At 41.0% G+C, this 72,089-nt stretch overlaps 1 pseudogene; it reads left to right on the forward strand.

Moving 5' to 3' along the window:
- The first annotated feature begins 9,836 nt into the window (after positions 1-9,836).
- Positions 9,837-55,134, forward strand: LOC122210612 (annotated as a pseudogene).
- Positions 55,135-72,089: the final 16,955 nt, after the last annotated feature.

Below are 72,089 nucleotides of genomic sequence, written 5' to 3' on the forward strand. Positions count from 1 at the left end.
CCCTCCTTCTACGTGGATACCTTAGAGGCTAGACCGATTATATGCCAAATGATATGCTCTTTCACACACCCTCCCTCTGGTCCCCAAGACCGGGCATCGAGAGGAGTCCAGTGGCCCTGATGCTCTCTCGTGGGATGTGTTCTCTCCCTGGTGGGCGCACAGTTTTCTTTCTTGGAAAAATCACTGACTCCTTTTCTTGTCAATGCCCTACTGAGGGATTCTTACAAAGATCCAGCTTTCCCTCTGAAGTTAATCTTGCCCCATCTATGCCCTTGTATATCTTACACTTGGATTACCCCTTTTGCCCATTAGGTTGAATACTTTGGACATGTTCTCTGCTTTTCAAAAATCAGTTTTTTTCACTGAATCGCCTTTCTAGAGTGACATTCCTTGGTGTCCTCACTCGACCCCTCATGCCCACATACCACTTCTGCAAGACAGTGCTTTGGTTCCTGGTAGTCTCAGACCCTTTTTACTACAGGGTTCACTACAGTTCTTGCTTCTTCCAAAGAAACGACAACAACAACAAAAACCAACACCAGCTGTAAAGGGATCTTCAAAACATGTGTTTTCATGATGCCTCCTAAAATCTAGGCAACATATCACCTACACGCAGATAATTCAAACCCCGTATCCAGTGCCATTCCAGAAGAAATGATGTTCAGGTCCACCGTGCTTGGACTTAAATTTTTTGTAGAATGCATGTGCTAGTCAGGTTTTATGGACTTTCTGTGCATTCGTATTATGATGCTGAGCATAGCCCTGAAAAAGCTGACCCCAGACTGCCGAAGACTGAGCTGTGGTCCGTGGGCAAATCAATTGCTCCCTCAAGAGGTGAGAGACGTGAATGGGAAAACCAATGAAATAAAGTAAAATAAAATAAAATAAAAATTGGCAGCCCTTCATGATTTACAGTCACTGTCTTTGGTGTAGTAAACCTAATCACATTGGTTACTATTTCACTGCATTCGCCGCCGGAGTCCATTAGAACAGTCTAATTTATACTGCAGTGTAATTCATCTGTTTTATTAAGGTTGTTCTTGTATTTATGTTAGAAGTAAAAGCGGCCTCTGGCTCAATGTTATACAGTCATTCTGAGAAAATGCCACAGGGCACAGCAGTTAATAAACCCGGGAACTAGATTAGAGCTCCCGTATTGTTGACATCTGACAAGTTTACTGTGAACATAGTTAGGCTGATGCAGAATCTTATAAAAATAAGCATTAGCGGCGCCATTACAGGCCCATTGCAAAATAATCGCAGATCCCATTTATGGAGGTAGTTAAAGGTTTTTGCATATACTTTACTGAAAATAATGTTGGCCTTTAATCTTTCCCCCATCTTCTTCCCAAGAAAGGCTACTCAGGGGTAGCTTGCCATGACGGTAAGAAAATTACCTTATCAAAGAAGGATGATAAATTTGAGCCTGGGCGATGATTTGGTGAAGGCATGCCCTGATTCCACCAAGATTAGAATTTCCATAAAAATCAGCTTTAGGTACTGAGAAGGCTCTCTCTGTTGTGTGGAGGGCGGGATGGCCAGCTCTTGTCTGTAAATAACCAGCACTGACAGCTGACAAGGCACCGTCCATGTCACTCCCTTAGTGATGCTCACAGACATGATGCTCCTATAGTGAAGGATGCTAGTTACTCCCCAAGTGTCTGCTAGGAACTTTGCTTCCAAGAAGTCATTATTTGCACTGGTATATGGATAAAAAACATCCTCTTTTCTGGAAGGAAAAGAGAAGGAAGTGTGGTAGAGAATAACTTAATGCCAGCTATAATTCATAAGATATGGGAGAGGTGGAAGAAACAGGGGAGCAAGTAATGACTGCAAAAATAAACTGAAGACAGTTCTCAGCCTAATATTCTCTGCCTGGCAGAAAACACAGACTTTGGCTTAAAATTAACTTGAACTTGAATCCGAGTATTAAAACTCACACCCTATGAGAATAAATAGTGTTTTAAACAATGCCTGCTAAGCAGTGGGTACTCAGTGAGAAATTTATCAATATTTTAGAGCCAAAGAGGACAATCCCGGGACCTAACATGATGCCTACCGTATTGGTGATAACCACCAGTGTTGGCAGAATAAGTGAACAAATGTTCTCAGCTTTGTTTTAGGAGGACATTCAAATGAACTTCAGGCGATGGCACCAAAGAACAGAAAGATGTCAGAAAAAATCTGGTGTATTCTGAAATGTGTAACGACTTAGGTTTCCTCCTAACGTAGGAACTAGGAGAGAGAGGATGACTCGGTTTTCAGCATTGATTCCACCCCCATCTGGTAAGTGACTTCACGTCACTCCCTCTGCCTACCTGGGTCTCTATCTATACATCATTAAGGATAGAAAATGACAATATTCACATTATCCCTTCTAAAACTAAAATTCTAGGCCTTCGACATTTAGTGAAAAGCCCAGCATTTCAAGGTTCTCATGGTTTGAGAAGAATCGGGAAGAGAATGACATTTTCTCAATCTGCCAAATCTTTTTTAAAAACTCTTTATCATAATCCTTATCACTCGTGTCTTCTAAACCACCAACTCTTATAAGTTCTACCTCCTACACATTGCTCAAAGTCATTGTCTCCTGCCAACTCCTACGGCCGCTTCCTTAGATCAGTCCCACATCATTTCTTGCCAGAATTACTGCAAAGACTCCTTCAATTGAATCTCTGTCTCTAATTTTCCTTCCAACCCTTACTCTCCATTCCCTACCGTTTGGAGAACTGAACAGCTTGGGTTTTTCGTCATCGGTCTATATTTTCATTCACTGACCAAATACTTTGTACCTGTCTAACCTTGAGACAATTATTAATACTCCCTATGTCTCAGTTTAAACATATGTAAAATGAGACATCTATAGAATGAGAAAAACAATAAGAATACCCATTTCATTAGGTTATTGGGATTTTTAAAGGAGTTCGTATATGAAAGAAGCTTAGAAAAGTGTCTGGCTCATAGTAAGGCTTAAGGTGAGAGTTGCACGTGATGTTAGTGTGATCATTCGTGCAATCCTGCCACGCTGAGTCCCACAGCCTTCTGTATTTGATGCTCTCTCTTTCTGGGCCTTCCTTTTCCCAGAGGCCTCCCTATCACTTTCTCTGGCTACATTAAGGTCTCTGTTCAGACAGCACCTCCCAAAAGGAATTCTTACGTTTTGGGTTTTTTAATTTTTTTTCCCCGTGTGAAATGGCTTCCTTGTCACTCTCTGTCTTCTTTATCTAGTCTTACATTTCTTCCTGGCACTGACTGCTTAACTGAGATTATATTATGCGCTATCATTTCTCATTAATTATTTAGCCTTAGAATACACCTGCAGGGATCATGCTTGTTCATATCCATGCGCCCAGAACATAGAGAAACATCTGACACATAACAGGTACTCAAAATACACCGGACAAATAAATGAATGAATTGCTGAAGCGCTCATTATGATTGTGATAAATGCCCTTAAAAAATAAAATAAGCCTCTAGCTTATAATAAAAGCAAAGGCCATGGAAACCTTCTCCTTTGTACTGGTGTCTACCTTCCCTCTACAAGCTGATTGTGTTGGCATCCTTCGTAAATGCACTCAGAGACCCTTTCCATCTTCCACAATGTGCTCCAAGTATTCCCCCATCTAGAATCTGAGATTCACAGGGGCTCTGCCTGAGTTACGATGTACCACATTTCCACATATACCCAGAAGAGTGTCTGAATTTATGAGAAATTTAACTTTGACCCCCTGGCCTTGTGTAACCTGCAGATTTAATAATTATTGGCTTTCAGTTTCTCCCAAGTTTGCATCTTCTCTATTCCTGGCATGCTTTGGCCTTAGAGCCACAACTACATTGTACGTTTATTGAAGGTAGTGGCACGGTCTTCTCCTTATCATGAATCGTTCAAAAAAAAAAAGGGGGGGAGCTAATCAAAGAGTCAAGGTTGACTTCAACATATTGTGTCTAAACAATTGTGAAGCAGGGTTTGCTTTTTGAAAATAAGAAAGTTTCATTTACAATAGTGTCTTTACCATCATTAAGAGTAAGTGATTAGCAAATAATAATGAAGAGATCATCTGCAATAGATGAGAATTACCGAATGCTTACCACATGCAACACTGAAATGTGATGTAGGGAAGGGGGCGCTGGTTTCGAAGTCTAGAGAACTGGGTTCTCTTCTGAGCTCTGTCACTATACAATTTATCTCACACTTGGACAACATATTTACTCTTTAAAAATTCTGTGTTCTTCGGGGGGCCTCTGTGGCTCAGTCGGTTAAGTGTCTGGCTCTTGATTTTAGCTCGGGTCATGATCTCATGGTTCATGAGTCTGAGCCCGCATCAGGCTCTGTGCTGACAGTGCAGAGCCTGCTTGAGATTCTCTCTCTCCTCTCTTTCTGCCCCTACACCACTTGCTCTCTCTCTCAAAATAAGTACACTTTAAAAAAAAAAACAAACTATGGGGCGCCTGGGTGGCTCAGTCGGTTAAGCGTCCGACTTCAGCTCAGGTCATGATCTCGCAATCTGTGGGTTCGAGCCCCGCATCAGGCTCTGTGCTGACAGCTCAGAGCCTGGAGCCTGCTTCCGATTCTGTGTCTCCCTCTCTCTCTGCCCCTCCCCTGCTCATGCTCTGTCTCTCTCTGTCGCAAAAATGAAAACATTAAAAAAAAAAAAAAAAACAAAAGAAGTTTCTATGTACTTATAGGAAAAACAAGGGACTGGACTAGATAAAATTTAAGATCCTTTCCCATTATAACCTTACATCATTAAATCATTAAAAATGATTAAATGGCAAAATCAATCAAAAGAACATTTTTTAGGTTTAACAAATCAAGATTTCCACATATTTAAGGAAAACACAGAGCTTACATCTCAGAGGGCATGAGGCCAACCCTGCTCCATGATGGTCTGCTTTTTTAAGGCAAATGCACCCTTTCTGGGATTCCCAGCTTGGCACACTGTATCTAAGTCTAATTAAATCCCTTTGTGTGAGCCTTAAATACACTTAATTAAAATAGGTAGACTCGGGATGATTAATTCCAAAAGCAAGTAGGTTAAAGTGCAGGCTTATTTCTTCTGCTAATTAGTTGAGGGATGATCTTCCTTGCCGAGAGGCCAAAAGAGGCAGGAGATTCATTTTTTCCAACTCAACTCTGTTTTTAAACATCTTTTCAAAGCCTTTAGGCTTTGGAATTTGAGTTCTATAAAATGTGAATGTCTGGGATTATTTCTCCTTATTTTATACTTAGTTAAACCCAAAGCAGGGCTCACTAGAGATCCAAGGGTTATAGAGTAACCAATGGTGGGTGATTCCAGACACACGGTCAGCAAAACCAGCCACGTGGTAACTTTATTATCACTCCATCACTCTTGAGAGGCTGGCTTAACTTCATCTCTTGTGATAGGTTTTCAGAAACTGTGACTTACTCATTAAATATTTGATTCTTTGAAATACTCACTTTGGCACGGAGAAGTCAGATTTCCCCAGTACTGCAGCACATCCAACCTTGTGTATTTAAAACTGCTCCCATTAAGTGTTAGCAGTATGGCCGGGCTAAAATGGCTCAGGGAGGTACAGTCCCTTGATGCCTAAGGACAGGGACGAGAGACATTTTGTGCCAAATAACAGGGCCACTTTCCATGCAGCATTTTCTTACCAAATGAGCAAAGTCAAATGGCCTCACTTTCTTCCAATTTCCTTCCTACTACCTTGGGGTGATTTTAATATATCTTCTATAGAAGTGTTTCTAGAACTGGAGTAGCAGGCAGGAATATATGAGGTCTAAAGTGATGTCGAATTTCAATGCGCTGGTAAGTTTTTAAAAATGCCCAATTCCTCCCTTCATTTCTCAGTTATTGAACACTAGGTGCCAATCACTGTTCCGGGTTCGGAGAAGACAAAGTATCCTAATGGATGCTTGACTTTCACGGATAGAGAAAGAGAGAATATACAAACAGGGTGATCACGGAAGAGAAAAAGCACAAATGACCAACAGCTCCGCGGGCACCCAGCCTGGCCACACATCAACCATGGTCATTCTAATCTCCCCAGTGGAACGTCACTGTTTCTTCCATGAGGAAAATCAAGGTGGAGTGTGGAGACAGGGAACGTAAGCTTCCTCTCTTCCCAACAGAAGTATTGGGCCAGATTATCCCAGCTATGGAATCAACCATGTTATTGAAATTTAGCATTGCTAATAAGTGTGCAATCTGAGATTCCATAGAAAAGTCTGCCTTCCATCCACACTGCAAATCTGCTGCTGCCTATTTCCTAACTACATTGCCCCCTGCAGGGACGTATCTTCCAACATTTATTATTAATAACAATTTCAAATCTAGAAATGTTGATTTATAATTGATATCGCAAATACACTGTCTGATACTTGTCGCTTTAATGAGTTTCAATTTGGCATCCTCATGACTAATTTAGATTTCTGTACAGTAGTTGTTAACATGAGAGTAGACCTTCATGCACGTCCGTGTTGATTTGTGTGTTAGGTCTATAACTTAAGATGCTATGACTTGTCATTGAAAAATGATTATCCATAATTTTTGTAGTCTGGGTTCGATGAGAAAAAAACAGACATAACTCTAGTTTTTTTGAGCAGCGAGACGTTTCATACATAAATGAGAAGGGGTGGAGAGCAAAGTTCAGTGAAGCCTCCACTGGCCTCAAGACACCAGGAAATTAATTACTTGATTGCAGGACGCAATGGACTTAGCGCCTGGACACTGCATGGGTGACTCCCAGGGGCACATCTGGAGGCTGTTTAGGAAAGCACTGCCCACTGTCTGTCACTGTCTTCTTGTAGATGTGGCCAGAGAATAAGGATTTGCCTTCCTTTCTGCCATTCACGTCTCACTGAAGTACTTTTAGTTAGAAGAATCTAAGCCACACCTATTTAGCAAAGAAGCCAGGAAAGTGTATTTTCTAAGATTCAGGTCTCCAAAAGAGAGATGTTGCATATAAATTATTCCATTATAATTGATCCTATATTTATTATAATTGAAAACTGTAAAAAGTATATAAATACATATCTATATATAACATAAAACATAAAATATATGACATATATTAAGTATATGGATTATTAGATTATAATAGGATCCTATATATCACATATACATAAATGATATCAAAACATACAAATATTGCAAAAAAAAACCCCATAACACATCAATTCTTTTGTGTGGAGATCCAAAAAGAAAAAACACACCGAGCAAAATCTATAACTAACTTGTGATAAAATTTCTAATGAAGTAGTAACATAAGCAGTTTCCTCAACTTGGTCAAGGGCATCTATGAAATCACACAGCTAGCACCATACTTAATGGTGAAAGCTTGAATGTCCCCCCCCCCCCCCCCCGCCAAGATCAGGAAAAAGAAAGGATGTTCAGTCTCATTAGTTTTATTCAGATTTGAGCTCTAGGTCTTGGCCAGTGCAGCAATACAGGACAAAAAGATAAAAGGCAGGAAGACAGGAGAGAAAGAAATGAAACCCGTTTCAATTTTAGATGGCATATTTGAGTACATGGAAATCTTAAGAGATCTAGCCTAGAATATTGCTACAAGGAACTAGTGGGTTTTAAAAGGTAGCAGGATACAAATCTGATTCTCCACTGTCAATGGACAACTGGAAAATAAAAATTGTTAAATATCATTTATAATGGCATCAAAATTACATAATAAGGACAATGGACCTACTATAATGTAGCTAACAAAAATAAGTTAAATACTTAAGGAATAAAATAACAAATGATTTTTGAGATCTCTAGCCTGAAATCTGTAAAACTTCGAGGAGACGGATTTGTAACACCTAAACAAGGAGATACACCATATTTATGGATCAGAAGCCACTGTGTTGTTAAAATGTCAATTTTCTCCAAATCTAGCTATAAATTCCATACAATCCTTGATTGTAAAGTCCACGAGACAGAAGGGAATTAAAAGTATATCTACATGTGCTGGGTTAATAAATTTTTGAAAAAGTGGCCAAAGGAACTTATGGAGAAAGAAAAAAGAATTTCTTAAAAAACAGTCCTGAAAAAAAACCATTATTCCCTATCCCATTTCATACACAAACATTAATTCAGATGGATCACAGACCTAAACATAAAATTTATAAAATAGGGTTTCTCAACCTCTGTGTTTTGTAACTACATTTGGTTTTAAATTATATTAACTGTAATCATCTTCAACAATTAGATGGTCACTGTGTGAAACGGGGAAGAGAATGGGAAATGAGGTTATAAATATGGTTGGTGGTCTAGTCTGTGGGGGGGGGGGGGGCGGGTGGAGAATTATTAGTCATGTGAGATCAAGGCAGGGGAAGTTCCTGGGAAACCACTGTAAAAAGTGGTTCTGAGAGAGAATGGTGGTGGCCGGGAGTAAGGGTGATGTCTCTAGGGAAGAGACTGAGGGACTCTGATTCAGTGCTGAAGATGTGGAAAGAGGGGTGTAGAGCAGGAGAGAAAAAAGTAAGATTGGGTTAAATAAAAGATAAAAATTAATTTCACCTAGTTCTTTTTACTTTTTTAAAGTGTGGCCACTAGAAAATTTGAAATTACATATGTGGCTTGCCTTGATTTTCTCTTAGCACTGATCTAGAATAGATTTGGGGTCTCGAAATCTTAATTTGTTTTGACTATATCTTAATCAACTACTCAGAGATGCATTTAGAAATCTATGTAAAAGCAGATTCATCATCATAGTATTCACAGGGGCAAATAATTATAAAAAATATACATATTTAATGATTAGAAAAAGCTTTGTTTTATAGGCTTATCATTTTCTGAAAATAGGGCAATCATTAAAATTGTAATATAACCAAAGACATGAGCGGATGATTAATGTTAAGGGAAAAATAAGGCAGGATTAAAAATATACAATTGGTTCGTGTGTGTGTGTGTGTGTGTGTGTATACATGAAACATGTTGAATATATATCTTGACTATGTATAGATAAATGAAACAAGATAAAAATAATACGTTCACTTGTTAAACATATAACACATACATTGAATATATACTGCATATATACATATACATATATTTTTCTTGAAAAAATGCATGATGGTAATCCATTTTTCCTTATGTTTATCTATCCTTTTTTTAATGTTCTATGAGTGCGTATTTTCATACTCAATAAACCAGAATATGTTTTTCAGAAATTAAGAAACATTTGTGGTTTAATTCCACTATCGCTTTGCCAAAAGGGGAACTGAGGGCTTTGGAACAACCCATGAAAGGTAAAAAGCTCACCAGTGGCCGAACTGAGGCTCACACCTGTGCCTCCTGACCTGGTTATCTTCCCCAGTACTGCAGTATCACCCATGTGAACTGATTGGGTGCTGAATCAATCAAATTGACTGAACGCAGCTGGGAAAGTGAAGGCACCTAAGAGTATTTAAGAGATTAGTGAAGGGGTACAGGACATTGGTATCGGAATTAGAAATTTTATTGATTGGTTGTGAAAAGAAGTCTACATACATTAGAGCCTGCCAGTAAATGGGGTGATAGTGCCATAAAATGGAGAAGACAGAGGGTTAGGGAGGCAATGACAGACACGACACGTTTGAGGGGCTGGTTGAACAGCCAGGTGGTAAGGTTCATCAGGCAGTCAAAAGCACAGGATGAAAATCCTGGAGTGATCCTGAAGCGTAACACAGAGATGTGAGAGTCGGTTTCGGAGGCTAGCTCTGCCATCACATCTCTGAGGTGGGCAGATCTGAGGGCTGTAATCTGCTCACCTGAGCACGAGACAGTTTTGGAGTGCTGCAGCTAAAACAGCTTCAACATCCTACCAAGCCATTTATGTTCTGGAAGGAACCAGTGTCTCGCCATAATCAGAACGCGATGAGCAATGATGAAGGCCCCTCAGAAGGAAGGTATCGAGCAGAGCAGATGATTCCCAAAACAACTAATAAAAATGGCATTTATTTTTCTAAATATAGCGTTTGCCTGCTGTCACATAACCTGCAGCACCAAGGTACTCCTGCTGCTCCATTATAGCTAGGTTATTCCTCCCAAGTGAATAGCAAAATCGAGTGTACTGTTTTTCCATATGCTCTAATTAATACTTCTTTAGTAGTATGCCACTTATGTTGAAATTCTTGATGTATATAAATTCATATATATATATACATGGCTCCAGATTTCCCTCTAGAGCTAAGCCGTTATTAAGCAAGCATTCACACACACACGCTTACATGTGCAATATGTATGAATATTTCGTGTAGTTATTTGCATGCACTGATATATATGTATTAGAAATGTGTGTGTATAAATATAAATATACTATAAAATAAATATATATAATGGGTTTATGTAGTTTTAAAAATATTTTAAATATTAAATATTTAAATATTCACAAAATATTTTAAATATCAATATCAATATTTTAAATATCAATATTTTTACATTTATTTCCCCCAAAATAATAGTTATTTTGAATTTTTTTTAATGTTTATTTATTATTGACACACAGAGACAGAGCATGAGTGGGGGAGGGGCAGAGAGACAGAGGGAGACACAGAATCTGAAACAGGCTGCAGGCTCTGAGCTGTCAGCACAGAGCCCGACGCGGGGCTCGAACTCACAAACCGCGAGATCATGACCTGAGCCGAAGTCGGACGCTCAACCGACTGAGCCACGCAGGCGCCCCAAAATAATACTTATTGTGAAAGAGAGAGAGTGCCTCCATGAGCAGGGGAGGGGCAGAGGGAGAGAGAATCTTTTTCTTTAAAGTTTATTTATTTATCTTGAGAGAGAGAGAGAGAGAGAGGTCATGATTTCATGGTTCATGAATTTGAGCCCTGCATCAGGCTCTGCACTGACATCATGGAGTCTGTTTGGGATTCTCTCCCCCTCTCTGTGCCCCTCCCCCACTTGTATTTTCTCTCTCTCTCTCTCTCTCTCTCTCAAAAATAAATAAACTTGTAAAAAATTGATGGTGTCTTGAGCTTCAATTTGTTCTAACATTACACATGGATTTCCTAACACGTACTTTCTCCACTTCACCCTATATTCCTGCCACTTTGGATACTTTGAAACAGGGGCGCCTGGGTGACTCAAAGCTTCCAACTTCAGCTCAGGTCATGATCTCATGGTTTGCGGGTTTGAGCCCCGCATCACGCTCTGTGTTGACAGCTCAGAGCGAGGAGCCTGCTTCGGATTCTGTGTTTCCCTCTCTTTCTCTGCCCTTCCCTCGCTCATGCTCTCTCTCTCTCTCTCGAAATAAATAAACATTAAAATTAGAAAAAACAAAACAGTGGACACAACATGCAGGCTTTGAACAATAAGACAGTAGCCCACTACCACGATTCTGAAGAAAATGGAAACACATTAGATGAACCTCATGTTTTCCTATCTTTTTGCCTGAGGGTACTTTCTGGACAGTAATGTAATTAGGTGTAGCCCAAGCCAGTAATGACAGTTTCACTGAGCTGATGAAGCAGAAACAGTAGTTTAAGGTTCCCGAAGCAACTTTCACATGCTGCACTGAGTACTGGAGGGAAGAGAGCTCGGGTAAGGACAGGGCTTGTCCACAGGTGCTTGGCCGAGACTTGGCCCGTGTTTCCATCATGTGAACTTTGCAGCGTCTAATAGAGCGCAGATGCTGCAGGGCAGAGCTCTGAACAAAGATGCTGAAGGCCTTGCAGAGCCAGGAGATACCAGATTTCTGGCCTGGCAGTCGAGCAAATTCTCAGTGGGCACCTCAGTGACAGAGCTGAGATTCTCGAAAAGTCGGACTGCAGAGGTAAAGACTACGTTCTAAATTTTTTTAATGTTTTTATTTCTTTTTTAGAGAGAGAGGCAGAGCGAGTGGGAGAGGGGCAGAGAGAGAGAGGGAGACACAGACAGTGAAGCAGGCTCCAGGCTCCGAGCTGCCAGCACAGAGCCCGACGCAGGGCTGCAACTCACAAGCTGTGAGATCGCGACCTGAGCCAAAGTCGGACACTCAACCAACTGAGACACCCAGACACTCGGGTAAAGACTACATTCTAGAGTAAAAGTCACAATCTAGGACCAAGGACCACACTGACATAAAGAATTGTACCCAACCATATTCAAGAACAAACACCAGTAATTCAATAGCATGCCAGAGCAAAACATAATGCACTTTAAGGGGAGACAACATAATCTAGAGCCCCTACAATTAATCACAGTGTTCAATATAAACATGGAAAAGACCTAGAAATGCTTGGAATCAGAGATGCTGGTCAAGAGAAACCATGAGTCAGCACACACAAATACAAAGACGACACAGATACTAGACTCAGCAGGCAAGGACTTCATAATAACTATCATAAATATGTTGAAGGACTTAAATGAGAGAATAAACACAAGGAGGAAGTTGTGAACCCTCTCCCCCAAAATACTATGAAAAAGATCCTAAAAAGAAGACTTACAACTGAACAGTAGTGTATTTAAAATGAAATTTAAAAAAATAGGAATAAATAAAATGAAATTTAAAATGCCAAGTGTAAGCATCAGATTGAAGACAATAGGAGAAAAAGTCAGTAGATCTGAGGGCAGATCAACACAGATTTTCAAATAGGAAAAATGGACAAAGAGATGACCTGTGGGATAACCTGAAAGTCAACATGCCTATAATTGGAGTTCTAGAAAGAGAAGACAGAAATAATAGGAAAGGAGAAAGATAATAAATTAATTACCAAAACCACACAACATTTGACTTAAAAACTCAATCTACAGGGGCGCCTGGGTGGTTCAGTTGGTTAAGCATCCAACTCTAGGTTTCAACTCAGATCATGATGTCATGGGTTGTGAGTTTGAGTCCCGCATCAGGTTCTACGCTGACAGTGTGGCAACTGCTTGGGATTCTTTCTCTGTCCCTCTCTCTTTGCCCCTCCCACACCTCTCCCTCTCTCTTTCAAAATAAGTGAACTTAAAAAAAAAAAAAACTCAACCTAAAGATCTAGGAATAATCTAAATTACATAGCAACATGGAAGCCCTGAAAACATATTTAGGCATATCCAAATTGCTGAAAACAATTGAAAAGATAAAAATTTTAAAGCAGTCAGGAAAAGAAAAGATACATAATGTACAAGAAATTATAAAACAAAAAAAGAATTCACATTTTATAAGGAAAAAAACCCCTCACAATGGAATGGCATCCTTACAGTAATTATCACACACACACAACACACACACGCACTCATGCGCACAACACACGCACACACACAACCCACCTAGACTTTATCACATGTCCAGAAAAAATATAATTCAAAATGTAAAAGAATAATAAAGACACTTGTAACTAAACAAAATCTGAGAGAATTTACCATCAACTGAACAATATTGCATAAAACGATAAAGGAAGTTCTTCATGTTGAATGGAAATGACACTGGGGAGGTATGAAATGGACTACAGATAGATATGTGTATGTATATATAACAGCCCGAGGTATCAGAGGAACTCTCTGAACTATATTTATGACTTTTCTATAAATCTCAAACTAAATTAAAATGTTTATTATTTTCAAAGCATTCATATGGACAGAGTAGTTCACACCTCTGTGCCACTAAGTTACTGGATGTATAATCTTGAGCAATCACAATTGTCCTGAGACTCAATCGTCCCACGCAAAAATAGGAAAAATGACAAGATGAACTTGAGAGGTGCCTGTGTGTAAAAGGAGATGATCCGGGCTGAGTAATGCCAGACACGTATCAAGGAAACTATCTATTGTTTTTTGCTATTCATTTTATTGTCATGACTTTACTCTTATTTTTCTTACCATCATCATTCATCTCTTTCAAAGTTACTTGGATCACTTGGAAGCAGCCGCCCAGAGCGCAGTTGTGACAAAAGCCCCAAGGTGACTTTGGGACTAAGTATTGTGATTGATTCAAGGTTCCTGCTTCATGGTGGTTTGAGGAATGATGGGTGACAGTCCCCACATCAAGGATATTTCATTTCTGACTTAGAAGAAGTTGGCTGGTCTAAGAGGTGAGGTTTCAAAGAAATTTAAGACACTGCAGGAGCACATTATCTCTGGGGAAAGCTCCTGATGGACAAGGCAGGATTACATTCCTAGTGGTCATAAACTTCTTGGTGAATCCATGCTTTCGACATCAAATGTCTCTTTCTGTCACAAGATTTGCTTCCAGGGTGAGATATATGGAGCCTATCCTTCTAGTGATCGTGAGCATTGACTTCAGGATCAACCCTTAATGTGGCTCACAAATGCCCCCCTGACCATCCAACTGATTTTTTTCCCCACTGCTGCTCCCTGCTGCAGGCAACATGGCCCCACTTCCTGTCCTGACATTTTCCGATACCCTCCAGGGCCGCCTATGCTTCTGCATGCAGTCCCGCCCACAGCTCACAAATGCAGATGCTCAGTCTGCAACCCTGGGAATTTTACCTCTGCCCCAAATATGCCTGTTTATTCATATATCTATTTCTTATTCTTTTTCCAAACTCCCACTAACACTTCAAGGCTCATTACAGAGTTTCCTTCTCTGTGAATCCAGGGTTACTCCCTTGGACAATGAGTCACTCATGTTTCCCCCCACAGACACACCTTCAGTGGAGTGGAACTCCTTGAGGGCAGGACTATGTCTTAAGGATAAGGAGGGGCTTAGCACTCAATACAATGTCAGGTTTAATCTTCTTTTAAATGAGGCAAACCTTACAGTGAAATGCTCAAGTCTTCATAAATTTCGATGAGCTTTTAACAAATGCATGTGCTGATGGAACTAACATCCTGCACGATGTGTAGAGAGCATTCACTTACCCCAGAAATTTCCCTCATGGCTCCTTTCAGTTAATCTGAAAGCCGATAAGCCACACACAGTTTCTATTTCTATCAGTATAGTGTGACTTTCTCTGTTCTTATACTTCACATACGTGGAATCATACAGTATAGATGTTCATGCCTGGCTTCTTTTCTACTTTCTTTTTTTAAAAATTCATCCTTGTCATTGCAAGTATTGGTATTTCATTTCATTTCTTCTTGCGGAATAGAATTCTAGCGTACGAATATGTCACAGTCTGTTCGTCTCCTGTTAATGAGTCTGGGGGTTGATTCCAACTCGGGTGTGTTATGAATAAAGCTTCCACAAACCTATGTTTTCATGACTCCTAGATATATACTTAGAGCGTATGGCTTGGGCAAGAGAGTAGGTAAATGGTATATGTTTAATTATATGTTTCATTATGTATGTGTATATTTAATTATAATATATGTTTAATTATACATTTATATATAGCCATTTTCATCACAGAATGTCTAGGATACATACTAATTACATGACTCATCACTTTGGATGTGAACCTCGATCGCCTGCCTGAGGCAGCTTCTCCGTTTTCTCCACTGTAAGATCACTCATCCACGTGCCCTTTTCGTGCGGAATTTTTTGGAGGAAATTTCTTCTGTGCAGCTCACACTGAATAGCCCACGATTTTATACCTACACACCTCCCGTGGTCTGCTGTCACGACACGCCAGTGAGTTCGGGCTGTCCTGAGAATGGCCAACTCTTGCGTGTTTCATTTTATCTTCTGTTGCCTTGATTACCTTATGCCTCCTCAAACCGCATTTCCATTTTCTAAACTAATGCTTCTGCCATTTGACAGACTCGTTGGAAGCATACTGACATAGTTAATTTACTGACATCTTCAGAAAGGGAATCTGGGATCCAGTAGTTACTGGGACCCCTCCTTCCTACACCACAGCGCAAACACAGCACACTCTGTTCTAATTATGTATTCACATAACACTTCCTTATGTTAAATATAAGCCTTTTTATTGAAAACCACCATGGCCAAACGGAAGGGACATGACAGTTAACTTGAAGGATCTTTCGATGCCTTAAAATGATGAGTTGAGCATCAAAATATATATATATTGACTGCAGTGAATTAAATCACATCCAATTACAATAAAACCTTGATTCGTGAGCATAATTTGTTCCAGAAACATGCTTGTAATCCAAAGCACTTGTACACCGAAGCGAATTGCAAGAACCATTGACTCAGTTATGATGTGACATTTTGCGTCACCTACTACTCATATTGCAAGACATCGCTCATTCATCACATTAAAATTTATTAGAAATGTTTGCTCGTCTTGCAGAACACCCTCAGAACAAGTTACTTGCAATTCAAGTATTACTGTAATTGTTAACCTATTGATTAATAATGGTACCCCAAAAATATTAGGTCAACTTTGGCAGTTGCTAGGGCACAAACTGTATCCTGTGAATTTGTAAAGAGAAAGAATAATAATTTTTGCAAAAGAAGAGAGAGGTGTAAAATAAGATCAGCAAAATAGTCATGATCATTGAAGCTAGGTGGCAGCACATGGGATTCAATAAATATCCTTTCTAATTTTGCATTTTTGAAGTTTGTGCCACGATATGTTCAGTGCTGTACCCTTAAAGAATAAAATGGCATGCATAAAGTGCCGGATAAATATTTAAAGAACTAAGTGAAACTACCACTGATGGATATAACCATGCCAAACTCAGCTAATTTAATTCTTTCTCTTCACATGAATACAGCTGATTAAAAATAAATCTGTAGTCTCTACTATGTGCTACTGGTAAACAACCAAGGTACCAAGTATTACAAGTGAGAACCTGAACATGAAAAGCATGACACTGGCTTTAAAATCAAGTTCTGGAATTTGGCACAAAAGTCCTAGTGATGAGTCCTGATTCTATCTTCGAGGGGATGTGTCATCTCTACTAGTTTAAATAAAGCCCTGGGGCGCCTGGCTGGCTCAGTCGGTTAAGCGTCCGACTTGGGCTCAGGTCATGATCTCGCGGTCCGTGGGTTGGAGCCCCGCGTCGGGCTCTGGGCTGATGGCTCAGAGCCTGGAGCCTGCTTCCGATTCTGTGTCTCCCTCTCTCTCTGCCCCTCCCCCGTTCGTGCTCTGTCTCTCTCTGTCTCAAAAATAAATAAACATTATAAAAAAAAATTTTAAATAAAGCCCCTCAGGGGCGCCTGGGGGGCTCAGTCAGTTGAGCGCTGGACTTGGGCTCAGGTCATGATCTTGTGGTTCATGAGTTTGAGCCCCGCGTCGGGCTCTGTGCTGACAGCTTAGAGCCTGGAGCCTGCTTTGGGTTCTGTGTTTCCCTCTCTCTCTGCCCCTCCTGTCCCCTCTCTCAAAAATAAATAAACACTAAAAAAATTAAATAAAGCCTTTCAGAGACTCTCGATTCCATGTTAACAATGTGGGAAGTAAACATCTAGGTTATAGTAGGAACGGGAGGGGATACATATGAAAAATAATCTGCAGAGTAGAGGGTTGTACAGAAGCTGTTCCTTTAAAAAGATTACAAATGGGCACTGAGGAACGCCTGCACTGGACCTAATAGAACAACAAATCATGCCAGAAAATGATACAGAGCATTTGACATGTGCATTCCACATAATACCAGCAATAAACCTTATGATCTGATTTGATATCCTTCTGGAAAGAGAACTGGAACTCTAATCCCAGACTGACTGCCAATCATCATTGAGCTTGTTAGAGGGACTAACATCTTTGGTCATCCTCCCCTTTTTGCCTATAATCCAACTTCAACTATATAATAAATCCAACTTCTTTTGACTTAGTATCTATCAATTACAGTAAAATTATATGTGTTAAAAACAAATGACCCATCTGATGAGAACTCCACTGAAATTTTCTGGAATAGTGTTCAGGGACTTAAAGGCTCTCAAATATTCAATAAGCGATCACAAATGATACGTAATTTATTATGTATAAGAGGAAAACACGCTTGAACTGTTGACAGTGTTGAACAGGGATCTGTGGAAGTCAGTTGCCAATTGTCCCCGTGATTCTGACCTCCTGGTATTTGTGCCTTTGGGCACTTGTCCTCCTCATCACTGGTAGTGCTGACCTGTATAACCAAGATTCTACTGTGGAAACGCTATATGTGACTTCTGAGGCTAGGACCCAGAAGACATTCTGGTTTCCACCTTTCTGTCTTTTGGATCACTTGCTCGGAAAAAACAGTTGCCACATCGTGATAACACTCAGGCATTCCTGTGGAGTGATCCCTATGGCAGGAACCTGACGTCCCCACAAATAACCAGAGCTAATGTCAGTATTTCCGGGTAAGTTACTGAACCGCCTAACAAGTGGATCCCTCTGCTCTGGTAGAGCCTTCTGTTGACTATAGTCCCAGCCAACCAGCCGACAGCAGCCTCGTGAGACCCTGATACCAAACCACGTGGCTAAGCTGGTCCCGGATTTTGGACCCAGAGACACTGTGTGAGGTAATAAATGCATATTGTTTCAAGCCACTCATTTCAGGGTTGTTTGTTTTACAGCAAAAGAAAAGTAGTGCAAAGTCTAAAATACAGTGCACAGTTTTATTCTGTGGTAAAGCGTGTATCACAGTGCAGTGCAGCACATTTTTATTAATCAACTTGGTTGATGTCTAATTTATATATAACAACAGGCACAGAGTTTAAGTGCACACTTTGATGAGTTGTGACAAATGTATACACCTGTGAAACTGTCACCCATGATCAAGATGCAGAACATTTCCATCACTCAATGATGTTGCCTCTGCCCAACCCCGGTGAATTCTTGCCCCAACATGGGCGCCAGGCTGATCTGCCTTCTCTCAGGAGTGAAAGCATTTGAGTCTTCTAGATTTTCATATAAATGGAATCATACAATCCTTTGTATCCAGTGCCCATTTACTCCAAATATTTTTGAGATTCACCCACATTGCCATGGGCATCATTAGCTCATTCCTTTTATTGACATGTAGTATTCTATTATACGGACATAACATCACTTTATTTTTTTAATCTTTATTGAGGTATAATTGGCATATAAAATGGCAACATAGTGAAAGTGTACAAGTGTACGTTGTGGTGATTTGGTGTACATGCATGTCCCACCTTATTCATGCAACCTCGTGGTCTGGACATTTGTGTTGCCTCCGGGTTTTGGCTAGTATGGATGAGGCTGCTACCACCAACCACACCCAATTCCACGAATTGCAGGATAGTATGGTTAGTGGACATTTAACTTTTTTTTTTTTTAACGTTTATTTATTTTTGGGACAGAGAGAGACAGAGCATGAACGGGGGAGGGGCAGAGAGAGAGGAAGACACAGAATCAGAAGCAGGCTCCAGGCTCTGAGCCATCAGCCCAGAGCCCGACACGGGGCTCGAACTCACGGACCGCGAGATCGTGACCTGAGCTGAAGTCGGTCGCTCAACCGACTGAGCCACCCAGGCGCCCCGACATTTAACTTTTAAAGAAAGGCAAACTATTATCCAAAGTCATATCATTTTGCACCCCTTCCCGCAATGTATGGGGTTCCAGTCACTCCACAGTGTCACCAACACTTCATATTGTGTGTGTGGTTTTTTAAGTTTGTTCATTCTACCGAGTGCGTAGTGATATTTCATTGTGGCTTTAATTTGCATTTCCTGGATGACTAATGAAGATTCACACCTTCTCGTGTGCTCGTGGCCATTTGCTTTGCTGACACATAAACTCTCTTCAAATATGTTATATTTGTAGTGGGTTGTTTGTCTTTCTATTATAAAATTGTGAGAGTTCTTCATACAGTGTGGGCATAAGTCCTGTTTTGAGTATTATGTATTGTAAATAGTCTCTCAGCCTGTGACTTGCCAATTCATTTTCCCAATGATGTCTCCTGATAGGACCAAGGATGTGAATTTTGATGTAGTCTAATTTCCCTTGTTTTTTTTTTTATGTTGATTGCATCCTGTACCCCATCTAAAAATTCTTGCCTACTCCGACTGTGCAAAGATATTGTCCTAAATTTTTGTTCAAAAATTTTATAAGTTTATCCTTTATGCATAGATGACAGAAACTAATGAGTCCTAATAGCTAGGAAAAAAAAAAAGTAGCTCATGTATTAGCTGGGTAGCCTGAGGGAAGTCATTTAATATTCTGAGAACAAGATACTTCATCTCTATAACTGAGATTATAATGTTATCCAGACCTGCTTTGAAGGGTTTTTGAGAAACTCAACATGACACAGGACCCACAAGTTTTGGTAACTCACACAGACTATATATGTGGATGATACTACATAAAGCAATATCAATACCCAGAAAATGTTATTGACTACTTACAAAATAAATACCATTTCTCCCTCATGCCATTTCTGTTTTCTCTTCTCTGTTTACTGTATATGCATCACATTCTTTAATGTTTGGGTCTTCACTAACCAAGGAAGGAGTATGACATAAAAAGCTTTTGGACCACAAGCATATTGTTCTAAGTACTACACCATATAAGAAAGCAGGAATCAATTTTTGAGTAACTCTTGTACATAAGACCCGTTGTTGGTGACATACATTAATGCTTTCTTTTAGTATGCTCTAGAAACAAATGCACAAAATTATGACTTTACTTCAAACTAATGCAATAATAGACCATTGTAAGTGATACTCAATGTTATTGTTACTTAAAACTAAAAGAAAATGATTTCGCCTCTGAGTAAGACTGGACTTTAGAACTTGAGCTTTGTGACAACGTCTTTCTACTCCAGGATTTAAGGCAGTGATTCTAAAACCCTTTCAATTTTCCAATTCTTTGAAAACCTGGAGCTCCTGCAATTGCGAGCAATGTTTCCATTCTCAGGACAAATTTCCCCTATTTTATGAAATGTCTTAAAAATTTTTAATGTTTATTTATTTATTTTGAGACAGAAAGAGAAAGAGAGAGAGAGAGAGAGAGAGAGAGTAGGGGAGGGGAAGAGAGAAAGGGAGAGAGAGAATCCCAAGCAGGCTCCACGTTATTAGTGCAGAGCCCAATGTGGAACTCGTTCCCACGAACCATGGGATCATGACCTGAGCCGAAATCAAGAGTCAGACACTTAACTGACCGAGTCACTCTGGCACCCTTAACCTTACTAAATTTTATCAGATCTCATCAAGAAAATGAAATTATTCTCCAAAATCTTACCACGGCTTTGTGTTTATCGTGCTACCTTTTTGATATTTATTTGTGTAGATAACAATTACCTTTCTAGATATTTGTTATGGGGGAAATTAATATTTAATAGGAAAGTTTAATATTTTCCAACCTGGTTTTCCACTATTTCAAGTAGTCTTTCAGATTCTTTAGGCTATCTAACAGATCTCAGTTAAATAGTTTATAAATTCAGTAAACTAAGGCTGTTAGTCCCTTTTAGATTGCAAAGGAATCTTTGGTCTATTCACTCATTGGGAATGGGAACAGAAAACTCTGGTTCAGATTAGTACTCAGACATCGAGTCTCTCATGACAACACCAAGTGCACGATTAATAGAAAAATGTCAAAGCTTCAGTCAAAATGCTCTTTGTCTGTTTTGTCCTCACCCCTTAATAAACTGTATCTCTTCTATCAGCTCAGTAAAAGGAGGCTTCCTTTGCCCAGACTTCATGGAAATGTATCTCCAGGAACCATAACTCCAGTTTCTTGGCCAGCTCCCTCATTACTGCAACGAACTTAGCCCTCTATCTCCTCTTTTTATGTTCCACTCCATTAGGAAAGGAGATCATATTTTCTGAACTGATGAAATTAAACTTGCCCATATTTTCCCAGTCATCATAATTTTTACAAAGAGCTCATCTAATCAATTTTTGGCAAGAGAACGACAATACTATACTAGATAGCACCATTAAGATGAAATGGTCATGCTGTTGAATTAGAGATACTTAAATTAGGTAGACTAAAATTTAGTTTGGCTTTTATTGTCCTCATTCTTCTAACCCTTAAATACATGTTTTGCAAGGCTGGTCATTTAACTCCCATCAATATTTCTCCCAGTGCAGAAAGGAAATATCATTTTCCAGGCTTTTGCAGAGATATTATGGAGAAACTGAATTTGTAAGCTTAATGTCAGATTGTCAAAGGAGGCAATGAAAACCCTCTGCCTGTCCTAGCATACAGAATGCCAAGCACAACAGTTAAGCAGCAGCAGTCTACCTCAGTGATATACATCTGATATTGACATAACCCAAGACATGCCCAGGATAACTTCTGCAGTTGGGACCCCCAATTTCTTCTGGTAACCATGCATGGAGTACTTACTATGCATAGGTACCTACTAAGTGTTACAATGTTTCTATAGAGAAAGAGACTTAGTATCTACCTGTAAAGAGTTACAGCTCTGCAAGAAAGACAGGGTTATATACAAATAAACCACAGGGTGATATGAAATTTCGTAAAATCCAAAGAGCAATGACTGGAAATAGCATTCTTAGACATGCTCAAGTCAGAAGCACATTGTCTATAAGTGAGCCATCTATCTCACTTATAAAAGAATATGATTGAAGAAATAAACCCAGGTAAACCTATAAAAATGATCACCTTTGTAGGAAGTAGGACCCGGGTCTGCTGGCCCAATCTGGGTGTAGGATGCAGGGGAGGGCAAGATGTGGGTTTGCATATCATTTATCTGTGGGATGCACTTGCAGGGCCAAAGTGGGTGATCAAGAAGCCAGGCCAGGTATGGAATGAGTTACTCATCCAAAGGAGGTAGGAAGAGAGGGTTTGCCTTGCAGGGGGAAACAAGAATTTAGGAAATCAGCAAGTGAACGCAGATTTACCAAAACCATTACACGATGTTATCTTGGAGAATTGTGAAAATTGTTATGAGGGAAAATGACGCAGTATCATGCAAGCATAGTAAGTGGGGAAACCAGAATGATCCAGAAGGCACAGGAAGACTTCTTTGAAGATGTGATTTACAGCCAATGTCCCAGTGCCACGATGGACATGAGAAGTCAGACATCCTGTGGCTCTAAGGATCATGGCCATATTGACTGAAGACTCTGCAGGGAGTGGTCAGAGATGAATAGAAAGTGGGCAGGAGTGAGATCGTGTGGGCCTGAGAAGCAGGGCTAACATTTGTTATTATTCCACGTTTGAGGGGAAGCTGTTAGAGGTTTGGTTTTTTTTTTCTTAAAACAAATTGTTTTTAATATTTATTTATTTATTGGAGACAGAGAGACACAGTGCAAGCAGGGGAGGGGCAGAGAGAGAGAGAGAGAGAGAGAGAGATGCGGAATCCAAAGCAGGCTCCAGACTCCAAGCTGTCAGCACAGAGCCCAACACGGGGCTCGAACCCACAAAGCGCGGTATCATGACCTGGCTGAAGTCAGACGCTTAACTGACTAAGCCACCCAGGTGCCCCTAGAGGTTTTTGAAATGAGGACATGCATGATGCAATTTATGTTTTACTATTATTATTTTGGCCAAAGTCTATATAATGGACTGAAAACGCTTCTAAGTGGTTGGCAATAGACCACTTTGGGGGCTCAGGCAGTGTAGAAGAAGGTGACAGAAGCTTGTGTTTGAGGGCTAGCAATGAATACAGGGAGAAATCAATTAATTAAAAAGCAATGTTGGGGGGCACCTGAGTGGCTCAGTCAGTTAAGCATCTGATATCAGCTCAGGTCATGATCTCAAGGTTCATAGGTTCGAATCCCACATCAGGCTCTGTGCTGACAGCTTAGAGCCTGGAGCCTGCTTCAGATTCTGTGTCTCCCTCTCTCTCTTCCCCTCCCCCACTTTCACTCTGTCTCTTTCTCTCAAAAACAAATACACATTTAAAAAAAATTTTAAAGCAATGTTGGAGTTAAATTGATTGGAAATGGAGTCTGAGGGAGAGAATCCTGTCCTGGTTTCTGACTGGTGTAAATCTTAATTGCAGCTAATTTGCAAAGTATGGAAGAATATAAAAAAAAAATAAAAAACAAAATGAAAATTAACATACATTCCACTAGATAATCACGGTGAACTTTTTTTCTAGTCATACATATGCATTGTTTTCTTCAATCAGGGTCTCATAGTAAGTATAATTTTATATCCTGGATTTTGACTTATGTTGTGAGACTTTTCAAATATCATAAAGAATACTTATTGCAAAATCACAATTATAATGGCTTATATTATCTTATGGAAGTATCCTCATATAAAATACTAGTCACTTTTTATTAGGCATTTTGGTTATTTCTATATTGTTACCCTTATAAATAATGCTACAATGAATATTATTGCTTGCAAACCTAGTGAACATCCCCGTGTGTTTCTTCTGTATTAAATCACAGAGAAGAAATTATGGGACTAAAGGCATTTCCTTTATTATGACACTCACTGTGTTGCAAAGCTTTTCTCCAGAAATTTTGTTCCGATGGACAGTTGCACTAGCAGCCTATGAGAGCATGTGTTTTGCAATCTGGGCACCAACAGAGACCTTTAGTTTTTAAATGCAGTAAAACCTTGGTTTGTGAGCATAATTCGTTCTGGAAACATGCTTGTAATCCAAAGCACTTGTATATCAAAGCAAATTTCCCCATAAGAAATAATGGAAATTCAGAGGACTCGTTCCACAAGCCAAAAATATTCATATAAAAATGATTACAATGCTGTAATATAATACAAAATAATAAAGAAAATACAAAATATAAAGAAAAGTAAACAGATTAACTGCACTTCCCTTTGGCAACCTTTGTGGCTGGTGTGAGGGAGACAAGAGAGAGGAGGGTGATTGTGTAGAATGACTTTCACTATCACTAACCGAATCACTGCCGTCTATTGGCTCAATGGAATCTTTTTCTTTTCATGCAGCTTTAACAAGGAGCCTACCCAAAGACACTTGCTTTTGCCCCCTTTTGAGGATTTTGCGGAAATGTGACACTGCGTTATCGTTAAACAGATTCATCCCTCACACTGCTATAGCTTTATTTGGGTAGTGCTTTTCTACAAAATTTTGCTCTGTTTCCCACATTTGATACATCTCTCTAATCTCATTTGAGGTGAGGGATTCCACTGCTTTTTCGCTCCTCTGCAGACAAGATGCAGACGTAGACTTATAAAATCTTGCAATTTTGGTCACTTGCTTACCTTACTCGTACTTCTCGATGATTTCCTTCTCCACATCTGCCATAATCATCTCCTTACCACCTTTCTTTTTAACCTGTTTCTGCATGGGGGCCATTGTATCCACTCACATGGATGTTGATTATGGTACCGTGTTAATAAACTCTGGTCATATACTGTATTTAATGTAACTGGCAATAAGGCAGCAGAGGAAAGCGTCTATATCCGCAGGCACCTGACCTAGAATGAACCAGAGCCTTCCTAAGCTCACTCTTGGATGGAAACGCATAGGTGCCTTGAAGTGACAAAAAACACACGAGTGCCAGTTATGAGCACCTTCCAGCATTCTGAAAAATCACTGATTTCTATCAAACACCACAGCCTGAGACCGAGCATCTGAGCGTGGGAGACGATCACCCACAATCCCACAGAGAGAGAGAGAGGGAAGGACCATTAGTTCAGTTGTGATGGTGTGATGTTCGGTGTCACGTAAGACTCGTATTGTAAGACATCGCTCGTTTATCAAGTTAAAATTTACCGGAAACGTGTGCTCATCTTGAGGAACACTCACAGAACAAGTTACTCTCCATCCGAGGTTCTACTGTATTCTTCATGAACTCGCAGGTGGAAAGTGTCAACACATCAGGGTCCCAGATTCTAGACAGGAAAATTCCAGATTCTAGGGAGAAGAGATTCTCAAGACAATCTTGGGTCAGACACCCGCCCCTGCTCCTATTATCAAAGCACAGAAGTTAGATTGTGAAAGTACAGAGACAACTATGACATTCACTCCCATGGGTGCAAAAAGCCTTCAAGAACAGAAAAGAAAATTGTGAACTGGGCCAAAACCCCTGAGGAAGTGGATAGCGATGATGAATAGGAATATTCAAAGAAGGAGGGATTTACGATTTTATAAATATAGAGTCAGGCTGCCAAAATATCCTTCCAAGTGGCCTCATTAAAAGGTATTCTTCCATGAGCCTACACTCCTCTCTCCCCATAAGCTCCTCCTACCTCTCCTCAAATCTGGTAAGAACCAACTGAAAGACCTTCCAAATCCCCAAGCCAATCCTAAAACTGGGCTGATCTGCCTCTATTGCTCTCATGTTGCTCCTTAACAATCTATCACCAACTTAACAGCTTGAGACAACATACGTTTAATTGTTCCTTTCCAGTTTGGGAGATCAGAAGCTTGAAACATGTCCTTTAGGGCTAAAATCAGGTTGTTGGCAGGAGTACATTCCGTCTGGAAGCTCTGGGGAAGAATCTGTTCTTTGATGTGTCCAGCTTCTAGAAGTTTCCCACATTCCTTGGCTCCTGGCCACATCAGTCTGACGTCTGTTTCCATTGCCACAAAGTTTTCTCGCTGATGCCTCTGCCTCCTCTTAAAGGACTCTTGTGATTACTTTGGACCTAATCCAGGATAATCCCACCATCTCAAGATTGCCAATTTAATCACATCTGCACAATCTCTTTGTACTGTAAGGTATGGTCATGTTCACAGGTTCAGGATTAGGATGTGGGTATCTTTGGGGAAGGGCATCATTCTGTCTTCCACACCGAACAGCCAGAACCCACAAAGGGGCATGGCCTGGGCATGAACTCCCTCACCCACAGTCCCTGCTGAACTAACCACCACAAACCAGGCTTCTGTGGGTACTGTGCTCTTGACCATTTAATCTCCTAATTGTACTGTTCGGTGATAGTCATTTGATTTATTCACTTTGGTCATTAGCTCATCTTTCCAAAATTACCTTTGTACTTCCTCTCAAGGTAAATCCACAGCCTGTACCTTCCCCAGCTGATCCGATAGGAACTCCATGATCAGATTGGCCAGCATGACCAAGAGATAAACATTAGAGCTCACGTTCCACAAGGGCCGGCCAGGGCTTTGCCATGTGCAGACAGCCCCCAATGTGCCCATGTGCCAGAGACACTAGTCTTCTTACAAATGCTACACCTGAAATTCTCTTACTTTGACTCCACATTTTTACTCCAGTTTTCCCTTTGGAGAATTTGGATGATTTGAAATCCTGAAATGAACATGTCCTTGGCCATCTTCTTATGACACGTCCCTTGTGGTAATTGGTTTGAAGCTGGTTGAAAAACCCAGGGGAACCAGAACTTTATCAGAAACCTCACTTCGAGAATGAGCACTGCCTGGAAATCCCTGCCTCTGTTTCCCATCCAAAATATCGGGTCTCTGAGATAGTTACTCTCCCTTTAATCCAACTGAAGTGTAGCATATCCCTGGCTTTGGGCACTTTGAGAAACTCTAGTAGATGTATGCTCTACTTTCACGTTCTCAAATCATACTGATTATTACAACCATCTTCGGTTGGATTAAGGCAAATGTTACTCCTTTCCTTTAAAGCTGATAAAATGGATTCAGAAAACTTAAGTCACCAGCTCGAAGTAGCAGGGCTAATAAGAACAGCAGGAAATTGGACAAGAACCTTCATGTACTCTCCCACCGCAAATCAAATGCTGGTTTCTTCAAATAGTTCTACCTGAACTCTTCTATAAATACTTAGTCATTGTATGATTAGCAATATATATGGGGGGGCAGGTTTCAAGTCCACTTCTGAATATCCACTTCTGGATATCGAGACACTTTTTATGAAAACACGTGCTTTCTGCGTTAGTTGCCATCACGTCTTTAAGAAGCGTGCACGTATTTCTTCTAAACACGAGTGTTGTTGGATTTGCATCGAATGCACATTTTTATAAAGTGCTGTGAAAAATCGAATAGTGCTGACGTCCAGCCTAAAGTGAAGAATGTTTCAAAACAATACCCATTTTTGATCGATGCTGACACACCCCATCTTTATTTTTCTCCACCTCACTTTGGGAATCTTCTCCTCTGTCAGCTATTTCGGTAGCTACTCTAGAAATTCAGATCTATGTGTCAATGCTATTGACCTGATGTTCTGGTTCCCAGAATCTGATGCTTACATAGAAATGTGAGAAGCCAAGCCCTAGAAGGCAGGCCATGGCTTCCCGGCATCCGTTTTGCCACACAGATGAACACTAGGAAATAGGCCAATGCTACTTTATGGCCTCGGCCAAGTACAATCCCCACAAGCAGACCTACCCAAGTGACACATTTATACAGCTCGGATGGGCAAGTGACACATTTATATGCCTCGGATGGGAATGGCTTTAGGCTTACTGTCTCAATCACATGGTCAACGTGGGCCAGAAACATCAAAGCCAGACAACAGCACAGGGTTGTCTGAATTCAAGGGGAGGTTCTATTCACCCTCCAGGCTGCGCATCATGGCCAAATTTCTCAAATACATTTTTCTGTCATTTCAACCTCTACCACATTTCTTTAGCTTTTAGACTGAAGATGAGCTGGCGAGTTCTCTCCTGTTCCTTTCAAATGTAACTTGATGTTCATTTTATGTCAAGGTTAGCATGGTACATTTGCAAGAATGCCAATTTTGCAATTAGGAAAAAAGGAGCTTCCGATCTGCCCTTGCCACGAACCAGAAGTCTGTTCCTCCACCGGTCGCTGCCTCTCTGAGCCTCACAGTTTTTTTCCTGATGTGTCAAATAAGGAAAATAACTGCTCTCCCCAATTTTACAAGTATATCACACAAATCAAGATGATTTAAGTGACAATCATTTATTAGCCACAAGGGCTTACATATGTAAAGGCTGTGCATCAGAGGAAAGAACAGCTAATTAGGAAACAACCTGGCTTCTAGGGTTTGATCTGCAACTATTTGGGGTGAGCCCTTCACCAAGTCTCTGAGGGATTATTCTTCTTGTCCCTAAAAAGAGAAGGAAACACATAATAATCCCCTGAGGGGCTTTCAGCTCCAACACTCTAGTGTTCCAGTATTACATTATTACTGTTTTGTTAACGTGAGTTCCGCATTATCTATTAACATTTCTGCTATTTTCCTCTCAATGACTGTTTTCCAATTATTTCACACCTTCACTGTGCATATGTTTTATCTATTTTCCTCCAGCATATTTGTCCATGAGGAATAACTCTTTAGAAGCATCTCGGAGCTTTTCTCCCCCCTCAAAATTCTATTCAATCCTCTATTATTTTTCTCGCTTTGTATTCACAACCCTTCCAAATTAAATACCATTGGCACATTTAATTTAGTAGGGCATCGACTTTACTCTTGGTGATAAGCTACACGAAAGGAGGTAGGCTACATGAGATCTCAAAGTGAGAGTAAATAGCATGTTAATGAAATTCACAAATTATACTAAATTGGAAGATGTAGTGAGCGACAGAGTGAATAGAGACGTAATACAAATGGACTTTGAGGGGTGAGAAGCCCAGTCAGATAATAGAAAAAAATTGGATTTGGTTAAAACAAATTCACTAAGAAAAAAAAAAATGCCCTAAGAATACTTGCTGGAGGGAAAGACAGGGTGAGAGGGTGAGGCACGAAACAGTACTTTAATAACCTGTAAATTGAATGGATAATTCTAAGGAAGAATGTAAATGCATCACTATACTTTTCTCCTTGCATGCAGAAAAGTCAGCTACTGATGCACTGAACAGGCATCCACTGAGTGCCCACCCTATGCTCAGCGCTGGGACAACTGTAGGTCTGGGAATAGGAGTTAAATAGGACTGCACCTTCCCTTTCCTAAATAGCGCCGGAGGGACTGTCTGGTGGACAGGTGCCCGGCAATTGTCGTACTGGGGTTAAGGACAAAACCAGAGGCCCCTCTGACCTGCAAAGGAGTGAGCGCTTTCAAATTCACATCATTCTGGAAACATGAAGCTCGACAGGTCGACAGATTGTAGAAGAAGGTGGAAAGCACCTCCGTTGGAGCAAATACCTCATGCACAGAGTGAGGCACAAATCAGCCCAGTCCTCTCCCAAGCTCAGTCTCTGTCTCACTGCCCACCTTCATCAGAACTCTGATCGAATAACTGAGCTCCACTAACATAAACCACCATTTCCCACCAGCGGTATCCCTCTGTCCTCTGTGAAGGGCCAGTCTCGTTCTGAGAACCTTCCCATTCCCACACATCTGGAAGGCTCTGTTGATTTCAGGTATGGCTTCTTCAGAATCACTTCCACAGAGAAGGTCTATTGCTTCTGCTGCATCCGTAAGTTGGACTGGGTTAACTCTCACTCCTTTCGCCGCCCATCGTATCTGACCCTTGTTTTTACTAAAACACCTCTCACACCATGGCAAAGAATGATCTCCTTTTCTGGATTTCATGCTAGTTTGTGAGAGTTTGCAGTGAAGAGCCTTTTTTTTTTTTCTTTTTCTGTGCTCCTCGAGGTAGGTAGCCTCATGCGTAGTAACCCCTGTTAGCCCTCAATCAGTATCTGTGGAATAAGTTAGGGAAGAAATAGCCACGTTCCTCCTAGCAGTCAGAGGCAAATCGGAGGCACGCTGGCCGGAGAAGCATGGTTACTGCTTGGACGTTGGGCAGCGCGTGCGTGTGTGAGGGTGTGTGCGAATCAAGTGAGACTAAAATCCAGACCTGCCATCCACTCACCATGTGACATTAGGCAACTCACTCCACGTAACCTCAGTAATGGAAAATAGAGAGTTTAAAGACTCAAGAGGAAATTGTAAAAGGATACTGAAAGCTATTTGGGAAACCCAAGAGGTTAATATCGTTTATATTTCCTGTAATAATACTGTGTTTTGTTCACTCTTAGCATTTCTTTTTGAAAATGCTGCTATGTCGGGGCAGCTGGGTGGCTCAGTCTGTGAAGCATCCCACTTCAGCTCAGGTCACAGTCTCGCCATTGGTGATTAGAGCCCCGCACTGGGCTCTCTGCTGTCAGTACAGAACCCGCTTCAGATCCTCCGTCTCCCTCTCTCTCTCTCTGTCCCTCCCCTGCTCATGCTCTCTCAAAAATAAATTAAGAATTAAAATTAAAAAAAAAAAAGGAAGAAGAAAATGCTGCTCTGTCCTAGCTGCTGGAAGCGGGATTGAGAGAAGGGTCATCTGTAACCACTCAGAGGCACAGGTTCCCAATTTTCTGATCTGCTGGTCTCACGGATGAAGGCAGTAGAATCTGAGTGCTCCCCAAGAAAGGTTGTTTGGTGGGGGGATCAAAACCCAGGGCACTCGGTCAGTTTTATGTGCCTGGTAGAAGAGTCAGTCTCCAGAACATAACCTGTGGAGTTGTCATTGGAATCTGTTCTCACTTAATTATCAGCAGAGTAAGAAAATAGCATCAAATGTTCCCGGTATAACATCAAGTAAATTCAATTTTGAAATAAAAAAAAAGGGGGTAGGGGTAGGGGAATGAAAGCATTTTGTAGGGCTATTCTAATGGATTCAGTATCTTCACTTAGGAAGTATGTGATTAAAATAATAAAAATAATATATTTTATGGCTCCTTTTATTATGACGGTTTTATTAGAAAAGGCATTAGCTGTTCATCTGTGAGTGATAGATGCCAAATAAACTGAATTAAGGTTATTATTAAGGCTTCATTAAGTCAAGCCATTTCAATCACTCATTTATGCTCTCCTTTAACTTGGCATGCTAATTAAACTAAAAGAGTGTTAATATTTGAAAACTCATCTGACTTTTGGGACCCAGCCCAAGCCCTACCTCTTCCAAGAAGACTTCCTTGCCTACCTGGACCTTTCCAGACTGGGTAAGTACCTGGACTGTATACTCCCTGCCCCGACCCAGGGGGCTTAGCCTCTAGGGAGACATTACAGGTACTGTCTCATAATAAGTTCATAGTGTTAGTGGATTTTTGCTTCTGTCCATGAGGGAGTAAGACAGTCCAGGATTATACTCCTATCAAACACAACCAGAAAACAGGACAAGACACCGTGAGGAACAAATACAGCCACACACTGGACAACTGCAGCAGAGGAATGCAATCCCTTAGAAAGGAAACAATCAAGGAGAACCCAACCATCACCCAAGTTCTCTACCCTAGGAGGTAATGCAAGAACCTTGGCACATAAACTCCAGCCATCTTGCTGAGTTGAGGAGACAGACGAAAGTTTGAGGAGGCCAGGACAGCTCAAATCTGTGCATTCAACAACAACCCCTTTAGATCTCTGGTGAACACCAGGTGTGTGCATATGTGGAGATACCCCATAAAGCTAAACAAGAATGACTTCCAAGAATAATCAGTTATTGAGCATATGATTATACAATTTACATAGAACACAGGGATCTATAAGAGTAGACTATTCCTATTGTTACACAGATTGGAAATGATTGGCATTCCCTCCAGCTGGACTACAAAGACCTTGTTGAATATATGGGACTTTCCACAGAGACCCCAGAATGACCTTATGAATGTGGCTTAAATCATTCTAGAACAAGGGTGAATCTTCACCTGTCTTGAAACAGCCTAAAAGCAGAACTCAACCCACCAAATGTGTCCACAAATAACTCAACTTCCTGGTAGTCAAAGTCCAACACTCTTTAATGCAATGCATCAAAATGCTTCACAACATAAATGGGCAATGTCTGCATCCAATTAAAAGTCACTAGACAGTAAATGAATTAGGAAAATGTAACCTGGACAGCAGAGATGATAGGATTTTCAGGAAGCAGCTATTATAAATATTCCCCATATGCTCATGTATAATGGAGAACATGAATATGATGAAGAAAAATGGAAGGCATTAAAAAATACCCAACTGTAATCCTAAGGATGGAAAACAACATTTTTAATACCAGTGACTATTGTTATCACTTACTATTTGCCATTCTCCACAAATTCCTCCAGAAGGATGTTGAGAAGCTGGGCTCAGGGATCAGATGTTCAAGTTTGGGAATTGAATCCACCACATGGTGACTCTATGACCTTGAGCAAGAAACTTAAGATCTCTGTTTTCAAATTTATTATATGTAGATAGAAATAAAGTGCTGTCTACTTCATAGGTTTGTCACGAAGTTTAAATAAGAAAACCCACAAATGGTTTTAAAAAGTGATCCCACAGTTAGGTAAACACCAATTCCCAAATTGGACTGGAAGTGAGGTTTAGAGAGCATAATTCCCATTAAACGGGCGCAACAAGATCTTTGAGAGGCAGAGGACAGCCTTGCACCTGCTCTGCCTTACCCCAGATCGCATGCGCATACAAGAGGGTCATCTCCTCATGCCATTTGTCAGCCTCTTTCTGGGCTTGAGTTCTTGGCTTTTGAGTTGCCAGATCCTTCCAGATTTTTCTTTCTGCCCAGCTTCTTCACTTTGGCAGTTTATTTTCAAAGATCAGATGCTTTCATCAAATATCCAAACTTGATCTCCAGGATTGCTTTCTTTGGCTTCAGGGTTTTCATTTCATAGGACGTATAGAAGGCAATACTCTGTCCTACTCCAGACTTTCACCCTGATCGGCTCAAACCTCAGCAACTCAGAGCAGGAGATGCTGGCAGGGGAAGGAGTCGTGATGATGATGGTCTTATCTCTTGGACTATCTACTGTGCTGGAACAGAACTTGATCATATAATTGAAATAGAGTAAACCGTATTATCCGGTATTATCCCCAGAGTCATGGTGACAACCACAGGCTGGCTCATAGTTGTTATGTCCTGTGGAGGGGGTGGGGGACAACTAACCAACTTCCACAGCTAACTTCACTTGGTAGCGCGACTGCTGAATGGATCTGTCCTCTTCCCTAAGAAAGGAAGAGCGGCTGTAGTTGAGGGATGGAGTTATCTGCTATGAAACACGCTCCTGCAAATACTAAGTAAATCAAGTCCTCCAAGCGATCCCTGGGTCAAGTCTTCTTGATTTTACCTGGACATAACCCTATCGCTGTATAGTCCAGACATCAGGGAGTTTGCAGTCGGGCTTTGGGCTAGAAAAGTGAACTGCAGAAGATTCGTAAGCTTGTATTTGGGAAAACTAACCTTTTTAATAGTCTTTTTAAAAAAATTGAATAAGCAAACACACACACACATCCATTACCTTTTACGTTCGAAGAGGTCTAACCCAATGGCATCCTCTGAGCTTCTAAACTCTGTACTGGAATTAGGAAAAATGAACTATGGTTTTCTTTGCAGAAATGCCCTTAAAGTATATGTAGTCCTGCTATACTGTCTCCCTCCCCACCTTCATGTTACAACTTTCCTGAATAATGTTGTCTTTCTCCATACAGATGGTGGCGGGGTGGGGGGGAGTTCCTTCTACCTAGCCATGAATCTCCCCAAGGCCATCACCTGTCCAAGGGCATGGACAAATCTTTTCTAATCCACAGAATCTATTAAATGAAGCAAGACATGTATCTTTCCTTATATTAATAATCTTGGAATCCATAAACAAAAATATAATTCCAAATAAGATTTGCAGCCCTGCATTATATGTCATTTATTTTCATAAAAACCTCCGATGAGTTTCTCTTAAGTTGAGAACACATTTCGTGGCATTCCTCTGACCTGCAGGCTATGTTCGTCTACATTGGAGCGTTACTATCCCCTTTTGCAGTCCTTCCAGACTGCTATTTTCTTGCTTGTTTCAAAGCATCCACATTTCTGCCTGAAATCCTCATTTCCTGCTCTCCACAGGACAGACTCTGGCCCATCTTTGAGGCGAAGTTCAGCCTCAGACAGGCCTCTGACAACAGCATGCAGGGAAGGCCCTCCTCTGTGCACATTACTCTACATCACTACATGTGCCAGAGAGCAATCATCACAATTCATACCGTTGTGTGTGTACTTCTTTTCTTGTTAATTTCCTGCTTGTCACACTAGAGGAAGGCTCTGCAAGAGGAAACGTGTCAATAGTTCTTGCCTGTGCTCACACACCATTGTCCCAGGAAAGGGTATCGGTGATGTCTGTCACATGAAACACTGAAAAGGAAGCCCCAGGGAGGAGACATTGGCTTTGGAGGCCAGCAGAGATGGGTTCTGATACTCATTACTTAGTTATTTTTAATGTATACTTATTTTTGAGAGAAAGAAAGAGTGTGAGCGGGGGAGGAGCAGAGAGAAAGAGGGAGACACAGAATCCGAAGCAGGCTCCAGGCTCCGAGCTGTCAGCACAGAGCGCGGCGTGGGGCTCAAACTCACAAACGGCAAGATCATGACCTGAGCCAAAGTCCGGTGCTTAATTGACTGAGCCACCCAGGTGCTCCTGATACTCATTCTTTTATGAGTGACTTCATTTTACTTACCTGTAAAATAGAGACACTTTATAGCTTGGGGGTTATAGTAGACACTCAATGAAGGGTAGCTATTATTGTTATTAATTGTTCCCCCAGTTATTTTAAGGATGAAACTAATTAGAATCTGATTCACTTTTTACAATGAACTTAGGCAAAAATTCTGAAATATAATTAATTAGACTCTGAAACGTGATTACTTTGTCAGGCTTCACAAATAACAGAAACATCGGATAGTGAAGAATGGTGTGGTCTTTGGCAAATCCAATAAGGTATCTCCTGATCTCAACCCATGGAAGGAAATTTAGACTGATATTGACCAATGTATTATTCTTTTAAATATAATTTATTGTCAAGTTGGCTAACATACAGTGTATACAGTGTGCTCTTGGTTTTGGGGGTAGATTCCCATGATTCATTGCTTACAAACAACACCCAGTGTTCATCCCAACAAGTACCCTCCTCAATGCCCATCACCCATTTTCTCTTCTTTCCCATCCCCACATCAACCCTCAGTTTGTTCTCTGTATTTAAGAGTCTCTTATGGTTTGCCTCCCTCCCTCTCTGTAACTATTTTTTTCCCCTTCCCTTCCCTATGATCTTCTGTTAAGTTTCTCATGTTCCACTTATGAGTGAAAACATATGATATCTGCCTTTTCTCTGACTGACTTATTTCACTCAGCCTAATACACTCCAGTTCCATCCATGTTGTTTCAAATGGCAGGATTTCATTCTTTCTCATTGCCAAGTAGTATTCCATTGTATATATAAACCACATCTTCTTTATGGAGTCATCACTTGATGGACATTTGGGCTCTTTCCATAATTTGGCTATTGTTGAAAGCACTGCTAAAAACATTGGGGTCCATGTGTCCCTATGAATAACCACTCCTGTATCTTTTGGATAAATCCCTAGTAGTCCTATTGCTTGGTCATAGGGTAGTTCTATTTTTAATTTTTGGAGGAACCTCCACACTGTTTTCCAGAGTGGCTGCACCAATTTGCATTCCCATCAACAGTGAAAGAGGGTTCCCATTTCTCCACATCCTCACAAGCATCTGTTGTTTCCTGAGTTGTTAATTTTAGCCACTCTGACTGGTGTGAAATGGTATCTCACTGTGGTTTTGATTTGTATCTTCCTGATGACGAGTGATGTTAAGCATCTTTTCATGTGTCTGTTGACCATCTGGATGTCTTCTTTGGAAAAGTGTCTATTCATGTCTTCTGCCCATTTATTCACTGGATTATTTGTATTTTGGGGGTTGAGTTGGTAAGTTTTTTATAGATTTTGGACACTAACCCCTTATCCGCTATGTCTGACCAACGTATTATTTTGATGCCCAAATGAGATGATGGTCATGTGACTGCCTTCCACATGGAAAAGCACTCATCAGAAGCAATATAGCATTGTTTTTAAATATAACAAGGTGGGGTGAGGGATGAGTATGATTCCTCCAAACTCAGATCTCCTGTGAGAAGTGAGATAACCCCAACCAGCTTTTCTTCACTTGATTCAAAATTCTTTAGGAAAACTAGAAACAAGTTCCACACTTCTATCAGTCCCTGACTTTGAGAACACCAGGCACATATTAACTGTGAGACTGTGTGTTCCGTGGGAGAAATCTCTCCACTTTGGGAAATGACTGTATTGGATTTATTGGCTGAACAGCTCATCTAGACCGTGCACGGTAAAAACTCAACACTGGAATGGATAAGATTACGGTTCAAATTAATGAACCGAGAAGGAAATAAGAAGGTTGCATATTAAGTGCTTTCCCGTGAAGGTTCTGAAGATCAGAGCTGAGTGCAGTGAGATTAATGAGCAGCTACTGCCAGCCTGCAGTCTTCAGCCTTGGTCACTCACTGCCAATTTTCCTCTGACAACCATGCCCTAATCGGACCTTAGACCCCAAACACCCTCTCAGAGAAAAATAGGTTTGTAATGGGCAGGTTCCATGATACAGTTAGATTTAGAACACAGCAAAAATATAGAGAAACATAATAAATTTCTGAAGCCAGCATTACACATACATACATACATACATACATATGTGTGTGTGTTATAATTATATACATATACTAATTACAATAAAAAGTTAAAAAAACAGCTACACGTATGTGATCAAATAAATAGATGCATACATAAATATTAAGGTGGAGAGAGACAGATGGACCTGATGCCTGGGATGATTAAATTTCTAAGCGAGTGTGTTACATTTAACTCTGGGTTTTTCATTGGCTCAGGGAAAGACAGAGATAATGGTGAACCACTTAGTCTGTTGTTTTGTGCTTAGAGGACTCCTGCAAATGAAGCCAAAAATAATATTTTTATCTGTTTTTCTGACCTTCCAATTTTTGAAAAAGCCTCATAAAAGACATGTGCCTGCATACAGAGAGATTTAACCTGATTTTTAGATGCCTCTTTGCTTTTATGATGCACTCTGCATCCCACAATGTGGTGCCCACATCCATTACTCCACCTCTCCCACAAAGGTGACTTTTGCTGTTCTTGTCACCTAACCTTCCAGAATACTCCTGAAACATACAGGAGACTCCACAAATACACATTTCTAAAAATTTTATGTGTTTTAGAGAGAGAGAGAGAGAGAGAGAGAGACAGCGGGGGGGGGGGGAGGGACAGAGGGAGAGAGAGAGAGAATCTCAGGTCGACTCCATGCTTGGCACGAGGCTCAATCCCACAACCCTGAGACGTGACCTGAGCCGAAATCAGGAGTTGGATGCTCAACTGACTGAGCCACCCAGGTGTCCTCCCCAAATATATTTTGAATGAAAGAGTCAGAGTTGCAGATTCTAAGAAGGTTCCTTACTCAGAAATACCTGCATGGAAAAACTGAAGTCTAAAATCTCACTGCAGGAGATAAGTTTCTTTGGATGATGGATGTGGTATTTTGCTTTGTAAAGAGATAAGTGTTCTTTTGGAACTTATTCTATTGTCCATTGACTAAGCGATTATCTTAGGAATTCCAATGACACATTCAGATCCAAGGTTCTGCTCCTTTTATTATTTTCCATTCATGTAATTCAGAATCTGCTACAAGAATCTTCTATGATTCAGGTTTTTGTTTTAATCTTCATAACATCTTTTTTCAAAATGTGCATCATGACACATCATTTTGATGGTTCAGGGCCAGAGCATTTTTTTTCTTTTAATCAAATAAAATAGAAAATAAAAAATCAATGCACATCAAAGTCTAGAAGGACTGAAGTATTTTCTGAGAACCTTGGTCCTCTTAATAATAAATAATACAGATGCATATAAGTAATATTCTATGGTAGCTCTGGGCTGTGCCAGAAATAGTTTGAGAAACGCTGTCTTGAAATATTTCCACCTTATGTTGCATAGGCAAAATCCAGCCTGTTGCCTGTTCTTGCAAATAAAGTTTTATTGGAACATGGCCCACCTCACTACTTTACATAGAGTCTGTGGCAGCTTTCATGGAGAGTTGAGTAGCTGCAGTCAGAGGCTGTACAGCCCGAAAAACCTATGAATACTTGGAACCAGCAATCTATCGTAGAAAATATTACCATCAGAGGCCCTCAAACCCATGGGTAAGAACACAGACTAGAATCAGACCTAAGTGACTACAGTTCTGAATCTTTGACTTAATGTATAACTTCAGAAGGATGATGAGCATTTCTGAGTGATCATTTCCTTCTCTCTAAATGGAGGAGATAAAATTAAGGAAATAATGGATGTAATGACTTAAGTTACTGGCCCAAAGTAGGTGTTGATACACGGGAAACATTACTCAGGGTGGCTTATTGAAGGAGCTTAGCTCCTTTGGTTCATTCACATATAAGATAATTACATGTTGGATGCTATCTTGGAGACACAATTCTTTTGCTTGATGCCCACTGCTTTGTTCTTTCTCACTGACTGTGGGCTTCTTCACCCTGCGCTCTGTGCCCGGTCCCCTGACTCAGCTGGATGTGCGCACAGCTTTGCCTCGTCACTGTGCCAGCTCAAACCCATGGTGTATTTTCACTTTTGCCTCCTCTATTCTTTATTCGAATCATCTGTATTTATTTTTTAAGACATGGTAGTTAATCAAATGTAGCACAAAGGCAATGCACTCCTGGAAAATGAAGGAGTATTTTTAAATCTAACGTGCCTTCAATATTATACAGTTTTGAGATAAGAATGCTTCACAGCTCAAGAGTAAGTGTAATAATCAAAGGTCATCTTTAATTTTATGCTATCAGATCACTGAAAATTACATCTGATGTAAAGTATATTTTAAAGTCCTAGAGAAAAGATATGATTGGCATCTCTTATCATTTCCCGTCACACCATGTGTTATCATAGGTCAAGGGTACGTAGAAGGAAGAACAGAGTAACCCTCACGCAAGATGGTTCCTACCCCCTTCTAAGGCAGAGTTGGAAGGGAATATGTAAGACTTTTCCAAACGTTTCATTTGTTGGATTATTTTATAGTATAAACTACCCTCCAACACTTATTCTTTTGATATTCATCTCACAGCGATCCAGTAAAGCAAAGCAAAAATAATGTTCTTTTTTGTAAAGGAGATGTCCTCAAAGCCAAAATCTGTTGTGAGTTGCTCTACTTGATACAGTGATTAGTGTTCCTGGATCCAGGTAGTAGATAGATGAGGCATGACTCATTCTGTAGACATTTTAGCTGGGGATCTCAGCTCTGTCTCTTTCTGAGGAACTATGGCTATGAATCCCAGAAGTCAAATATTAATTCCACTGTTTAAGGAGTCCAAACACGTCCTGGGAGAAAACGGAAGATGGACTTGTTTATCCAATCAACCAACAACAAAAAAAAACATTTATTATATACCGTTTGCCAGTTTCTCTGGCAGGCAATGAACATTATTAGAATAGGTGAGCCATAGCATTCACATTGAAGAAAATCACAGCTAAGAAGCACAGTATTAAAATATAGCGACATAAATGCCAAAATAAAGGTAATCAGAGAGCATGTCTGGAGAACACAGAATGTGTGCCTGTTTAAAATAAGCTGAGGGAAGGGCACCTGGGTGTCTCAGTCGGTTAAAGCGTCCGACTTTAGCTCAGGTCATGATCTCGCGGTTCGTGGGTTCGAGCCCCACGTGGGGCTCTGTGCTGACAGCTAGGAGCCTGGAGCCTGCCTCGGATTCTGTGTCTCCCTCTCTGTCTGCTCCTCCCCTGCTCATGCTCTCTCTCTGTCTCTCCAAAGTAAATAAATGTGAAATTAATTAATTAACTAATTAATTAAAATAAGCTTAAGCCTTTACTTATCCACTTACGCTCCAATAACGTGCCCTGCAACAGCATAAGCACCAAGGAGGACTTCCCAGAGAAGGTGGCCTGTAAGTTGAAACCTGAGAGGTGAGTGAACCAAAGAACAGATGACAGTGCCTTCTATTCAGAGGGAGCAGCACTTAAAAAAGCTAAAAGTCATAGAGCTGCAAAACACAAAGAGTGAACCTCAATGTAAACTATGGACGTCTGTTATTCATGGTGTATGAATACTTGTTCATCAGTTGTAACATAGCACTCTACCGCCAAATCTTAATAATAGGGGGAACTGTGAGGGTTGGGGCCAAGTGAAGAAGAGTATAAGGGGCTTTCTGTATTCTGCTCAAGTTTTCTACAAACCTCAGACCACTCTAAAAGAAGTGTGAATTCTTTTCGAAGGCTAAAATTAGAGATAGCATGGGTTAGAGAACACAGAGTAATAAGGCATGATTAGATGTGTAATGTTGGGGCACGTGACGGCTCAGTCGGTTGAGCGTTCAACTCTTGATTTTAGCTCAGGTCATGATCCCAGGGTCCTGGGCTCAAGCCCTATGTCAGGCTCTGCACTGAGCATAGAGCCTGCATGAGATTCTCTCTCTCTCTCTCTCTCTCTCTCTCTCTCCCTCTCCCTCTCCCTCTCCCTCTCTCTCTCTCTCCTTCCCTTTACCCCTCCACCCAGTCATATGCTCTTTTTCTCTCTTTAAAAAAAGCTTTTTTTTTTTTTTTAAATGTGTAATGTTGACAGAGAGGTTGGAGTAAAAGGAGTCTTGGAGATAAGCAGGAGCTGGATCATGGAAGACTTTCAGGGCAATCAGACGATTTAGGCCTTCACCCTGGAGACACTAAATTATTTCAGCAGCAAAGTAATACCATCAAATATCATTGTGTGTGTGTGTGTGTGTGTGTGTGTGTGTGTGTGATGAGATCCTTCAAGGAACTCTTGGGAGAATAGATTGAAGATCTTCAAGGCTCAATAATGGAACATCACTTCAAAGGATTTGGATGCCCTTTGATGGACAAAAACAAGATTGATATCAAGCCCTGAGAACTTGGGTGCATTGGAGCATAAAGAGCAGAAGTGGGCACTTTGCCATTTGAAGGCTATACAGACATAATGGGCAAACAGAGCTCCTCCCTGGTTTTGGAACAAGGAGATCCATATTCGCTACAGGTGGTTGCAAACCACAGGCTTATGGTCTGAGTAATAACTTCCTCATGCTCTCTGTTTATAGTCAGGAAGAACTGGCCTCTTCCTGTTTCCTATTTGGGGAGTGAGGGCACTGGGAGTATCAATTGCATGCAGTTTGGTGTCAGACCTTTTCAATTTTATTTATACATTCAATGGAAATATGTCCCTTTGCCTTATGCCGGGGGTGCCAGTTAAGAAATCTACCATTTGGTAAAAGCACAGCATGTAAACAAGTAGCTGTACTCCATGAGTAGAGAAATGGACCAAACACAAACATGGGAGATTTTGCCTTTTTTCATTGACAAAAGGAAGGATTCACGCAGTCGACACCTTAACCCAATATTGAGGGATCGGTTGAGATTGTCCTAACATGACGGAAAGGCATTCAAGCCAGACAAAATGACACAGACAGAGACAGGGACACACTTGTAAAGCTAGCACCAGTAGACTTGTTCTGGAGTAACATGTGAAGATCAGGAAAGGTCCAAATCATCGTGGACCCTGAATGGGGAAAGTTAGGTTCCCGTTTCAGGATCATGGGACCACCGCTGGAATAAAGATACCGGGTAGACCAGAAGGATGCGCGGGGAGGTAGCCACAGAAGCCACTGACGATAAAGAATGGCCATGAGGTGCCTAGAGTAAAAGCAGATATCTGGGGGCGTCAGCATTGCAGTTAGGAAATCTAATCAAGACTGAGTGGTGATTTCCTAGAGTACAGCTTCTGAAGCTTAGAAGAAGAAGTAAGAGCCCAATCTCTGCATATAAGTCTGTTTACATATAATATATATATGTATATATAATAATTAATTATATTTATATTATATACTTATAATCAATTATATTAAATATAGTAATATATAATATATAATAATTATAACATATTATATATATTATGTATTATATATTATATATTATATATTATATATTATATATTATATATTATATATTATATATTATATATATATAGCAAAACCTGACTCTTAAAGACATTGAATGGGACACTTGTGAAAGTGTGTGACCCAAAATAGTACCTCAGTCTCTCATGTTACACATCTCCTTATCAAGAACCATGTCTCCTTTATGTTTAAGTCCTCACTTTCAAGAACACGTGGGCAGCACAGGGAGCAGGTGTCTCACTGAGACACAAGTGACATATTACATTGTGTAAGTTTAAGGTATACAGACTACGATATGGTACACACAGGTATTACAAAAGGACCACCAGGGTGGGTGTTGAGTGTACATTTGTCGAAGAAACGAACGGGTGAACCCGAGAGGAATCTTGCAAGGGTTGACTTTTGCACGAGAGGGCCTTGGTTTTCCCCAGTTTGAACGCCCTTCTCTTGACATTCCAAGAGTTTTGTTTTGTTTTCTTTCGATTCCTCAGCTGTGCACTCCGTTCACACTGTCACTTCATTAGCACCATATCTGTTTGTGAGGAAATCTGGCAAAGTCGATTCCTCTAGGCAACTGGTTTGTACTTTTTGTCCTTTGATTGCAATTAATGAGATTAATTGTTTATCTGCTTCCCCATTATGCTTTGATGAGGCCCACGTGAGTACATTTTCCAGGAATATAAGTATTTAGTGTTAGTGTGTTGTCTTATTGGGAGAGCAGCGTTATTATACGGCTTCATTAATGCCTGTACATGTGGTTCAATTAAGATTTACAAATTAGGTTTAATTAAGGTTTAGAAGTAGTGAGGTGAACTCCTGGCTGGGTTCACACTGTGGATTCCTCTCCTTATTCTGCTTGCTTTCTTTTCCTTTCTTTCTTTTCTTTTCTTTTCTTTTCTTTTCTTTTCTTTTCTTTTCTTTCCACGGTCTTCATTGTTATTAGAAAAATCAAGCGGGTACTGGAGCTGGACAATGAAGTGGGCCCTGAGAAGTCTCCTCTGAGCATCTGATCGCACTCACTGTCCCGATTTCTTTCTATAAGCCAGATCCAGAAGTAGGTACCAGATAACCCATTACATCTGGATTACAACCCACTCACATTACCAAGGAAAGTGCAGGGGCAATGGAATTAGACTACTGGCACCTGCTGTGTGACTTTGGGACAGTTACTGACACACTGTGACCCTCACTCTTCTCACCTGAAAACACAGAGATAATCACACCTTCCTTGATATAAGAGACATTACATGAAATGATTTTGGTAAGGTATCTGACATGGGAGTTTAATAAATGATGGCTATTAATATTCCACTAGCAATCCTGATGTATGGGATTTTTTCCCCAAACCCCGAACAGTACTCCCAAACCAGCTAGATGTTGTGCAATTCAACTCAATCCTGATGCTATCTACCTAGAGTTGGCATAAGGGCTCACAGGTCAAGGGCTCAGTCCCTCAAGACTGTCCCCACTTCAGATGCCAATCACAAGCCCAGCTTGTCAGCTGCTATGACCAGCTGGCTCAAAGTTCAAGGTTCCTACAACCCCCTCCTAATGTTTAATTAATTTGCTACAGCGGCTCATAGAACTCCGGAACCCATTTAGTCACTAGAATACCAGTTTATCACAAGGGATGTTACAGGACAGAATCAACAGCCAGATGTAGAAGATGAAAGCTCTTTGTTAAGGGCCTGGTGGAGTTTGGTCCCAAGAACAGTGGCATGGAGAAACTTTCTGGTTCACCAACCTGGAAGATTTTCAGATCCTGTCCTTGTGGGTTTTTATGGAGGCTTCATTACCTAGGCATGATCGATGAACTGATTGGCCATTGGTGATTGAGTCAACCTCCAGCCCCTCTCCTTTCCCCAGACATCAAGGGGTAAGACTGAAAATTCCCACCCTCTAAAGACATGGTTGGTTCCCTTGACCACCAGCCCCCATCCTTAGGGGCTTTCCAAAAGCCACCTCATGAACATGACAGAAGACACCTGTCTGTTCTCATCACAGGAAATCCCAAGGGTTTTAGGAGCCTCCTTCCAGGAAAGGGGCCAAAGACCAAATACATATTTCTTATAAAACACAGTATCACAGCTATCTTAGCAAAACACATACAACTAATATATAAATACAGGAAGGCAAATGGAACCGTGGCCGACATTTACCACTCACATGATGTGATGGTACTGCTTCAGGGTGTCAGCCAAGCCTCTCCTTTTCTTAACGTATCTTTCTCTCACTTTCCCTACCATTCTGGTTCTCGGTTCTAGTCAAACCCAACAAGCACAAGTACATAACGAATAACTAAAAAGTGTCAGACACGAAGTAGAGAAGAATTCAACACAAACAAGACAAAAATCACAACTCCCCACTCAGGAGGAGGAGAAGGGCAGGTGTGGGAATGAAAGTGAGTGTGTTCCATGATGGAATTAGACACACGTTTCAGGGACACGTCCACCCCTGTGCTTCAGATCTCAATTCACTTACTGTTTCTCTTTGAATGCAAGCTCATCCCTTGCTCTTTGTTGGGAGAATTCACGCTTCATGTTTGTGAGCCCAGACTAGATGTATAAGCTTCTCCTTCTCCTTCTTCTTTTTGAACTATCAATCATGCCTGTTTCCAGAACTACACTGTCCTACCTGGTCCACGCATTAACCTGAGGAGACCTCTCTAGTGTGGGACACCTGCTCTATTCTGTCCTGAGATGTGAAAACACAGCAAAGGGACAAAGTCATGGTGAAAGCGGACCTAAGAGAAATTCAGTCAGTGCTGGCTGTCCCACTTTGGTGATGGTGCTCCCGAAGTGGCACAGCAGCTCCAAACATTTCCAAGACGATACAGATATAGGGTCAGAGGATGAGGAAAGCTATAGTGGGGAGACCAATAGCCATTTGTCTTGGCACACTTAACTACACAGTATCATTTGAGATAATTGGATTGTTCTTTGAGGGACAAAAAATAATAATAACAATAATCCTATAATAGTCATATTTAATTAAACTTTGCTCTGTGCTGAACTGAATTACTGAATGTAGCCCTTCACAACCAGATAGTAAAGTGGTTTCTTTGACTCCTTTTTTTTTTTATCAATACTGTCTGTTCAAAGAAATTGTATACATTCAATTTGACAAGTAAAGGCAAAAGTAGGGTCCCCAACCATGCCCATCTGATTCCTTGCTCTTCCTAATAATTTCTGCTTACAAAATAGTCTACACAATATAAGCTAGTGACTCCTAGAGCCTGGAAGGGATCTCAAATCTCTAGTTATTTAAATGACACTGGGGACACCTGGGTGGCTTAGTCAGTTAAGCGTCAGACTTCAGCTCAGGTCATGAGCTCAGGGTTCATGAGTTCGAGTCCTGCATTGGGCTCTGTGCTGACAGCTCAGAGCCTGGAGCCTGCTTCAGATTCTGTGTCTCCCTCTTTCTCTGCCCCTCCCCTGCTCACACTCTGTCTTTCTCTCTCTCTCTCAAAATAAATAAACTTTAGACAATTAAAAATAAATAAATAAATGACACTAGCTATGTCTAGAGACATTAGCTATGTCTCTAGAAAGCCTCCGTCCGTGTGCAGACAGTTTTCGTAGGAGGGAATCGCACAAAGGAATTACATACATTTTTGGTTTAAGTAACGTGGCTGATGTTGGGCTGTCTTTCAAGTTATACCATCATCTTATCTCTTCATGAAATAGTAGGAAAGGAAAGCAGTGAAGTTGCTTTATGTGTAGTTGCATTAAACAACACATAGAAAAGCATTGAGAATGAGATGTTTTTGAGGGAAATGACCTTCACATGGCTTTGTCTAACTCAAAAGTTAGGAGACTAGGGACCTAACCCAAGACCCAACTGGGTCCCTCTCTGAACCTTTGTTTCCCTCTCTTAAAAAAAAATGTGGAGGCATCCCTGTCTGTCCTGCCTTCCCCTAGGAACCATTAACAAAATCCAGAGAGATGGTGGCTATAACATTATAAAGGATGGGGAAATGTTTGGTAAATTGTATATGGCTATATAAACATAAGGGGTTATTATGATGTTGATTATCATTGATGACAGCACCAACAAATGTGCTAATTATACTCATAAAACGAAGATGCAAATGCTTTACTCTGGACTTTCAAGAGAGGCTTATTCTTCTCCTCGAAAGAGAGATTATAAGCACAAAATATTCCTTTTTATTAGTACTGCAATAACTGTTCCATGTAATATTAATAACAATAATAAAATGTAAGCCACTTCTACAGTATTTTCAGGGAGAAAAGAACACAAGAGCTAAAAAGTGGAGTGTGCGGGAATGCGTCCCTTTTAATGGTATCTGTAAAAAAGCAATGGATGCTTCCACAAATCTATGTCTCACTCCGACACCCTCTATTTTGCATTTACCCCGATTCATATTTGCACCCCTTTCTTGTTTGGCATCATTTGTGACCTCAGCTAATGTATTAATAAAAATGACCATGATGAGCCCTATAGCTGATTTCCTCTCTTCTCAATAGACACTTCTTTCCTAAATTGTCCCAGACCTGTCCACGGGTATTTGTCAATACCTTTGGCCAGAATCCTTGGATAAATGTTGATTGCATATGACAAGGTTCACTTCAGGGGCTCCTCTTTAATTTGGGTTGCACACGCATGCTACCCAGAGAAGCTATGACAAGTCGGTTTTTCTACATCATTTGGCACAAGCTGTGCTTTTGTAGCTGGTTAAAGTTTGCCTAAGAAAACAGATCTGCCTTGGTTTCCTAGGACAACTTCTGAGGACCAGGCTGCACATTATACCTTTTGGTCGCCTTTGGAATGAGGGTCAAGTTCGGGCCATGTAATATTCTAGGTGCCATGAAAGATAGGGATAAATATCTTGGATATTGACCAGATAACTTCTACTTTAGCTGAGTGAGTGTATGGTCCCTTATTGTTGTAACAAATTCCTACAAAATGAGGGCTTTAAACAACGCAAACTTATCTTCCACTTCTGGTGAGCAGAACCTGAAAAAGGTGTCCCTGGGCTAACCTCAAGATGACCCCAGGGTTATGTTCCTTCTGCAGCCCGTAGGAAAGAATATTTTCTCTGTATCTTTTTCCATTTCTGGAAGCTTCCTGTATTCCCTGGCATGTGGCCCCTCTCTCCATCTTCAAAGCAGGAAGTGTAGCTACTTCAAGAATCTCTGTGACCCTGACTCTGGCTTTCCTGCCATCTCTCTTTAGGACCCTTCATAAGGACCCTTGGGGTTACATTGGGTCCACACAGTAACCCAGGATAATCCCCCCATCCCAAGGTCAGCTGATGAGCAATTAACTGCATCTGACTGTAATTTCCCCTTCTCATGTAACATGACATATTCATAAAACACTGAAATTCGGATGTGGTTATGTTTGGGGCCGAGCATTTCGCCAACAGTGATATCACTTAAATTATAGAGCTAGTGTATATCACTTGAAATTATAGAATGCTATTCAATATTATGTGATTCATACCATTTACATCAATGGAAAATCATGGACAAAGCACAACCCAGAAAGGAATAAGAAGGGTTACCATGATCACAAAAGGATCAGAGCACAGAAGATGAAAAAAGAAGAAAAGACACACCGATTAACTTTTCCCTCTGTCATTTAGCCTAGACCTGGCACTCACATTAGCAAGAGCCCTTCAGGAATTTAATTTGTTTCCATTGTGTATTGCTAATAACCTCCTCTCCAACCTTGCTCACTGTGTCCAGCCAGTGGAGGGTGGAAAGAGACTTTGGAGGATGCACCCTCACGTTAAAAGCCTTAGTCCCAAACCAACACATATAATCTCTGCTCATATTCTGCTGAACAGATATTAGGAACCTATAGCTACACAAAACTGCGAGGAAGGATATGGAACAAAGTTCGCCAGGACTTGCCATGGTGTTATATGATGAAGAAAGACAGGATGGATTTTAGTAGAGGGCTCACAGTCTCCACCACAGATTAGAGAACTCGAACCCTATGGTTCCATTTCGTTAGCGTTCTGACCCTCTTTCTGACTTCTGAGCTGATTTCCCCTATTACTTATGTGTTATTATGTGAACAGCATAACAAAAGTTTGTTATTTCTATTTTTACTTGTATAAATAAAGCCCATTGACATCGCATGGGGTCACACCTTGGCACACACACCAATCTTGTCACAACAGTCACTTGTAGGAGAGAGTGAGGGGAACACAAAGAGAATAATATATGGAAAGGATCATGACATAAACCACAAGTAACAATGGAAAGAGAAAATGCACTGGGGTCTGACCAACCTCCACTTTGTCACTTTTTCAAAAAAAAAGATAGAAAATTTTCTGTCATTCTCTGTCATTTTCCACCTGTAAAGTAGGCATAATCCAGCCAGCCTGGAGGAATACATTGGATGGATTGTGATAGGATGTCTAAAAATGTCTGGTCTACACTTAACACATAGTAAGTCCTAAATAAAGCATGCCTTAATACCATCAATATTTCTACTGTTTTGCTAAAATGGCACTCCATTCCTTATAACTGCCATTTGAAAGGAATTTGGAGATTAAATTTGAGAGATTAGCCAGATCTAGCTAAATATGGTTTTTTTTCCTCGAATTAAACCATAAATTTTATCTGTGACTTTATTGCTTATATTTCTGGATGGATTTCGTTGTTGTTGTTGCTTGGGCTATGAGAAAACAAATCAACACAGCATCAATAATTAAGCAGACAATATTCATTCTGCAACCATCTTCTTGGCAAAGTGAGAGATTGAGAAATAGCTCCTAACCCAATTCTTTAAACAGTGGACATGAACACATAAATTTCTACATGTATATACCATAGTGTATAAATAAACTTCTTGCTAATTTGATCTCCAATTCATAGACATATAGAATCACATCTTTGAAAGAATCTTAGATGATACTGAATTTAATTTGCAGCTCATAGACTCCCAGACATGAAGGTCTGGGCAGGATTGAATCTGTATTTTCACAGGCTGTTATCTTATAACACACCTGTCCTGTGTGCTTCTAATGTGTTCCTCATGAATGAAAAGAAGTCTACTATTTCATGGGAAGTGGTTTTATTTATGGACAACTCTGGACTCATCAACCTAGTATCAATTGATCAATTAATTTAAAATTAATAGTTTTGTGTTTCAGGCTAGCTGTCGGTTGGTGTTCTACAGATATACAGACAGTAATAGTCTCCATATTTTGGGTTCCTTCTGTAAGCCATGTACCATATGCCATCTCATTTAACCATCCCAAGAAACCTATAATTTTACTTTATTATTAGCCCCATCTTACTGTGATAAAAGCGATGTTTTAAAAGGTAAAGTAATTTACCTCTAGCCACACCACTACCTTTTTTGAGGGTGGGGACAGACTCTTAATCCCCATGGTATGCTAACCCCTAAAATGAGAGGTGCTCACAGTTCCTGAGAACTGTAGAGTCAAGAGTAAAACATAAAAAAAAAAATGAATTGACATGTAAATTAGGAATGGTCATAAACGGTGTATGGACACAGTATTACAGGAGCACAGGAGCACACGCTATCTTTATGTTTATTTGTTTTTCAAACTCAGTTTCTTTAAAAAAATAAGGATCAAATGTATTACTTAGGACCAGATAAAACGCCATACATTTCTTGAAAACAAACCTACATCTCCCTGAATTTTGGATTTTTGGGTGAGCATAGCGATGATAGCCAAATGGGCATTCACTCAGTTGGAGACCATACGAATGTAATCTTTTCACCAATTCCTTGTTACACGGTGTCAGGTCAGCTCAAGTACCTCCCCTTAGGATTCTTTCTCCGATCGCAATTTCTTCACAGATTCCTCTCTCACATGCTGACCTAAATAAAATAATTACAGAAGGCCAACTGGTCAACCAGAGGCATGGCGATGCACACTGATCAAGGGAAGTTGCCTAAATAGTCTCTGAGACAGAAAAGCCTGTGTTTAAGGAAATGGGCTCTACAGTGAACAAGATCTGGTGTCATCACTCATGACCTTTATGACCTTGAGCAAGGAACTTAGCCTCCTCGATCTTCATATTCTCTTTGGTGAAGTGAGCATTAACATAGCTTCCTCAAAAATGTGTATTATAAGGATTACATAAAATAATCTATCTAAAGTGTTTAACAAAGTGCCCAGAACACAGGATTATTTAATAAGAGTTGACTATTTGTGATTTGTAATTTATTTTATTTTTTTGAGAGAGCAAGAGAGACACAGGTGAGCAGACAGAGAGGGAGACACAGAATCGGAAGCAGGCTCCAGGCTCCGAGCTGTCAGTGCAGAGCCCCATGCGGGGTTCAAATTCACAAACCATGAGTTCACGACCTGAGCCAAAGTCAGCACTTAACCGACTGAGCCACCCAGGGGCTCCGTGACTATTTGTGATCTTTGCTGTAACTATGATTACTGTTTTGGAAATGCAAAGTGAGGGGTGTACCCCCTTCCAGCCAAGCCCATCTTGCCTATAGGACTAATAAGTGATGCTTCACAGGTGTAAGGTATTTATTTATAAATGTTTTCCCATTAATGATCTCATGTAATCCAGACACTAACATAGGAGGTAGGCCATATCATTCTCGGATTGATGATGGAAACTGAGATTGAGGAAAACTAAAAGACATTCCTGGAATTCTCTAGTGATTTTCCACGGCATAATGTGATGTAAAATAGAAGCACTAAATTATATTAATGGTGTCTTCTTAAACTACAAAACTTTCTTTACTTTGTATGCTTAAACGTTTTTAAACAATAAATTTTGCTATCACCAATTTTATTGAGATTGATTTTACTAATTAATATTTCAAAGCCTTTGCTTCATTTAATAAGACAAAGTCAGCCCTGCTGCATTTCAATGTTAGCTATAATTAATGATGATATTATGAAAATTAATGCTTTTCCATTATCCATTATGACATCATCAGTGCTAATGATCTGTTTATTGCTTCTCTGCTGACGGCGGTTAAAAGAAGCCACATTTTAAAGAGGAGGGAAAAGGCTAAATCATGTTAAAAGCAGTACAATCCTTTACATTTAGAGAATATTTTATTCTGAAGTCACCCAGCATGGTATAAGAAACAACCAGGATCCCAAAAACACAAGGCATATTCAGGCAACTGACATGAAATAATTGATTGATACAAACAATACCGGTTAAGTCCCCAAACCGTTCTTCCAGTGGGATATCATTTCTGACATCTAAAAGACTGTTTTGTGGAATTTGAAGAGGGAAAATGGGAAAGATAAAAGTTACTAGATGGGGTACCTGGGTGGCTCAGTCAGCTGAGCATCTGACTTTGGCTCAGGTCATGATCTCGCGGTCCATGAGTTTGAGCCCCGCATCGGGCTCTGTGCTGATGGCTCAGAGCCTGGAGCCTGCTTTGGATTCTGTGTCTCCCTCTCTCTCTGCCCCTCCCCTACTCATGCCACATCTTTGTCTCTCAAAAATAAATAAACATTAAAAACCTTTAAAAAAAAGTTACTAGAGATGATTGGTTTTGCATATATTCACTATTTAATACCCATTAAACCCACAACAAATAAAATGCAACACCCTCACTGAAAATCCTTGAAACCAGAACTCCAGGCCTCAATTATATAGCTAACAAAAGGTGGAATCTGAACTCTTAAGTGTAAACATTGCTGGGATATTAATAATTCATGCCTTGCCAGAAACAACTAAATAGGAAACTTTCCTGAGGGGGTGGTTAGAAATATCACTCAATTTCACCTGTGGCGTAGAGAAGAGAATTGAAAGATTTTTATTTATAGTAGTATTGATTCAAAATATTTTTTTTAATTTTTTAACTTTTTTTTTAATTTATTTTTGAGACAGAGAGAGAGAGACAGAGCATGAACGGGGGAGGGGCAGAGAGAGAGGGAGACACAGAATCGGAAGCAGGCTCCAGGCTCTGAGCCATCAGCCCAGAGCCCGACGGGGGGCTCGAACTCACGGACCGCGAGATCGTGACCTGAGCTGAAGTCGGACGCTTAACCGACTGAGCCACCCAGGCGCCCCCAAAATATTTTATATTAATAATTGATGGATAAGACAATGATGAGTTCGCAAACAAAGCAGATGGAATCAGGTTAGAACTGGAGAGTGTCTCATAAACCCTCTTTCTCTACAGAGAGAAAACTGGAAACATGAATATTTCAGGGACACGGTGAGTAAGTTGTGAGTCAGGACTAACACTTGGATGTCCTGACTCCTCAGATCAGCCCCCATCATCCCACCACCTCTCATGGGCACAAAGGTGAGTGTTCAATGGGAGGTCGATAAAACAAAAAGAGTGGCGAAGCCAAGGGCTTTAACTTGTTTGCAAAAATAAATGAGAATGGTATTATTTTTTTTTCTACAGGAAGATTATGGCCTTTGTAGCTTCCACTTTGTGGGTTCTAGGGTTGATTTGTCTCATCTGGTTGACCTGTTGTGTGTCCCCTCCCAATTCACTGCTTTTAGTGAGTCACCCTCAAAAGTGAAATGCCAACCCAACATGGCCTGTCAGAGAAAAGATATCTGCTCTTTCATCACAGATATTGATTTGCTGGTCTCTCATGTTGTAGCATGCAGACAGAGTCTCTTTGTTGGAAAGTATAAACTATTAAAACACCCAAGCTTCCAGTCTTACTGTAAATAATGCCCACAGAGGGCTAAAGCCTTTTGTTTAACTTGGGGGTATATTTTGCTGACCATTAGTACAATAATCTAAAATGTCTATTATCTCAAATTCTTAATGACAGAATTTTCAGTTTCCTAAAAGATCTCATGCATAACAAATATAATAGGACTAAATAAAGACATCTAGCTAAGAAATTCAGCTAGCTAAGCTGAATATAACCCAGGGGTCTGAGCCATGGATTGGATTTAAAGTGACACAGTTCCAATTAAGCAGTGAATCATGGAGAAGAATTTGCCAATGGAAATGTTTAGAATAGTTCTCTGCTCTACCCAGACACCCAGGGTGTCCTGTGCTCCGTAGGGGCAGAACTTTGTCTTACTCATCATTATAGCATCAGACATGTAGTAAAATACTCATAAATACTTGCTAAATAAACCAGAAACTTCTATAGAGAGTAAAAATAAAGTTGTGGGCCACTCACCCAAGACCAACTCAAAGAGAATATCATTAGGAATGCATTTATTTTAATTAGTTCCATAGATAACATGACACTCAAGTATCTCAGAGCTAAGAGCCACGATTTTAGGGATATGCCATCTTGAACAGACCAACTTATTTTCCTTATTTCAGAAACCAGATGGCATACAATTTGGTTCATGAGCATCAGGATTCTAGGGGAAAGGACAAAGAAGATGACTGGTCAGCCTTCCTCCCTTTCCACAGTCCTTTTATTTGGTAAATAATACAGGAAAAGTTTAACCAGATGCCTTATTTTTTTTAAACCAACATGGAATCTACACATCTAATAAGTCAGTCTGCCCCAAGCCCTAATTAACAAAAATGACAATTCCATGTAACAGATATCTAGGATTTTATATTTCACCAACATTTTCATGAGATTGTTTTAAATTTTCAGCCTAACAATAATCCTTGAGGTAGGTATTGTTATTATCCTAAACTGTGAGGAAAAATAATCTCACGTTACTGCATCATTCAGTACTATTTAGTAACAAGTGACATAATGCCAACTACATCTCATGAAAGAAAAGAGAGCAATTCATTGGCCTCAAGACTCCATACTTTGGATAGACAGGGGCAGAGTAATAATGTGTCTCCTGGTTCCAGAACTGAAGGGCATTTTCTAATCTTCCTCCTCTTCCACCTCCTCCTGTCTTCCTCTGCCCATCCTGGGTCAATGAACAGGGGTGAGATGTGGTTTTCTCAATGACAGACTCTCCAGAATCCAATGAAATGAGAGTATAATATAGCAGCTCTCCAGTGGACAGAGGCAAAATACATACAGATCACTGCAGAGACAAATATAGGAAATATTCATTAAGTTAAAAAGCTTATGTACTGGGGTGCCTGGGTGGCTCAGTCGGTTGGGCATCCGACTTCAACTCAGGTCATAACCTCACTGTTCCTGAGTTTGAGCCCCACATCGGGCTCTGTGCTGACAGCTCAGAGCCTGGAGCCTGCTTTGGATTCTGTGTTTCCCTCTCTCGGTGCCCCTCCCCTGGTCTCTCTCTTTCTCTCTCTCTCAAAAATAAAAGATTTAAAAAAATTTAAAAAAAAGCTTATGTACTTAGGGTCTTCTGGGTTCTTTGGGGCCAGAAGAATCTTGAAATTGTAGAGCACCCACACAGGCTTTGATACATGCTTTAGACATTTTTGTTTTGTTTGTTTTCTGGAAGCCTCACAACTATCCTCAAATTTGAAAGTATTGTTAGAACAGATCTATGGTCAATGATGACAGTATCTACACGGAACTTTGCTTCATGGTGTACTGGGGGGGAAGAAACTCTGCCAATGTGGCCATACTATTTGACATGGCTGTACAGATCATTATGCCTCCGAATACACTGGTGGTACTGTTATGTACTGGACCATCAATGGAGCCTTCCATACAAAGTTAAGATATTGTCTTTGCAGAAAATCTTAATCAACATTTTCCTGGTGTCCAAAGAGGTGACACTGTGATTGCAAAAAGCTCTAGTGTTATTTGTAAGACTATTTGGTTTGGAAGGAAACAAAATCCTCACCAACAGTCCATCAGATTTATTTAAAAGCCATGATGACAGGCCAACAAGTCATGTTTGGTTAGAAGGTTACGATCTACAAGGTTCTACAGATTCCAGGAATTATGGAACTACTCCATATGGATTACTAGGAGGATCTGTCTTCTTAAGATTTGGCTTCTGAGCAACTTTGGATTTCCATGTGATGGCCCTAATGGCCACAGATTTTGGGATGATTAAAAAAAGCATCTATTTGTCTGATCTGATACTGTCTCCCCTTCATGTGATTTTATTGTTGCCACTGAAACCATGTACTTAGGTACTTACCAATAAATGATTCACTCTACAAAGACAAAAAAAAAAAAAAGCTTATATCCATCTGATTACCAAACACTGCCATATTGCCTTACTGAACACTTAACTACTCTACAGATGTCAACCATACTAACCAAATAACTTTAACACAGAAAATAAGACCCCAGACAAAGCTTACTAGACCCAGAATGGAAGTTTCTGCTTGAATGGTTCAGGGATACAAGTGTGATAGGTCACTGTGATTCAGGTTGGTGAGTGAGAGCCTGGGCTAATTGGGGATGGAATCAGAAGGGGACAAGATTAAGCCAGGAGTAAACTAAGGACAGTAGGAGGAACTTGAATTCACCTGGGGCTTGTAGTGCCAGAAAGTAGAGACAACTGCAGGGCAGTGTTTTAGTGTCCTGGGAAGGTCTGGAAAAGACCCACAGAGCAGGTGCCTCCTGAGCTCAGAATTGATGGAGAGGAGGAAGTGGGCATTGCATATATCTAGAAGAGGAGGGTGTCAGGCAGAGGGAACAGAATGTGGAAACCCTACACTAAAAGCATGCCTGGAAGCTTCCAGGAAACGTAAAATGAAGCCAGTGTGACTGGGGCAACGTGAGATGAAGAGGCATTTAGAACGTGAGACAAGAGGCATCATGGGAGGTTGCAAAGGTCATATAGGGCATGGCGACAATGTACTGGATGGGAAACTTGTGCAGGGCTCCAACGGTGGAGTTATCTGATCGGACCTGCACTTCATAATTTTTCTAATTTTTTTAAAAATCCAAATTAGTTAACATATAGTTGGTAATGATTTCAGGAGAATTTAGTGATTCATAACTTACATATGATACCCAGTGCTTATCCCAACAAGTGCTCTCCCTAATGCCCATCACCCATTTAGCCCATCCCCCCACCCACCTCCCCTCCAGCAACCCTCAGTTTGTTCTCTGTATTTAAGTCTCTTATGGTTTGCCTCCCTCTCTGTTTTTATCTTATTTTTCCTTCCCTTCCCCTATGTTCATCATTCATTCAGAGAAAGATAAATATCATGATTGCACTCATATGTGGAATTTAAGAAACATGCCCTACACTTTTAAATAATCCTTCTGGGGGCCCCTGGGTGGCTCAGTGGGTTGAACACCCAACTCTTGATTTCAGTTCAGGTCATGGTTCCAGGGTCATGGGACTGAGCCCTACATCAGGTATGCTAAGTATGGAGCCTGCTTAAGATTCTCTCTCTCTCTCTCTCTCTCTCTCTCTCTGCCCCTCTTCCCTGCTCACACACTCTCTCTCTCAATAAATAAATAAGAATAAATAGATAGATAGATGGATAGATCCTTCTGGTTGTGCTTTAATTTCGTCCTAGATCCACTAAAAAGGTGGCAATGATTTTTTTTTTTAAATCTCGGACACTTCCCATTTCCTAAACGGCTATGTCTGAGTTTTCAATGAAGCCTCATCCATCTCTAATTTTGTTACATGGCGATTACATGGGCTGTGTGAAGAAAATGAAGCAGAGAATTCCTGTCATGTAATTATATTTTAAAAGCCGAGTAATAGCAGCTCCTTTTATTAGCATTAACAATTAGCAGACCTCTTTCGCTCTGGCTGTGATAAAGAAATCCCTTGTAAGGATTCTGTAGAGCCACTTTTCCATGTCACACTCACATGAATAATGGAGCTAATGTCACGGGGAGCTGATGCAGGCATCCTTCATTAAAAAATACACAGGAGAGGAAAAAAAATAATTTGGCAGATAATCATGAAAACACCACCCGTGTTAGGTGCTTCGTGTTCCCAATCATTTTCTCGATTGACTGAAAATTCATTCTTGAGAGTAGAGGTCATGTCTCATGCCTAGAATCATACAATGTTAAAGTTGAAAGGATCCTAGAAATGATCTCAGCATCCGGAAATTCAGAAACTTCAGGGGCTAGGTAGATGATATAAAGTGAGGGATGATGCCACACGGGGGACATGTGAGCCAGGAAAACACAAACCAGGTCAAAAGCAAACAGGTAAGATGCTCCAGGAAGGAAGGCAGGCCCGCTATTGCCAGGGGCTCTGACTGGTCAGGATGCTGCCTCTTAAAAATACCTTCTATAAATATTTACAAATAGTTTACTTTAACAATATTTGGTATTTGAATGCCCCCGCCCCCCACACACACACATAAGTACGTTGACACACACATATGGAGACAGGACTAAATAAAACACAGATATCTTCCAAACTAAATAGGGTGCCTCGGTGGCTCTGTCTGTTAAGCGTCTGACTTGGGCTAAGGTCATGATCTCACAGTTCATGGGTTTGAGCCCCACGTTGGGCTCTGTGCTGACAGCTTGGAGACTGGTGCCTGCTTCGGATTCTGTGTCTCTCTCTTTCTCTGCCTCTGGCCTGCTCATGCTCTCTGTCTCTCAAGAATAAATAAATAAATGTTAAAAAAAAAGTTAAAGAAAAAAAAGACTAAATAAGACACATATTTAGAGGACTGGGGGCCCCAGGCTCCCACTTTGCACCTGACTGCAGTCCAGCTGAGCTGAGTCCTAGAGAAAGGACATAACTGACTTCTCCAATAGCATTCCAACAAGTTAGTGACGAAGTGAATTATATTTTGGGGTCTCTCGTAACTCTCAACATAAGGCTTTATTCTACACTAGAAAAATCACCTCCAGATAACTGTTAAAGACATTTGGATGAATTATTCTAGCTTAAGTTTTTATTTTTCCTAGATTTAATGACTGAGTCCGCGAGAATGGAAGTGACTTTAGCAAGGATGCACAGGCACTGAGAAGCAGAGATAAATCTAGAAGGTGGTCTGGTATTCTTTCTGTTTTCTAATTGCGTGTGTGGTGCATGCCAGAAATTGACGCCTGATTATCAACAGTCAAGGCCTTGGAATGTACTTTAGGTTCTTTTCACATTGCAGCTCCAGCCCTGAGAGCAATCATTATGCACCACATGTGCATGTGGGTGAAGTTGGGACCAGGTGTACCTGTGCCCCCGCAGAGGAAGCCCTGGAGATGCCTGGCCTTTCTTGCTCCTAGAGAGTTAGTGACTTCATATTAGCAGGTGACAGCTTATTATCCTGAGCCCTTACCTGTGGTCAAGTTCATTTTTAAAGCCAGTGCCAAACAACTCGATGCTGCAGCAAACCCGTCTCACCCTTGAAGTTAACTATCCTAAGACATGTTCATGGACCGGTGAAAATGAAAACATAATACGAGCTTAAAATATGTTAAAGGAAGATGCAGGAGATAAGGGTAGATTTTTTTTCTCCAAAGCAAATTGTAAAAAGTCTTCACAGTCAAGCTAGCAAGTAAGCAGCAAATGTCTCATGAGCAGCAGAATGGGATGGCCGGGTGGCCTTTAAGAGGATGCATCCAGAAGACACGTGAGTGATAAAACAGAGGAGGACTGTGCTGGGGACAAGGCCGTCACTAGCTGGTAACTGCAGAATGACAGCAATGACCAGAATTAGAGCTACGGCAATGAGATCGGGAAGGACAGGACTGTTTGCATTTGATTGTTGCCGTCTGTCCCGCCGCTTCTGGGATCCCTTTCCAACACGGCCACTCTGCATTCGGCAATTTTCAGAGCCCCTTGGATCACAATGCGACTCTGATTTCCTCTATCCGTGTTTGTGACATGCCCTTAACCTGCACGTGCTCCAATCCTGTCTTGTAATGTGTCCCTTGTTTTTTTCTTGATTAATGCACGTCCCTGGGACAGAGAGCTTGGCCTTCTCTAGGAGGCAGCCCGGGGAGCCCAGGGCACCCTTCTCAAAAGGCTGCTGATTCAACCTGACATCAAACTACCACTGGAAAACAGGGACTGTATCTCAAACTTGCTTGAATAAGTTAGGTGCCCACCTCCCTAAATCAGAGTGATGCAACACTAGGAGACCATGATTTGCTTTGGAGACATTCCCACACTGGGTCAATCAACTTGGCAAATTTAATTTGTTCTTGAGCAAGACAACTTGCGGTCTTGACAAACAGAGCCTTGGGTCCACAGCCCTCTATCAGAGGCCCCCTGTCTCCATCCTTCATCCCTTCTAACAACCATCCCCTACCCACTCTGCACACTCCTATCACTGTGCTTGACAGGGTGGAAAAGACATGATCTTTAGAGACATACAGACCCGGGATGGATTTCCAGCTTAACCACCAACTACATGGCTTTGGGCAGTAGTTTCAACCTTAATAAGTGGAGAGAAAACAGTAGATGCATTGCATGCTCTTTTGGCGAATGACGTGAGCCCAAGTTTGCAAGATGTCTAGCTCGTTGCAGTTAATTGAATGAAATGTTATGTTTAATCACATTTTCCTGGTTTTCCCTATACTTTCTCTCATCCCCCTTTTCTTGGGCGGGATCTCCATTCTCTCTGCGTCTGCATTTGGCTTAGATTCTGTCTCTTCCTGGCAGTCTTAGCCCACCAAGAATGTGTCCTCTGTTTCCTGTTCTCTTTCTCCTGCTAAAGCTCTTTATATTTGGTTAGTCCTGTTCTCTCCCCACACATCTTTCCGAGTGCCGCCCTCCTGTTCTCCTTATGTATTGCTGCCTGCTCTGCTATATGCCTCTCTTTTCACTTAGTGCCCTTCCTTCTCTGTCCATCTTTTGTCAGTTTCTCTCCCTCACTGCTAGTGCTTGGACCTGGACTGTCCGCGCCTCTTTCCTTGGATGTCCTTGCATCCCTGAATATCTGATGTTTGCACCCTGCATCCTGTTCTCTCCGGCTCATTTGGTTCTTACCCCCTCTCACTGTTTGCCTCTCTTCCTCTGTCTTCTTCATCTGTCTCCCCTTCAAATGGAGCGCCAACCCCTTAGTACGTGCTATATTCTCAATTTACCAGGGTTGAGTTGTTCGGGAATGACACACGATGATTTCTGTGGTTTGTTGTGACCTTGACTTCCCCTTGGATGATCTATGAGCTGCTGTTCCATTTGCATGAGTCAAGTCTCTGTTGGTTTTTGAGGCCTGTGCTCCAGAACATTGCTCATCAGTGTGGGTTTCATATTTTACGCACTATGAATATCATGCCCAGAAGCTCACAATCTTTCACCACAATGTAGCAGGTGACACAAATAGAATTTGTGACAAAAAAGAAAACAAACCTAAAAACATGTCACTGTTGAATGAATAATAAAAGGTCAAAAATTTTGTGGGAGAAAGATGAAGAGTTGTAGGTTGGAAATATAAAACATTATAGTGTGCCTTCTAGACGGAGGTCACACATTTAATGCAATCTCAACCCCACTTTCTACAGGAAAAGACTGACAGTCAGAGAGAAGTGTCTCGTCCAGAATGGCACTCGATGCTGGCAGGTGCACGAGTTGGGATTCAAATCCAGGTTTTTGCCCTTCCATTTCTGACTGGATAGACTAACCGCGGCTGGCCATCACTCTCACTGCAACAACCAGAGATAGATAAATTATTAAATCCACATGTTTACAATTATCGGATACTTGTGGAGACAGAACTATATGAACTACAGTTCCAGAGTAAGAGGGAGCTCTCCTAGGTGAGCAAAGACCGCCTAGTCTTTTCTTTCTTGGGGGCACGTGCAGACTCTGACTGTGGGCTTACAGAGCCAGGGGACTCTACATGGGAAAGGTCAGCTGGTGGGGGTCCTGAGGGCCACACTTGCTGCACTTGCTTCCGTGACCAGGGAGAGCTGATGCCCCCCAGGAGGTTCTGCACCGCCAGCGGGCTGGAGGCTGGGCTGGGAACGAGGTGTGAGATCACAGATGACCTAGGAGAAGAATAAGCCTCCAGAAGGTGGGACCTCCCGTAAGCACAGGCAGACCCTGCAGTGGAGAACTTTGTCAGAATTTGAACCTGCGTGGGGCAGAGGAATAAGAACGTCAATTCTAAGCCACTGAACTGCAAAGTTATCAGGACTGAGGACAGAGGCAGACAAAGCTCTCAAACCAAAGCCCACAGTAAAGGCACTTGAAGAAGGAGATGGTTTAAAAGACACACTTGAGACTACCAAACGCTGAGATTCAATCTTGACCCAGCTCGGTTCCTGTCCAGCCCCTGGCCTATCTGAGAGGAGGGCAAAGCGTGACTGTAGGGGAATAACATTAACTCTGCCCCCATATATTTCTTGTGTATATAATGCCAGGGAAAACTTACATTTATATTTGTGTGGAAGTAAAAAAAATATAACTGATGACCAGGGAAAAACAAAAAATAAGGCAGATCCACTTTTTGGCAAACCGAGTGGCACAAATGGACTTTAAGACAACTATTTAAAGTGAGACAATAACAGAAAAAATAAGATTTTAAAAGAAAATTCAAATAAATACCCTAGCCCATAAAACTATGAAACCAACAATAAAAAACTCATTAGATGAAAAGACGAAGAAAGATCAGCTGAAACGATCCAAACCGAAACACAAAAAGGAAAACAAAAATTTAAAAAGGAGAACATAGCAGAATTTAAGAGATGGATGGGACATAGTTCTCATGTTCATGTGGGACATGGGTAGAAGGAAACGCTGAAGAAATAATGTCCGGGGATGTTCAAACGTGATGAAAAATATCAACCCACAAATTCAAGAAGCTTAATAAACTCTGTGCTCAAAAACACAAAGAAAAACCCCATCAAGGCACATCCCAAACTGCTCAAATTAAAGATAATGAGCAAAATCATTAAATCGGCTGGAGGAAAAACACATTATCTTTATTAGAGTAGCAATAATGCTGATGTCTGACCTTGCAACAAACAGCGAGGAAAATGGAAGCCAGGAAAGGATGAAATGGTGTCTTCAAGCATGAAGAAACATCCAAGATTCCGAAACACAGACATTATATTTATTTGACTGCTTAAAGATTGTGAGCTGAAAAATTTCTTTTCCTTTCTTTTATTGAAGGATATCCAAAAGGGGCTTGGTCTTGTGTCTTCTATAGCATAACGCCTGGGTTTGTGTTCACAGCAGGGAAAGGTCTCTAAGAAGATACAGACTCCTCTTCGCGTCTTCATTTGGTATTTCCCATGAGAAACAAATACAAGTGTGGTCTTGGCAGACTAAAGGGTCTTACTGGGTCCCATTTAGAGTAACTGGGGCTTCAGTGATTGAAAAGGGGATGCACACAAGTGAGTCTTTTCCTTCTTTCTCTTCCGAGATTATTTCCTTTCCTTCATCCAAGCTTAAAAATAGGTACTTCCCCAACCTACCTCTGGACAGCTAAGCACCTGTTGCTTCTTTGCTTCTTCTTTGTTTCATTCATATTGTCACAGGAGACCAAATTCTCAAAACATTGGTTTGGTTTTCCTAGGCTTAAGATATGTGTTCCTGGATCCCTTGCAAGATATTTTCAAAAACAAGGAAAGTAGAAGGAAGAAAAATTAGGGGGTGGCATTGCGATCACATGTAAATGGGCATAGAAGTTTATTATCATTTTTTTTTGTTTGTAAAAAGACTCAGAGATATTAGAATGAAGGCATCAATGTCAATTTCAAAGAAATTGTCTGAGCAGAGCACAGAGCTGAGAGCAGGAGTGCTGGGCATCCAAGGCATATCTCTCCGCAGGAGTGCTGGGCATATCTCTCTATGTCTGTGACTGGGCAGAAGCCATTAAAAGGCTGGATGTGTTTCTTTCTTTTTGGCCTCTAGGGATTTTGTTTGGTCGCTTGCTTGTTCATTTTGGGAAAATGTACAAGATGGAATTTATCACTTGAGGGTTTCTTATATTTTGTTATTTAGACCTCTTCATTTATCGTCATGTTAAAACTTCCTGACAGTGGAGAGCCATGGAGTGTTATTAGTCCAATACGGGACATAGTCTCAAGAAAGCAATATGGGTCTATGCAAAATGATGTAGAATTGTCATCATATTAATAATGTGGATCTTTGGCAGAGTTTAGTTTTCATGTGTGAAAAATTCTGGATCTAATCCCCAATGTGTGTGTGTGTGTGTGTGTGTGTGTGTGTGCGCGTGTGTTGGAGTGGGAGATTCCCTACACCACCAGGCAATTCTCTGACACCCGCTGGTGTATTACAACTCAGCTCAATTCTGACACTGTCTACCTGGAGACTGCATCAGATTCCACAAGTTCAGGGCTGAGACCTGTAAGACTGCCCCCACTTCAGATGCCAATCTCAAGCCCAGTTTGCTACCTGTGCTTCTGACCAACTGGCTACAGTTTGGGGGTTCCTAGGACTCCCTCTTTGGGTTGTATTAATTTGCTAGAATGACAAACGGAACTCAGGGAACCCATTTGGTCACTAGATTACTGATTACAAAGGATACTAAAAGATATGTGACTGACTCCAAGGGATCCAGCCCCCACCCTTAGGTGCCTTCCAAAAGTCACTTCATTAACATAACAGTAGACATCCTTACTGCCATCCACACTTAGGAAATTCCAAGGGTTTTAGGGGCTCTGTGCCAGCAACTGGGACAAAGACCAAATACATATTTCCTACTATGAATAACAATATCACAATTGTTACCCTCCAAATGATAAATCAGGATGAGAAGATGCAAATATTCATTAAGGCGGGGTGGTGGTGGTGGGGATCTAGTATCTGGCAGGGGGAGGAGACAGGGATGAGATTAGGGTGTCTGGTGTATGGGGAGGTCAGCAAAGGTCAGGGAAGGTTGAGGGAGAACTTTGGGAGCAAGGGATTTGTTGATGGTGATGTGCCACCTACTTAACATGAGCACAGCCACCAGCCTGACTTACAGAGATGTGGGCATAGAAAAGGCTAGACCAGACAAAATCACTTTAAAATAAGTAACTTCCAACCCAGTGTTCAATATCGAGTCTGAATCAACTGGGGTCATATGAACTATAGGGATTTATTTGGCCTGAACTAGAAAAAGGGCAAACCTTTACTTCCGTTCCCTTCTCCCTACGCCCACCAGTTCCTGCCTGACTTATAATGGTGAAGAAGCCATATCTCCCAATGAGAAGGAGGCTCCAGCCTTCTTACCACATCACTCTTTCGGAAAAGAGGAGGCAACACCGTTATTTTACACAATCTGTCATAAAAATGCAAGTGATTTTAATATTTTCTTAATGTTTATTTATTTTAAGATGGGGGGCAGAGTGGGGGCGGGGGGTGGAGACAGAATCTCAAGTAGGCTCTGTGCTTTCTGTTCAGAGCCTGATGCAGAGCTCAATCTCATGAACATCAAGATCATGACCTGAGCCTAAATCAAGAGTTGGACGCTTAACCAACTGAGCCACCCAGGTGCCCCAAGATGCAAGCAACTTTAAGCTTCTTCTAGCTTTGTCAGAAGCTCCGTTGTCCAGAAGCCTGGCCTTGACCAACATCTGTGTTTCTCTCCCTCATTTGTGGAGGAAATCAGGCAGGAGCTTTGAGAACACTCAGAAACCAGCATGTGGCTAGGTGTCCTAACCCCAGGGCCATATCTGTCTCCCTCTCTCCTTTGATTTTAGTTCAGAGCACTTGGAAATTGGCACCTGATAGACAGATATCAGGACTTCCCTGGGTTTTCACATCTTCAGAATGAAAGGTTTTAGACACAGTGGGTTTTACAGCTACTTTCTAGCCCTGTGATTCTATAGGTGCATGGGGACCTAGTTTGGAAGGCTTTGCAGTCTCCCCAGAGGAGGGTTGTGCAGGATGGGTGACAGGAGTTATGCCACCAAATTACGACTTGATAAATCTCTGGACCAATGAAACAAAGTGACAGCCAGAACCAGACAGCACTGAGCAAATGGAATTTTAATTTTAATATTTTTATTATTTCTCATCTCCAAAAGATAGATCTGCCACCTGCGTATAGGTATTGATTGTGAGGTCAGCCAGGATTATGATTCTCTAGACTGTGTTCTTGTTTTTCTGTCTTACAGAGACACAAAGGGAAAAAAAAATATCCATCTCAATGAATAATATCAGCTGATGATGGCAAAATCTGAGTGATGTTGTCCCTTTATCCAAATTCAGGGCATGCATGACCCAAATCTCTGTTTATGATTTCCCAGGAGGGCAGTGCATTGATGCTACTGTGCACAATACAGCATTTCTCTAGACTATTTGGTCACTGGTTGTGCAACAGGCCTCGGATGGCCAGAGTACAATAAAGCTCTGGGAATGTAAGTTTTCATCCATTAAGACTCAGCCTTCCCTGCTGTATGAGCCTTTCAAACTAATCCTTGTAGTATTAATGTAAGACCTGGTGTTGGTCTGCCTGTCTCTGACCGCATGGGCTCATGGTGAAATTTTAGATGTGCATATGCCCCAGAGCAGCAGTTTCCTCCTATACACCCTAGATCTGTCCTTGATTACATGATTTCGTCTCTCCTTTGAATCACAAAGGGAACTCTAATTCTTCACTGGATCAAAAGTTCCGTCCTGCATCCCAGTCTGCATGACTGGGACTCCTTCAGTGCTTCCTAGGATCCCTGCTTTGGGGGTCGGTTATCCCAGGACCTATAATCCTAGTGGGCTGGTTGGGTCCTGCGTTAACTTAAACTGACTTGCCCATGTAGAACGCAGAGGATGTTATAAGCCTTGTAACCATTTTGACCCAGCCACTTCTGCTGCCAGAGCCCTCACTCAGCAGGTCACACCCATTAGAGGTATGACAACCTCAAACAACCAGTTACGTAAGTACTTTATGTATGGTATTTCATTTCATCAACCTAACAACTTAAGAAGAGAGAAGTAAGGAAGTAAGGACACTATCATCATCATCATCACCATCATTTTTAGGTAAGGAATTCAGAAAGTTAAAAAGAATATATTCTCATGGCTATGACATTTGAGTGACAAAGGTATCTTCCACTCAGACTTGTCTGAATCCCAAATCCATGCTTTTAGCCAATATGGTTTATCTGTGATAGCCTCTGCTTCCGAAGCTCTGCCATCCGTTTGCTTGGACGGGCTATCGCTTCCTCCGATGAGGTCTGTGAATCAGACTTCATCATCGACCAAAGAGAAGCAAGATTGTCTGCCTGCGCCAGACCCACAGACTTGGTCGCTTTGCCCATAATTAGCTCCTTTTCATGTTCACAGCTGGTCTCATCTTGCCTACTGGAAAGAGTGGCACAAATCAACTAAATTTTGGGACATGCTGTTTTTAGTGAGCCATTGCATCAGAAGGAGAGAGAGCGGGGGCGCCTGGGTGGCTCAGTTAGGCATCTGACTTTGGCTCGGGTCATGATCTCACTGTTCGTGGGTTAGGGCCCTGTGTTGGGCTCCACACTGATGGCATGAAGCCTGCTTGGGGTGCTCTCTCTCTCCCTCCCTCTGCCCTTTAAAAGCTCTCTCTCTCATTCTCTCTCTCTCTCTCTCAAACTAAATAAGTGAACAAGACAGAGAGAGAGCGCAGAAGACCTATTTTCCCTGTTTTTGCTGGAGAAATCACTAAGAAAAATACCCCCAGTCTCAGAGTTGAATTCTATCAGAAAAAATTGGATTTCTAATAAAAAAGAAAGTCTGAGTTGCTTGATTAAAATCCACCTGACCGTCCTATTTTAGGTCAGAGTTTTGTAAACTTCATCAGCTTTTTGAATCAAACCATTCTTGTGTCCTTTGTGTCCCCGCTTTTTTTTTTTTAGAAGATCAAACTTCCTGCATGCCAACAAAGAAGGGGTAGAAATAGTAAGCCTGGAGATTTGGATGGAGAGGAAAGAGAACCATGCATCAATCAGACAGAGCCCCTGGCCAGCAAAGTATTTGTATCAGCAAATGAAAATTCTATTCAAGATCCAATAAATGTAACTCATAAATGTTTAATCCGCAAAAAAAAAAAAAGAAAACAAATTTGATTTGAATTGGGAAGGAATTCTTTTGCAAAGCACAGCAGTTTCTAGACATTCACAGAAAAATTCATAGTTAGCAAGTTTGAATTTTCATAAATCCCACATGCAATTTATAAAGCCTCTTTAATATAATAATATTATCACCTCTTCACATCTTTATTCACCAAATCCTTGACAAGAAGATCTCCTTTCCAAGGCCAGCTACATCTTTCATTAGTGATATGCCTTCACACAAAGGACAAATTCTCTGGGCCTCTGCTATCCTATTGGTTCAAAGCTTATGTTTGAATATACGGAAACCTTGTAATAAACTGTTAAAGGGCAAGATAGCCAATATTTGGGGCTTTTCGGGCCATCTAATTTCTGTCACGACTATGCAACATTGCTACTGTAGCATCAAAGCAGTGTAGACAAAGTGTAAATAAATGAGCTTGGCTGTGTTCCCACAAAACTTAATTTATGGATGCTGAAATTTGATTGTTTTTATAGTTTTATAGTTAAATAATTTTAAAGCTAAGAACCATTCTTACATTTGAGGGCCATATGAACACAGGTGGTGGTTCATTTTTAATCAGTGAGCCACAGTGCGCTGACTTCTGTTGTAAAGGGTACATCTGTAACCACTTTCCTCTTAGAGGGATGTAAAGAAACATACAAACCTGCAAATACAAAATAAAAATACTTTAAGAGGATATTGTCCTACTACCAAGTAAAAATGGATAAATCCTCTCTAGTCTGTTTATGGCTCAGCCACTTTAGAAAATTCACAGACAAAAAAAATTATAAACAAACATACTGATAAGTACTGCTCCAGAAAATATATGGTATTTTGTCTAGCTGCAAGAACCATTGTACTTTCATCAGGAAGGCAGCTCCGGAAATAAAACTTAAAATCATCTTTTTAATTAAAAATAGGATTTTCTTAACCTTAGAAGGCAAGGAATACTCATAGATCAGTATGGAACATGCATCAGGAAATAAGCATAATGTCTCCATTTAAGTCTTCATTGCTAATTCTCTTCTGATACAAAGTTTGTATAAACTGTACAATTGAAGAGTAGATCCAAATTAATTCATTAATCTCTACCAAAGTGAAATATACTTTTCCAGTGTTTCTGCTATGAAAGGTGCTTAGCTGTAGTCAGTGAACTTTTCCTTTTAAATATTAGGAAGAACATGGGGTCCCTGGGTGGATCAGTCGGTTAAGCACCCAACTCTTGATTTCAGCTCAGGTCATGATCCCAGGGTTGTGGGATCGAGTCCCGTGTTAGCCCCCACACTGAGCATGGATCCTGCTTAAGATTCTCTCTCTCTCTCCCTCTGCCCCTCTCCCCTGTTTGCATTCTCTCTAAAATAAAATTTAAAAAAATTAAATATTATGAAGAACAAACTCTAAACCTGCCTATCAGACAAAAAAAATATCTCAGATGATTCAAATTTTACTTATACTTATTTAGTGTCTAGTCTTAGCCAGCTAATATACATAACATATAGTATTCTAAGTATAATTTTTATTGAATAAACAAAACATCCTTTGTGGTGGATTCTAAAATTTCAATTTGATAGCTGAAGAAACCTATAAAATTTCATCAACTAGTCCCCACCTCAATATTCCACAGCTGTCCCCACAACATGGAGTTAATTTACACAATGCTAGTTATCAAAGAGGTGTTCAATGGGAAAGGAAGTGGAGGGGGCACAATGTGTGGGTATCTACTGCGTGCAAGGTATTCTGGGAGGTGCAAAGCGTATCCACTAATCGATCATTCACTCATGGACCATGTCCCAAGTGCCAGTGTCAGCAAAACTTCGTGCGACCCTCATAAAGTAAGCATATTATCTCAAACTTCCAACAGCCAGGCAAACTAGAAGTTATTGCTCCTGCTTAATGAATGAAAAAACTAAGACAAGAATTCAAGAGCTCAAGGTCACGGTGTGAGAATATGTTGGTGCCAAGATTTGAACTTGCATTTATTTGACATGAGAGGTTCTGCTCATTTCACACCACGCTGCCACCACCACAGAAATAACAGACCCCCTTTGTTAAGTGTCTCCAAGTTACTTTCCACACTTTTAGCTCTCCACGTATTTCCACTTTGACATGATAAGGAAGAAAGAATTCTGCCATGCCTAGAAGGCACCCGCTTTTCTGATAATTTTGGAAACAGTTTGCTTTGTTTCCTAAGTGTGTCTATAGCGGAGAGGGTTATGGATGCTTGAAATGAGTTGGAAGTAGGTTTTTATTTGTTTGAAATTATTTCACCAGCCTTCCCTGACATTTGCTGTTAATTATTCACTGGGAAATGGAGAAATATGTCAACACAACATTTGTCACTGGTTATTTAGAGACGCAGGTTGACAGATCTTGGCAGAATCCTTGAAAGATGTATCTGACGTGGTTGCTTTTAGTCTCCTTATTTATTTTGTATTCTTGAGACTGTAAAATAAAATAAAATCTTCAGCTACTGAAGCCATGAAACAGCTACTCACAACAAAGACAAATATTTGGGACACGCTAGTGGTCCCGCAACCCTGGTTGACAAAGTAGAGGGCCCTGACTTGGCCCGTCTCCTGTGCGGTCCAGGAAAGAAGTCATACAAAAGGGCGGGGGCGGGAAGTGTAAAATGGGTACATTTCAGGCTTGAAAAAAGTCAGAAAATAGAGGTAGCTGTTAAGTGTTTCTTTACCATTCTCCCCCCGAAATCAGGAGACTCCTTATATCTATTCATCTTCTGAGCGATAGGGTAAAAAAATACAAAATTACAGAAAAGAAAAATCCAAAAGTCACAAACATGACATCCTAAGATCAGTTGTGATCAGTGGCTCCTGGGTCTTGCCAGGCTTGACATCCTCTTCTCTCGTAGCACGTCCAAGGTTCTGTCTCTACCTACGCTACGGGATTCCCTGGGATGTGGCTATTGAAATAGTGCTGTTTGCAATTCCAGAAGACCTGCACTCCAGTGCTGGCCCTACCCATACTGACCAGTGAACTCAGTCTACTCTTCCACATTCCCAGCCGCGTGTCTTTCCATATTTAAATCACAATTGGAGGTTAAAGTCAATTATTCTTCTGCTCAACACGACCTGTGGTTTCTTATCTCTTTCAAAAGAAAATTCAAAGCGCACCCAGTTTTCAAATTCTTGTATGATCTATGGTTTTGTCCGTTGGCCTCCTCCTGCCTCTTTTCCTCTGCCCTGGCCATACTGACTTCCCTGACTCTTCTAGAACACACCAAGGACACTCGACCTCAGGGCCTTTGCTCTGGCTGCCCTTCTGGCTGGAGGTCTCTTTCCTCCTACATTGCATATAGTTTCCTCCCTTACTTCATGGAGGCATCTGTTCAAATGCCATATCACCAGGGAGGCCCTCCTCATCCATCCCATCCAGATGTCCCATCCACCATGCCAGCAGTCTCTAACGTCTTTATCAACTGAGAACAGGGGTGTCAGTCCATGACGCAGGGACCATTCAGGGAGGAGATGCCCCTGCTGCTTCTCACTTTGGCTTCCCTTTACCACAGCAAAAAGGACTCTGTGTCACCTGCACCGTGTTGTGTTGCAAATGGGGTCAGTGTTACTTAAAGATCCCGAGTTTGGATGTGGTTTCTCTCTTCTCCCATGACATGTGAAAGCATCAGGGCCACAGCAGCAAGGGGGCCGTCTCTACCTCTCCCTGTCTTTTGGTCCTCCTCCTTTCTCTTATTCATCTGTCCCTCTCTGTGGTACATCTTTTAAAGCTTAGATGAGTAAAACAGAGCAGCAACCGCTTTCCAGACGGGGTGCCACAGCCTCGATCACTGAATGTTGCCCTAGGATTGGATGGATCCAGCCAGGAGACATGCAATTATTACATCTTTTCCTTTTCCATTGTAGCTTGTAGGTACATCTCTTTTGGAGACCTCTGGGGAAAAATAAGCGACTGGTAGAGATAGATTTAGTCATTCTTGGGTCCTCTGGTGGTGAAATCATCTTAATGACATCAACGATCTCATGCAGATTTATTTATATCAAAGATACTTTGATTATCTACTAGAAAACAGTTATTATTGGATGTGAAGGCATCCAGTAAGTAACAGACATGGCTCCTAATAGTATAAAAAGGCTTCTAATGGGGCGCCTGCGTGGCTCTGTCAGCTAAGCATCCGACTTCAGCTCAGGTCATGATCTCATGGTTAGTGGGTTTGAACCCTGCGTCGGGCTCTGTGCTGACAGCTCAGAGCCTGGAACCTGCTTCGGATTCTGTCTCTTTCTCTCTCTGCCCCTCCCCCCCCCAACTAGTGCTCTGTTGCACTCTCTCAAAAATAAACATTTAATAAAAAGGCTTTTGATGATATTGCCCCAAGTAAATCTTAAATCAGCATTTATCTGTGGCCTTCTGGGTGCAGGCCCCACATGAGGTGCTGAGGCAATAATGGGAAACAGCTAAACAGCCATGGTGCCTACCTGGAGTTTCCATACCAGTAGAGCAGAGGACAGAACACAAGTAACTAATAAACAAGTGAATTCAGTAGATGCAAATTGGAATGAAAACTATAAAACAAACATAAGGCCCTGATGCATGATAATTAGGAGATCTATGTTAGATAGATCTCCTAATCTATCTAGATTATAGATAAATACTATAGATATTTATAGTATCTATAAATACTAGATAAATAGTATTTATTTAGATAAATACTAACGCTAAGAGCAGAAGGCCGCGAAGGCACCAGAAATACAATGAGCTGTGAGATCAGCAACCCAGGAGGGGCCGCAGCAAGAACAAGATGGGGATGAAGTTGGAGAGAAGGCAGGTATAATTTAAACAGGCCCTCATTCATCATGGGGAAGCCTCTGAACTTGACGATGAGTGCAATGAGAACTCATTGAAGGATATGTCAACAGAGGAAAGACATAATCTGACTTACATGGTTAACAGATTGTGCTGGGTACAAGGTAGAGAATGGATCCCCATGTACGACAGTAAAAGCAAAGGCACTGATTAGTAAGCCCTGGGGAACTTGGGGAAATGTAACCATCTCTAGGCCTACCTGATCCTACCCCAAGTCTAGGTGGTGACATGCAGAACTCGTTCAAGTGAAATGAAAGGACACCGTGAGCTAAGATGGCAGCTAGAAGAAACCAGGAAAAAATAGATGATGAACA

The sequence above is a fragment of the Panthera leo genome, chromosome F2 (assembly GCF_018350215.1).
Source record: "Panthera leo isolate Ple1 chromosome F2, P.leo_Ple1_pat1.1, whole genome shotgun sequence".
Lineage (NCBI taxonomy): Eukaryota > Metazoa > Chordata > Mammalia > Carnivora > Felidae > Panthera > Panthera leo.